Genomic DNA, 72089 nt, shown 5'->3' on the forward strand with positions numbered 1-72089 from the left:
ATTTTATAGTCAATAATGTATACGAAACATTGGAAAACTTCACAACATAGGTATTGTAAATAGTAATATATGCCCATACTGCAACCAGCTTGATACACTAGCACATAAGTTTCATGCCTGTTCCAACGTACCAATCATTTGGACGTATTTTTGTATTTTAATTAATAAAATTTGTCGTCTTTCACCTCATAGCTTTACTGTAACAGAACTTATTTTGTGGCCTGCTTTTAATTATTTTCCGACATTTAAAAACAATGCTGTTATCTGGATCACTATACAGACAATTATGTTTCTTGTGCATACTAATCGGCCTTATCATATAGAATTATACAAGCAATATTTGCAATATCAGGCCAGCCTTCTCTCACCTGCACGAAAAAGGAAATTTTTTGCTAACTACTTAACTGTTCTTACAGAGTCTTTGTCCATGTATGTAATATTATAAAAATAAAATTAAAAAAAAAAACAGAAAGATGACAAATCTGTAATACACTTTTGTCACATCAGCTCATGATAATGTAGGAATAACTCGTGGTAAATCTACTAATAATAATGTAACCTGCCTGCCCCGTGCAGACTCCTATGTATATATGCATTGTCTTTGTTCATTATGTCAGTTTTTTTCTTTTTGTTTTTATTTTACCATATCTTTTACTAATGTATTAATTCACTTTTTTTAAAAATTTTAGATATGTTCATGTATTTTGTTTGTTCTTCTCAATAAAGAAGGTTAAAAAAAGTAGGTAAGTGGCTAGCGTATTGAACTTCTATTCGGCGGACCCGGGTTCAAATCCTGACCAGGTTGGAACTTTTTAATATATTTTAATACATATTAAATGTGACAAGCAAGATCTTCTCTCCTCCAAAAAGAAAAATATGTTGGAATTAGGAGAATGCAATGAAGGCAATCATTTACAAACTTATTTCCAGCAGTTGTTCTAGTTTTGATATTTTCAGCTACTTTCAAGCATTTCCTGATTCATGCGTGGTCAGTATTTTTATTTCTCTAAACATACAGTATATAAAGAAATAATACATTACATACAGAGCAATATTGAGATTAATATACGACGTTCTTTGGAAAACAAGATCCGAACCATAAAGATTCATCTTAGAATGGAGAACTGTTTCGTTAGTCACCTACTTTACAATTTTACCTGCATAAACACCTGGATCAGGATTACCAACTGCTGTCAGTGCCGAGAAAAGTTACGTGTAAGTAGGGTTGCATCTGTCTAGGCGGTCTCACATCTGCAAATAACCTGGACCCCAAGTAATAGAATTAGAGCACTTAGAGGGGGGGGGCACCTTTGTAGTTCGCTGTACTTCTATAACAGGATTTTTATATATAGATATCCCCACCAGCCCTGGAATGAAATCTTCTGAAACATTGATCTCGATGAATGCTTTCACATTCTACTTGAATCTGGAGCACTATCACAAAATAATTAAACTTCAATCGGTTGAAAACTGGAAATGAAAGCTGTTTGAAAGGATCATTAAAAACATAACTTTAGGTATTTCCTGTTCTTTGTAGGATAGTTCTCATTTGAAATAATGAACATTTCGAACGCAAATAATTTATTCCGGGTTAAAAATTTTTTTAAACAAATTCAAAAATTGTGTTTGCATTTCACGAGACGTCTCTCGCTGAAACGAGACGAGAAGTCTGTTTCGTCGCGTGTCTCGCCTCAAAGGATTCTGTCTTGTCTCGTGGCAACACTATGGGAATCGAACCCGGATCTTCCACGCCAAACGCGCGTACGTTAACCGCTTATCTTGGAGGGAGCTCAGCAAACATCTCAAGTCTAATATAGATCACATTCGTGTATCGTCGTAAAATTGATGGTGAATCCGTACAAAGACGTAGAATCTTCCAACACATACGCACACACACACACAAAAACAAAAAAATCGTGATAATCATAATAAATATTGAATGTCCAGTTCAGAAACTTAAATTTGCATTATTGTATTAATGCATATAAAAGCATTTATAGAAATGCTGTAATTTAGAATTATTTCAGTGCATTAGTTATATTAGCAATAGAGAAAGAATGGTAATGCTAATATAACTAATGCACTGAAATAATTCTAAATTACAGCATTTCTATAAATGCTTTTATATGCATTAATACAATAATGAAATTTGTTATGAATGTTTACTTTTTATTATGCATAAGTGTATATATGGTTTCTTTCATTGATTTTATTGTTTTGCTTATTTAGAATAATGGAAGAATTATAGAATTAGAATTTTCTAACGGCTGTGAACTACCGAAAAGTTATGTCACGAGACGCCACTGGTGTTTGGTTTGAGAAAAGTAAGTGTCCTGGATACAATCGAGCGTGAAAATGTCTATACCGAGTATGAAGATAGTACAGGTAGACTGCTATCAAAGTGGTCTTTCTTCAGATGATCTTTCGACACCTTGATGTTGATTGTTATTGACTACTTCTTTTTCCAATACAAGTTTCTGATGCCTCAGAATCAGGTGTGTGTGTGTATATATATATTTAAATTAAAGATTATAGGTCTACTTTCGTATCTACAAGTTTGGAAAACGAATTTCTTTCAATATGTACTCAGAATATTTTTCTTTCTTTGCAACAGTTACAACTATTCATGACTACAGCTACAGAGTGAAGAGAGATGTTTGTACATCTAGAGATACAGTCTGCTCTCTATTTACCTGCTGCCCAGCTGACAACATTTGTTGTACTGATGATAAATGCTGCCCATCTGACACCATTTGTTGTACTGATGGATGCTGTAAAAAATTTTATTTTTGCTGCTTCAAAGCTTGTTGTAGGTAAGTGAACAATGAAGGTGATTTAAAGTACGATCTTTTTTAAATCAATATTACTTTAATGTCCCGTCTATTAGAGATACAGGTAGTTTTCAAAATAACGGGAATACATTAATTAAATGAAATTTACTTAACTAATACGGTATGGGATCATCTTGAGTATAAAAACAGAGTGCAAACAGAACATCTGGCTGTTCACTTCTCAATTTACTTACATAATTGCTCAGTAACCGCATCGTGTGTAATTAAAGCGTATAAAACATAGTTAAGCACATCGCCAGGATTCTCGCACTTTTACTAGGTTCAAAAGGTTTTTGATTTTTTCACTAGTCACCTATTCACTGCGAAACTTTGGCTTATTCAGTATTTTCTGCAATTCCATTTTTGTAACAATTTGGAATAGGGCTCTATTTTACTACTGATTTGTAGAATTAGAAAATGGATACCGTGTTTTTAACAAATAAACACTGTGATACATCGGACGCACGTATTAGGTAAATGCCGGGAAAATGTAAAATTCAAAGTTTCAAATCCTAGCCATCTTGTTACAGATTCTTTTCTCAAAATTTCTGAATAGACGAGATATATTGATTGGTATAAAACAGTTAAAAGTATGCTTTGTTTAGATATGAATGTAGATTAAAGAAATATATGTAGACTAAGCACAATGAAGCTTGTATGTTGATATCTGGTTTACATTGTTATTACTCTTGCACGTCATAACTAATAATTTCGTCTCTGTAGAGTATGAAATGACACACTTGTAAAACCCACTGAGTGATACGTCGGATAGGAAGTGAAAATTTAGGATTGACTCTTGGTCTACTTCTGTACATGACATCCTTGATGGTAAATGTTATAAATATATATAGGGCTATATGTCTTTTATTATTTCAGAATGTAAACGAAAATATAGTGAAACTAATAACTGATTCCACATAAAGATGGGACCATCTAAGAATGTTTAAACAGAGCCTTTCCATCAAAATTTCTCTAAGTTGGGATCTCATACGGTTCGGATTCCACGTTAATCAGGTCCCGTCTCATATAGCTTCGCTTCTGAAAGGGACATCAAACTCAAAATCAACTAAACTCAAATTTCTCTAAGCAAATAATAATAATAATACAATAAACATCACAATATCAATTGTGTGGCGAGATTATTGGAAATCACCTTGCCATAATGAACAGTTCTGTCATTAGTTGGTGCTCACTTTCCAAGGTAGATTGCGACGTGAACAACAAGATGAAATTCTGCAACATTTTCTTAATCCTAGTCGATAGTACAGCTTCGATTTGACGCAAAATTGGGAGAACTTGTGCAGTGTTACACTCAGATGCATCAGCGATGAAGGAAGAAATATGCATTGTACTTGCTCCTCTAAAACTGACCATGGATGATTTATTTTCAAGTCGGAGGATTAAGTGGAGTAGGGGATGTTAAAGTTCGTAATCTAATCCTCTAATCACACCGGAATAAGTTGGTTCTTATTTATTAACGCTTTGTCATTTCGAAAGACTAGGATGTTCGTAGGAAGCAAAATCAGTATCATAAGACGTCTATAATCACCTACTAAACATTCATTTAATCATTGATTTAACAGTGGAAGATGATGTATTTATAGGTAGGAAGGTAATTATACCTACAAGTTTCAGAAAAGAGATGTTGGATTAATTGCATGAAGGTTATTTCGGGGCCATGAAAACGATAAGTTAGGGCTGGATGGAACATATATTAGTCCGATTTAGCGACTGACATTCAAAATGCAGTGATGAAATGTACAGTTATGTGGAAAATACAGAGCATCAAAATACAAGGAATCCCTATTACCTCATACAATACCGAAATTATTATTGGAAAGGTTGGTATTGACATATTATAATTTATTGCCAGTATTATTCAAAGTGCTTTCAAATTTTTTCTTAAATTTGAAAACATCTGAAATCAGAGTCGTAGCTGGGGAGCGAGCGGGCCGGTTGCAAGGAGTTGCCGAACGAGAAAAAAGAAAGAGTGTTGGAAACGAGCAAAGGACGCAGCGTCCCGTGTAAGTATTGGCGCCCTATTAAATCAATATTGTTGTCGATTTGCAAAGAAATAAATTTGTTAAAAATTTTCTGGCTCGTTTCGCTCGCAATTCACACGTTTCAATGAGAGTCACAACAAGTTTTTACTTATTACTTTGATTTCAAGGTGCCGAGTAATAACTTATAAGGTACGCAGGAGCGGTTTCGAAATCGGAAATTGTCAAAGTCTGAACTACCTGTTTCGCATTGTGATGGTGACGCGTTTGCTTAGTTAATCGCGCTTTTCTACCCGATCTTATTAATCACAATGGTGAGAATGAAGGTATGAAAATGAGAGAAGTGAAGATACACAAACTGCTGTTTGCACGGGAATATTAAAAATGAACGCAAAGAAGGATAATAATATTTTCGAATTTGTAGAATAGGGGCTTAAACGGTCAGAACTTAACCAACGAATTTCGTTTTTGTAAAAAAAAAAAAAAAAAAAAAAAAAAAAATCTGGTGAATACCATTTAGCTCTAGGCCCTGGTTACTATCGTTGATTTTCCTTATAGCATACTCCAGAATAAAGTTGAATTTAATAATATCGACAACGCATCTCCTTGTTTCTGGCCATTCTCGACGTGGAAGCTTGTACATAACAATTTTCCTACTCAGATTTTACTTTGGGATGCATTTAAACATATCTTAATTACTCTAACTAGCATTTCCGATTTTTCAAATTCTGCAAAAATGTTGTACAATGTTTCTCTCCTAATAGAATCGACCTTTCTAAAATTAATAAATTATTGATGTACCTGGGTATTGTATTCCCATTTCTTTTCGAGTCTTTGTCACATAGTAGATATCTGATCGATAGTTAATTGGTTTCGTTTAAATTCATACTGATAACCTCCAATAATTTCATTAGTGTAGGGAGTCAATCTTGCTTATAGAATGTTTGAGAGGAATTAATCGGATGTTGACAGAAAAGAAATGCCTCGATAATTATTACAAACTGCTTTGTCGCCTTTCTTGTGAATTGGAACAATGATTCATTTTTTCCAATCTTGTGGTAATTCCTCCTTGTTCCAGATAACGAAAATGAGTTTGTGTATCTTATTCCAAATTTTCCCCTCCAGCTAAAATTAACTTAGCCGGAATTTCGTCTATACCAGGAGATTTGCGTTTTTTAAATTTCTTTTTAGCGATTTCTACTTATGTTCGGCTATTCTCTGGAATATATGGTTCTGCTGTGTGCATTTCTCTTTCCCCACAAACACTAGTTTTTGGCTGCATGTTAAGCAAATCGTCAAAGAAATCTTTCCATCTATTCAAGATGCCATCTGTATCAGTGAGACTTGTTCCGTCATCTCTCTTTAAATATACGCGTGAGGTTGATACTCTTTCTTAAATTCGTTGATGCCTTTATACTTTTTTTATTATTATTATCTTCAAGTTCATTAACTTAGCATTCAAAAAGTCGCTTTTATTTGTTCTATACATTTTGGAAGTCTCTCATCTAATATCAACGAAATTTTGTGTAGTTATATCGTTCGCATTTTGTAGCCAAGGTAGTTTCGCCTGTTTTCCCTTCTCCGCTAGTTTGGTGCATTCCTGGTCGATCCATGGTTTGTTCCTACGTATTTCTACGTGCCCCATTTTTTCTCTTGCTGAAATTTTAATACTATTCCTATTTTGAACCCAAGTATCCTCAACACTAATGCTCTCAAAACCTTCTGAAACCGAGAATCTATTCGACATTTCAATCTGGAATTCCCATCTAGCCTGGTTCTCCTCTATTTTTTAAAAAAAACTAAGCCCCTTTGTTTTTAGATCTTGAATATTCCCTTTATTTAATGATGATCTCTCTCTTATTATCGCTGCTACCAGATAGTGATCAGTGTCGCAGTCCTCTGAACAACCAAACATCAATTATTATGCTAGTCTGTCTTTTTCTATCTCTACAACGTGATCAATTTGATTGTGTATTCTTCCAACTGGTGAGTTCCATGTGTATGAACATCGTGATGCGGGAATTTTGTACTCTTCACGATAAGGTATTTGGATGTAGCAAAATTCACGAGTCTAATGTCGTTGTCATTACTTTTGTTATGCAGACTTTCATTCCCTATAATCAGTTTGAAAATATCCCCTTGTGTTACCTTCACATTGAAATCCCCTAATAGAATTTTTACATGGTATCTCGGAAGTGGGTCAAATACCCGTTATATTACTTCGTAAAAACTATCTTTTATATCGTCATTCTTATCTTCTGTTGGGGCATGCACATTCAAAACAATATCACACCACCGACCCTTAAGAGTAATAAAAGAAAGTCTATTATTAACACATTCAAACCGTTTAATGCTGGTATTAAACAAATTGAAATTAGAATGCCATTTGTGTGGTCGCATATAGAATAAAATTACAAAAGTTCACACTTATTACTAGAAATTAATGCTGTCACTCATTTCGAACATGTTTAAAGTACATAGTTTCTAATGTATTGAAATTTCATTTCTTATCAATAGTATGAAACGTTGTAAATAGCTGTAAATTTTCTTAACTGTTCTCCAGGTGGATTTGCATACAACGAAAGGTAGTTTTGTGAAGTTTAACAAAAAATCCAAAAACTCCTCTTGAAAAGAGCTCTTATTTGTAACAGAATATATAATGATCGTTTTTGGCTCTTGTAATGGTCTGTCCAAGCAGCTTGATAAAAATCACCATAGCATAACAACAAAAGCTACTTCTCGTATTTGCACATACAAAACAAAAAAAAAAGAAAAGAAAAAAAGAAAAAAGAAAGAAAAGAAAAGAAAAGAAAAAGGGAAGGAGGCAAGAGTTTAGTATGGTAAGTGTAGTGCGCCGAATTCTACTTCCTCCCGGCCGCCGAATTCTACTTCCTCCCGGGCGCCGAAATCGCTAGCTACGGTTCTGACTGAAATAACCAGTAAACTCAAAATTGTATTTTCTGCTCATAGTATACTTAACACTGTCATTTGTGATAACATGCTGTTTAGCTCAAGAAAATATTTACAACTTGCAAATATTGGAAGTTGTCTATTATAACAAGTAATTCAAGCTACCCAAAATCAAATAGATTAGCAGTAAAATCAGTGGGAATAACATAACGAATTTTAAAGAAGTGTTATGATGAAAATAAAAATTTTGTTTTGTCATTATTAGAATTCAGAAATTCTATTTTAAATACGTACTAATCTGACACCAGTGCAGATTTTAATGAGTCGTAGAGTTAGAGCCAAGCTACTGATTCACAAAGAGTTATTAAAACCACAGATACAAGAAAATGTAGATAAAACTGCTAGCTAATATAGCAAAGAAACAAGAATTATTATGACAAACTGGCTTGGTTTAGAAACGATTTCAAAAGAGGACAAAATTGTTTCATACAAAAAAGATAAATATTGGGTACAAGATCAAGTTCTTGAATTAGAACATGTTCCTAGATCTTATTTGGTACTAAAAAATGATAAAGATTACATTGCAGATATAAAATTCATTTAAGAAAGTCGTTAAACATTCCGACGTTTAATTGTGTAATAGAAGAGATCGAAAATAACATTGAGCTTCATGCACAAAAAACTGAACAAATACTACAAAACATTGACTATGTACAAAATAATGAACATAGTGTAATTGAAGACTTTTGAAGAAGAGAAGAGACTTGTTGAAGACACACAAACACACACACACACACACACACACACACACACACATAATATATATATATATATATATATATATATATATATATATATATATATATATATATATATATATATATATATGGGGCGTCCACATGAAACCTCCCAGATATTAAAAATATTAATTGCATGGAAACTGTTCAATTGTTCTTTAGTCTTCCTATTGCTTCTAAATACATAATAGAGAAAAATAGAGATTTATATTTGTACTGTTATGGATGACATAGGTTTTAAGTGGCCATCTTGGATTCAAGGTGGCCATAGATTTTCAATTGAGCTTTTGTTTACATTTTGACCCGCCGCCATTTTGCACAGGGTTGTCGTAGACTTGCTCCATCTTGTTTTATTTAACAACAGCTTTCAAACGATGTGCTAGTCAACCCCTCTTGCCATTTGAAACTTTTTAGTTGGACCTCACCTGGAACCCTGGGACAAGACGTTTTAACTTAAATCGTTGTACTTTGAAAAAAAAATGCCACATTTCCTTTCCTGTTTTCACATTTATCTCACCGTTTCCGATTTATAGGGGTGGCCATGGTCTTTTCAATTAAGTTTTTGTTTACATTTTGACCTGCTACCATTTTGCACAGGGTTGTCGTACAGTCGAGACTTGCTCCATTTTCTTTCATTTTACAACATCCCATGCGATATGCTACTTAACCCATTCTGTTTTTTGAAAATTTTGAGTTGGGTCCCGTTTACCCTGGGGCAAACTTTTCTTTATCTCAAAAAGTTTGTCCTTGAAAATGATGGGATACGTGTTGATTGAGATTTCCATTTACCCAACAGTTTCCGAACAAGTGACCCAGTTCAAACTATTCTACCAGCTTTGTAGCTTTTACATTACAAAATATGTTATAACTCACGATATCCCGCCCGGTGGCACTATAACTTTGGAATTCGTCTAGATATAATATATCAAATACAAACACAATTGTCTCGTTCGCATCTCAGCGAAGCCACTTCGTGAACCTCCCTCGTGAGACTTTCCCATATATTTTGACTCTCGCTCCCCCATAGAACACACATTTTAATCAAAGTAACCTGATTAAAAACCTAGTTCGAGGTACGTGATAACTGCATCCAAAAATTCATTCCAAACGGTTTAACCGTGTTGCGCGCATAAACAAGATTCTTTTCATAGATTGCAGTTGAACAGAATAGAAGGTGTTACAGCGAATTTGATCGAATGCAATCAAAATTCGTTATGAATGATTGCCAAATCTTTTTTTGTTTGTTTGTTTGTTTTGTTTTGTTTTCAATGGCATTTTGTTCTGGTGGTTAATACATATTTTAAGTCAAGTTTGAAACTAAGCATACACTAAGAAAGACGATTTAAAAAAGTAATTATAATCATATTAAAATTATTATTTCAATCCAAGTTTTGAAGTATATTTTTTGAGGTGGGCTTTTTTGGACTTTATTGTGTTTTTATGTGTGTTTTACCCCCCCCCCAAAAAAAAACGCACTGGGGAAATTTTGGGCTGGGGAGAACAACAACTCTGTAACTTATACTTGGAAGTAGCAACTACTATGCCTGCTTTAAAAGTATCCAAGGTATGCAGCCCAGGACTAAATATAGAACTCATAATTGTTGTATGTTGTTAATTTACTTTCTTCACTGTAGAATCCACTACAGAGAAACTAAAATGGTACTTGAACAAGAAAGTCATTAAAAAGTCAAAAAAGCAAATAGGCTATTTTCATTTTCTTTTTTAAAAAAGAAAATCTATAGAAAATAACCCCAAAAAGAATATAACCTATAGAAAATAACCCGAACTGTTTGCATCATTAGTGATGAGTGATGGCCTCCTATGTAGCATTAGCAGCACGAGTGGCATAACTTGGTCTAAACCAACTTTGTCTATTATCTTGCATTTTTCTTTTGTTTACTTATGAAATGCTTTCAATTTGCTTACATAATATTACTGCATACCATTATTTATTTTTCAGCTACGGTATAATAATCGCCCCAATTGTCATCGCAATAAAACTCATTGTTGCGTTCATCGTCTACAGAAGGTGGAAAGCGAGAAAATCTGCCTCTACTCCTGGAGTGGTACATGTAACACCTGGTGAGCAATGAACACCTGATTCCCGCTAATCAACTTCAACATTCAATACATTCTTGATTGAGCAAGAACACTCAGAAGTAATCAAACAACCGACCTCACTACCACGAAGAAAGAAAATCGTGAAAATAGTTTGAATTATATTCATTTAATAATACCAAATATCAGTAAATATATCTTTGAGCAACCATTTTCAATAAAACTTTAACATTTTGTGTTAATATAAATAAATGGTTAATTTCGACAAATTGTAGAAGTATTTTGAATGTTTGTTCTTAAGAAATACCAGTCTGTATTTATCATGATTATGATTGATACGACAGAATTTTTATATACAGTAAATGGTTCTGAAATAAGTGACAATCTTTCGGAGCAGTAATTTGCTGTAGGATAGTGCTATTCAACCTTTTTTTTCCTCGCGTACCCCTAGACACAGTTCGCCATTTAGTTGTGTGCCCCTGAAGTTGTTTAAGAGAGATTAAACCGAAATGAATTTAATACACATGTTCTGTTGATTAAAAAGGGGAAGAAACAGAGACTCAACAAAAGAACGATCAGTGTTCCAATCGAAAGACTATTTAGAGGGGTATAAATCGCACATCCGAAAATAAAAATTAACGGGAAATTTCAAAATATAAGGAAAACATCCAGTTCTACTAAAGAGAATTTTCCCCTCATCCTCCCTGCCATTTCGCACACTCAGGGCAATGTTAACAATTCAATAACTAAAAGTAATTTTAGAACTAAGCTGTAAATGAGATGACTGAGCATGTTTCCGAGAGGCTAACTCCTCGATTCTTGGTCGAATCTTCGAGAGTGCGAGAATCAGAGCTGATTCTGGATTCAAACAATTTCTGTGCTACATTTTTATTGATGTTAACGCAGAGAAACCATTGGAAAGAAAAAAAATCAACTACGATAATTCAATAAATATGGAAAATATACTTATTTTAGGATTACGTACCCTCAGAAACATCTTCGCATACCCCCAGGTGTACGGTTACCCTCGGTTGAATAGCACTGCTGTAGCACATTGACAACTGTTACCGGTTGTTCATACAATTAAGCAAACGATTTTCAAACTGCTATGCTATAAAATATCTTATCGTTAGTAGTACGTATTTGTAACTTCTTAAGTAATAATAGGGTAACTGTCCCAATAATTGACAGTGTACCAGAATTGACATTGTCGTCTTTTTTCCGACGCAACAAGACTGCGGGACTAGGTACAAGCAAATGCTGCCACCTTTTCTTCCTTTGCAGTGTTGTTAATCCCACACCACTGTTAATATTTGCCTTTAAGTTGTAGTTCTCCAAAGAAAACAGAAAATCGATGGACAGTGCAAAATAGTACTATAATAGCTATATTAGCGAAAGAAATAAACATGTTTATCCAGGTGGAAACTTATAAATCAGCTTGATAAGTTGGTAGAAAATTATATGGTTCATTAGAATAAGATATTAGGAGATGTCAATTACTGGGTCACAAGGTGTCAATTACTGGTACAATGATCAACTTTTCGTATACATATTGTAAAAAATAATAATTATTAGTCTATTATTTTTATGATGGTCTATATAGATGAAGGAAGGATGCCTTCGTACCTCTACGAGAGATCAGTAAGCCAGGCTCATTTAAAGGGTGAAGAAACTTGCAATTTGTCAAACACTGTTCTTATACTGTCAATTATTGAGACAGTTACCCTAAATGTGTTAAAAAATTTTGAAAACTATATTGTATGATTAAGTTTTAAAAACAATAAATAAATAAGCGGTCACAATTGTGTACATTAAATTTCTATGGCATTAATTCTACTTAAAGCATTGTTGAGGGCATACAGGCCGATTGTTTACATTTGTGTAGCTTTGCTTCACTGTTATACAAGTAGCTGCTGCGTTCTAGTGAGTAGTATGTGATAAAAGTATTGTAAATAGTCTGCGGTGTTTCAGTTTTATCAACAGGCACTACTTCGTCGATTTTATTACAATAATCGGAAGTTTCTCGTTTCTGAACTATCTTTTTGAAGTGCTTGCGTGTGTTGGTGAATATCTGTTATCTTTTGTAGTAAAATTAAAATATGACAAGCAATTCGTTATAACTTAATTTGTTGTTGAAATATAATGTACACAATTGTGCCCAAGAGGATCGTAATGAACAGATGCGTTATCAATGAAAGCTCATTGAGTATGTGTTTTTGGGTGATAATATTAGTAAGAATTGGTTTGTTTTAGCTTCGGTCGGACTTATATCAACGACATTAGACCAAAAGTTTCTTATAAATTATATGGTACATTGAGTTAGTGTGTGCACGAATTAAAATCATGGATAAACCATCTGGTAGCAGCCCATCTCTCTCCACGGAGAAAATTTTAGATATGTTGGAGAAAGGTAACATTTCTGATTTCGATTTATCTGAAGATGAAACCGAGGAAGATTCACCGGTTATTTATTTTAAAACAATATCAGTGTGACCAATAGCCTTCTAAATATTTAATGTACACAAATGTGTACAACAGGACACCAATGTTATATAAAAACAAAAATTTATATCACAGTTGAGTCCAGATGTACACATTTGTGCACATAAAATATCTGGAGAACTATGGGTAACAAAAACAAAATTTCAAGCAAAATGCCATCAGAAGACCCCAATGCGTTTAAAAACCACAACAAATAATTTTTTTCAAGCTTAAAAAAAATTCAGGTCTGAAGGGGTTAAAGCGATGTTCTTAGTTTCTTGTACTGCAATTCAATTCGGATTACACTGTCATAAAACGCTGGCTTTGTCTTCAGTTTTTCTCGGTAATGCTTCCGCTATTACCATGAGAGACAGTTCACTCAGTCTATTCTGTCCTTGTGTGTTCCGTTTGTACGTATGGACCTACAATTTAAAGTTATAGCGGAATCACTATATTGAGTTCGATTTACTTCCACCGGATGTAAACACAGATCATGATGAATCAAAGTTATACGTGCTAGTCACTAGGAGGGCTCGCAGAGCTGACTAAACCACATAGTAAATATCACATGGTATGGAGAAATATACCATGATATAACGTTCATTACATTATATTCATGGATGCCCATTACCTCACTGTCCTTGATGTTGATTCTTAAATTGTCTCGTTTTCACAGAAGAAAAGTTATTAGCTGTTAAACTTCTCTGTAGTACTGATATTTAATAATAATTCTCTTATTCTTGTGTAGGATTTCATTAAATATTTATTCATACTGTAAATTGGGGACATAAAAAAGGTTTGAAGAAAGAAGAATTAATAACAATTAAAAGAATTAGAATATAAGAGAAAAAGAGAAGAAAAAGTCAAACGGAGAATAGTAGAGTTAAATATATATGTTTACACATAGAATCACAGACGCGTTAGACACACACACATACAAAAAATGCTTAATTTTGTGATTTCAGCAAAACCTTTAGATGCATAATTTTTAAGCATGCAACTAAATGCATAATGAAAACTGTGTTAATTGATATACTTGCGTGCATAAGATTCATTATGCAGGTAAACTTTTGCTGAAAACACAAAATGTTATGCATTTTTTGTCTCCTACTGAAGTATATGCATGCATTAATTGAAACAGTGGTTTGTATCGCTAGTTACATATTCCTTAATATATACAGGATTTCCGAGGGTGTGGAAAGAATTAAATACATTTAGAACACTACTAAAAATATGTAATGGAGGCTTTTTTGTGATGCAGAACAGAGTGCAAATATTCCATATTACATGAGAGCCTCTACGGCGGCCATTTTGAAAGTTGCCATACTGGATTTGAGTCCATTCAGTAAAATATGGACTTTACGATACGCTACTATTTTTTAAATAAAGTGTGATTTTTTTAAAGACATTAATAAGATTGTTTTCTATATTCTTTGTTAACGAAATTTTGATTACATAGGTCTAGAATATATACAAAAACTTGTCATTGTAAATTCATGATCATAATTTCGTTCAGGATGCAAACAAGCAGTGAGAAAACTACCATACTGTCGTTACGAAATCACACCCTATTTCAAAAATAGTATCGGATAGTAAAGTTCCAATTTCACTGAATTAATTAAAATCCAGTATGGTACCTTCCAAAATGGTCGCAGAGGCTCTCATTTAAAGTGGAATGAAAATGGTCGCAGAGGCTCTCTTTCATGCATCACACCACCAATAAATCTCGATTCATCGTTTTCACATCCTTGACAATCCTGTATATCTGATGTGCAACATACAATTTAGGCCACTCAATTTATGAGACCCATCTAAACTACGTCCCAACAACTTTGAGAAAATAATTACAAACATAAGGCCTTCAAATAGTATATCTTACAAATCAAAAAAGGGAAAGAACTCAATTTATTATACATAGCTTTATGTTTTACAGGTTGTTCTACAAGAGCAGTTTTGCCATTTTCACTAAAGCTAAAACCTCAAATTATCTTTAGTAAAATAAAAGAGCTTGGGTCAATGTTAGAAAAATCTTACCGATAAAAAATCTAGCGATGGGGGAGAAAAAAACTATACAGAGTAAAAAAAATGGAAGCTCCGAACTTAGATTTTATTTTGTATAATATTATAAATCAAACTGTATGTCTATGTCCCCCTTATCTTTCTATCGTTTTTTAAATGAATGTATTTTAGTATACTAATTTATGCCCGTTTGGCCTTTTCCCGTTTCGCCTTATGCCCTCAAAACATTTTGACATGCAACCGATAAGGATGTTATCTTAAGGCGGAACGGGAATTCCAGTCTGGCCTTTTCCTGTTTGACCTTATAACATACAAGGGAATTTTCATTCTGTTTCTGTAAAAAACAAAAACAAAAAAATACCTTATTCTCAACTGCAACGTCTCTTCTATTCCAGACAAATTAAGCTCAAATATGTTACAAGCACATAAATTTTATTATCACACCCGAAATACCATATCAAGTTTCTATGTGAATATAATATGAAATAGCATCAATATATGAAATTACATCAATTTCACTGTTCTTAAGTCTATCTTTTAGGCGGTGAATCCTGTCGTCAACCCGTCTTCACTTTAGCTAAGTTTTCCCTGATAACCCACTTGAAGAATTACTCGCAGTCTTTCATTTTCACGTTGCTTGTTTTTCATTAATTCAATGAAAGAATATATGTCTAAGTGGTCTCTTGATGCCTTTCTTCGTAATTTGGCGTGCCACTCTCCTGCATTGTTAGTCATTCGTTCTTGATCGTTTTCAAAGTGATTCCACAAGTCACTGCAAATAGGTAAAAATACATCATTAGCACATTAAAAATTCAAAGGATTGCAGGAGAATCTACGTTAGAAAGTGGATAGCAAAATTTTGGCTGAAACTAATTTATTTCTTTTGTAAATCAAAAGAATGTATTCTTTTGATAATTTACAAATTAGTGAATGCAGAATTTTCAATACATGCACGTCGCAAGAAAATCTATATTACACTTTACATGAGGTGTTAATTTTAAAAAATGCTTTACTGTAGAGTGCTCGGATTAGCTTAATTAATGATTTAATATTAAAAAAAAGACTTGCACTAAACGCCAGCTATTTATGTAGCAAAAAAACATACTTACAGAGAAAATAACGTGTCACCATCATCCAGCCACTTGTCTACAAGATAATCATGGGACTCCTCCTTACATAGAACGTCAGGCGCATCTTCTTGCAAACGTACAAACACTACATCTAAATGGGAAGTTGGTACCAGAGGTAGTACTGCTGCATGTCGAATCCATCTTTTCATTTCAGTATTCTCTTTGTACAAGTAAGTACTTGAGAAACTCCTAACTGCTGAACTTCCTCCATACAGACTGAGAGAAGTGGAAGGAACATCCTCTGATTTTAACCAGGAAATACTTTATTTATAGCTTTGATTGCTACTTTCTTAAGATCAATAGAAACTTCTTTCAATTTGAAACACAGTCTAAATTTCTCAGCTTCTTTCCTGATTAAGTCCATTAATTTTTCATATGTGTCTTGCTTTTTACTGGGAAATATGCAGAAGAGGATAACAAATACCTGGCCGAAATATTTTCCGTGCAGAGTGTACATTTCGGAGAAAAGGCGAGGTACAGTCTTAAGTGTCCCATCTATTACAAACCTGTCGCACTGACACAGAATCTCCAAAGTTCCAACAGTGCCTAAAACCTGTTGAAGATAGAAAGACTAGAATAAATAACAGACATTCTAAAGAAAATGCTTTAATATCAATATTCTTACAGTACAGTAATTTCACTTAGCAATCTCCTTCCTGGAGAGCAGAAAGTAAATTAATTTAAACATCAACAGAAAAAAAGTCATACTTTCCCTCGAGAAAGTAAAGACAAACGGAATATTGCTTAACTATGACCAGTTAATTCAGGGATACAAATAAGCAACAAAATATTACTAGCTCAAGATGAAAGGTACTAGCCCACATCCCTCAATATAAATCATTTACTTATATTCGGTATGATATTAAATACTCGCCCGCACCGATGAACCACTCGCCACAGGCTGGTTATTTGTATTCCTGGGTTAATTGTGTTACACTATAAATAAAAAATAGGCTATGTATTTGTGTGCTAGCTAAAATGCCATTTAAAAAATTTCCACGTCTAAAGTTCTAAAATAACTTTTGGAGAAGTTGCAAGAATAAATATTAGAAACATGCAGAGAAGCTTCAGTGTCAAAATTACTTATACCTTATTACAACTATTATATTTACTTACCTATATGTCTTAGTAATTGTTGATGTTCGTTCTTCCCCCGCTGTCTTCTTCATGTTTGAGGTACAAATACAAGACTACAGGAGCAATATTTTAAACAGTGACGCAAATAACACAGTATTCTGAATACTTACTTTGATTATACGCTGTTCTATTCGTTCAAACGTAAATATTACTAGTCTTACAAATGTTTTTAAAATGATACAAAATTTCCCTATCATAATTTAAAAATTCACTTCGCTGGTGTAAGGCGAAATGGAAAGGACAAACGGGAATTCCTGTTTCGCCTTACAATCAAATTAGCATACACTATCTTAGCATCATAGCCTGAAGTAATGAAAACAGGAACAAGGCGAAACGGGGAAAGACCAAACGGGAAGACACCCAAAGTTTCATTTTAAAATGATCTGAAAGAACTGTTCACTTACATTTTTCTGTGTTTAATTATTAAAGATATATTTTGCAAACGGACAAATATGTGACGTTTCGAATTAAGTACAAAATATGAAAACTGTTTTTGTGATGTGGTATAATTACAATGTTCTAAAAGAAGTTATACTGTATTTCTGGTATAAAAGTCTGTAGTTCTATAGTAATTCACTATGTTAAATTCAGATCTGAAATCAGAATTTCGCTATCAGGGTTGCCTTCTCAGTAATATAGGATGTTACATAAGTACACGACGCATATTCTGCAAAAAATAAATAAAAAACACTCTGAGAATGGAACACTAACTAAGATGTTAGTGGTTTAGCCTGTAGTATGTTTTGTGGTGGGTGTGTCTCTTGTCTCTATTGACACATCATTAGTAGCCTTCTGACATGCTGGGTCATGTTTCTTTTATTCCCAATTCATGAAACTCTGAATTTTAATTAAAAAGAAGTAACAGTTAGTTTATATCTCGTAATCAAATTGAATTCATTGGAAGAACATAACACTAGTGGAAAATCCTGTTAACCTCTGAAACTTAGTGATGGGTCGAGGCAGTTCATTTGGTGGAGCTAGCTCATTCGCTCCGGCACCGATACAGGAGTCGTTCAAAGGTGCCAGTTCCTTTTTGAACGGTTGGGAGTTGTCGTTCAAAAATGAGCCTGTTCTTTTTTTGAATGGTTGGGAGTCGTCGTTCAAAAATGAGCCTGTTCTTTTTTTGAATGGTTGGGAGTCGTCGTTCAAAGGTGCTAGTTCTTTGTTAACTGGTGTTGTGTCATTCAAAAGGTAACGACAACGTTCACTGAGTTCCCATGGTTCCTAACAGATGGAGCACAACGTCTGCTTTGTAGCTTTTTCGCAGCCAAAGAGTCCCTCTGTCGAAAAAGACTGGTATTAACGACCAACGAATCGTCGCGTAACGCAGATCTGTCTTCAGATTATGAAAACCCTGTATGCATTCTTACTGGCTTCTGTCTATACCGGTGTCGGTAGGCGTGTGCGGTAGTTTGGTGCATTCTTATTGGTTGTTTCGGAGCGGAGTCGTCGTTACTTTGAACTGCTGGAATTGTGTACGGTGCTCTCATTACTCAACTGCTGGTGTCGTCTGTGGAGCTGTCGTTACTTTGAACGGACAGTTCCAAATGTATGAACTATTATAGTTCCATACTAGTTCACATGAAGGTGTCGTTCAAAAGAGTCAGTTCGTTCATGAACGACCCATCACTACTGAAACGTTAACCTGATAGTGTTGCCAGAAATTACATTTGAAATTTCCTTTTCTTATTATACACCGTCTTCAAACGGTACCATTTACATTTCCCTATCATGTCCCTGAGACGGAAAGTTTGAGGGAAAATAAGGCTTTTGGTGAAAAAAAAAAAAAAAAACTTTATTCTATTTTGGGACTCTTTGGAACACCCTGTGTTAACGCACAGATCTCAAAATCAACTGAAAAATACTAAGTGGTATACGAAACGCGTGTACAAAATTTCAAGCTTCTATCTTGAATAGTAAGGATGGGAGAAAATATTTACCAATGAGCTAAGAACATCTCCTCAGTGGCCTAGATGACTCCAAAAGATTCGGTGTAACATAAAAAAATTCTGAGACATCCTAGGGTCATGTTTTATACCTCATTCTCTTCAGATAGAACAGTCTTTCAAACAGTATAATTCATATGTCTCCATCATGTATATCTGACGCCGGAAAAATCGCAAGAAATGGGATTTTTGTTAAAAAAATATCCTCTTTTTCTTAGCACCTCTGGATCCCTTCCCCTGTGTTAACACACAGATCTCAAAAGCAACTGAAAAATATTAAGGGCATAGTGAATATGTCTACAAAAGTTCAAGTTCCTATTTAGAAAAGTAAGGAAAAAAAAAAAACATTAATCTATGTGCTAAGAATATCCCTACAATACTCCAAATTCCCGCATAAAACGGGAAATTTTCTAAGACATCAATATTTACCCTAGAATCGTACTTCATTCTCTTCATAATGGAAAATACTTTCTAACGGTACCATTTACATGTCTTCATCATGTATCTGAGGCGGGAAATCGCCAAAAAAGGGATTTATTTAAAATATCCTTTTTTTACCTTTTTACCCGTGAACACATCTTCTGGCAACGCAGAGATCTAAAACATATCTGCAAAATACTAAGGAGTGCACTGAATGTATGTGCAAAATGTCAATCTTCTAGGTGCAAAAGTAAGCCCGCCAAAAAATAATATTCCCACAGTACCATAAATTCCCGTTTAAAACAGAATCTCAGGTAAAAAATTCCTGAGACATCCTTTTTTATACTAGGATCATGATTCGTACCTCATTCTCTTCAGAATAGAACAGCCTTTGAAATGGCATCATTTGCATGTCTCCGTCGCATATCTGAGCGGGAAATTCAAGAAAAAGGGAATTTTTGTTACTATTATTATTATTATTATTATTATTATTATTATTATTATTATTATTATTACATTCTTGCACTGCCCCTGTGTTAATGCAAAGATCTGACATGATCTGAAAAATACTAAGGGGTGCACAGAATGTGTGTGCAAATTTTCAATCTTAATAGGTGCAAAAGTAAGCCCCCCCCCAAATAATATAAATAAGCCTAACAAAAAATTATTTTAAGTTATGACGCCATCACACCCTATGTCTCGACCCAGAAAGAAGACGAAGAAGAAGAAGAAAGGAGTGAAACCATACGTAACGTGTTCTACAAGGCTTCCACGCTAGAAAAAAAAGCTTTATTAGTACTTTTTTAATTGAATAATGAAGATACCACCGTAACGTATAAACATATACGATATATATAAGGGTTAATGCAGTGCTACTGTTGTTAACCTTCAATTTATTTCCTGCTCAATAATAGGCATACCCGTGTTTTGTCAATACATATTTCTATATCACGAAATCGGGACTTTTGGCCCGATACTCTAACCAAAACATCACAATTACGTGACCATGTGTGACCTTAGGTACTCTACTATTGGTATGTCTGTGTAACTTTGGAGGGTCCTATGGAAAATATGCATTAGTAGAAGGGAAAAACGAATAACCATGTATTGTAGAAATAGGAGAACCTGCTTCAACTTAGCAATTTGGGCCCCCTCATTAGAGGGCCATTTCAACTTTGGGGGTCCCAGGCCACTAAACCCCCCAGGATCGGCGCTCTTGGTGCAGAACTACCAACTTATGCGAACTAAATGAAGATTTTTGCTAAATAATCAACTTCACCTAATAAGAATACAATATTGATTATTATTATTATTATTATTATTATTATTATTATTATTAAGTATTAATAATAATAATAATAATACTTAATAATAATAGTAATAATAATAATAGCGCTCCGGAGTTCACTGGTGCATTAAATATTTTCAATGAAAACCTAGCAGCCAGCACCATTTTTGTTTTAAAGCTGAAATTATTTTCGAAATTATATGTACTTTTATGTAAATTACTAGCATGAGTCACTAGCATGCATTAGTCACGAATTACTGGTGTGTTGATACGATGATTTTTATCAAGTGATTTTTTTCTTTCATTTCTTTGAAGTGAATCACAAGCAGGTGAGTTTCCTTTGAACATATACACTGTAGTTAACCTAAAGATTTGTTCACTCCTTTGTGGATTTATGCAGGAAACGAGTTCCTTCTGAGGATCCCTTATGGCTTTCTTTTCTTGTTGCTATTTTTGTGTAGATAGGTAGAAAATCAATATCGTGTAGATAGGTTCTGTATACAAGGTCTTAAATTTAAAGGTAACCAAGAAAAGTTTTGTTGCTTTTTCACCCACCACCTTCGAACATTGATATGTCACCTAACCTGCAAGATCAAAAATAGTCCCCATCAGCATCGACGACCTTCTGAAAACGTTCTGGAAGGCCATGGAATCCATCGCGGTAGAACTTGGTGGGCCGTGAAACGAAGAAAGTATCAGGTGCATTTTGGACTTTTACTAGGGATTTGAACTGGCGTCCTCTAAGGTGATAATGGGACGGTCAAAGAATGGAACGGTGTTCAAAGAATGGGACGGTGTTCAAAGAATGGAACAGGTGATAATGGGACGGTGCAATACCCGGGGAATATAGTGGTTGAAATATTGTTTCCCATCCAAGGTGGAAAATGGTGTCCTGCGAGTCATCTTAACCACGTCTGTGCAGGCGCAACTGCCCAGGCCTCAGAATATATATACAGAGTGTCTCGAAAATAGCGGACAAAAATTATACCACCGTGTCGGGGACATCAAACAAGGAAAAAAGTCCTCTTCAACTTTGGTCAAATCCTACTAGTTTCGGAGATATAAGGCGCCGAAGCCGTGGGAAAATGAACTTTGGACCCCCATAGCTCCGCCACTATGAGTGATAGAGTGGATGTTCTTTGTCTCTTGTAACAAGTTGAATAAGGTCTATTCAAATTGCTATTTTTCATAATTGTGCACTTACGCATAACGGAGATCTTAATGGTGGCGGCATTAACTCACAAAGGTCTTTGTGGTTACATGCCGCTTCCGTTCGTATCTCCGCCATTTTCCGGACACCCTATATATATATATATATATATATATATATATATATATATATATATATATATATATATATATATATATATTAAACACCTTTTACATGTGGAGATTCTATGTGTAAAATGTAATGTAACTTGTCGATATATAAAGTGCCATATATTAACAGCAGATGAAGCTGTCACTTCCTAATTAAATTCACGTTCATCACTGGTGTAATATTTTTCGAATGTGAATTTATATCTATGTATTTACTGTGACAATGATTACATCTATTTACCTTAACATCTGCACTAGTGCATTCAATTGGGATCAGTAGGCCTATGAATACATTGGAATCAGCTGAAGTCGGAAATTGTGAAAGAGTGAACCAAGAATTACGTCCAAATCATTCAATACCTGATCAGCTTCAGTCAGAATTAGCAGAAGATCAGCTTGGAGATGAACTATTGGATAGTGATACTGAAGACGTGTTTCATCAAGGAAAGTCGAATGAAACTGATAGCATGGGAGTTACAGATTTGCCCAAGTTTGTACCCCCTTCCCGACATTCTTCGGTTTTAGAGAAACTCAATTTTCTTAAGCAACATCCAATTCAACCCACGGAAAGTCCTGATGTGATTCTTCCATTCAAGCCTATGAAAACATATTATCGTACTACTTCAGATAACACTACTGAAAAGAGAATGTGGTTTTCCTATTGTATGGAAAGAAACTTGTGTTTCTGTTCTATTTGAATGGTTTTTGCAATTGACAGCGAAAGTCCATTTGTATCAGGCCAGAAAATCATTAAGAAACATTTCTATAAAGACCTTACAGTTCATGAAATTTCAAAAGTACATATCAATGCTTCCGCAGCTTATGTAATGGCCACTAGAAGTGCAGATATAAATACACTTGTAGATAAAGGTCTCATGAACAGAAGAAAAGCTCAAGTTGAACTGTGGAGAAACATTTTGAAACGTATATTGGATATAGTTTTTTTTCTTGGACGACAAGGAAGCTGATTTCAACAACAAAAAAGTTAATCATGGAAATTTCTTAGAATTGGTTTTATTGGTATGCAAGTATGGTGATATTTTAAAGAACCATGTTTCAGAGGCGATTATGAAGAGTCAAAACAGAAGATTGCGCCAAGACAAGTGTGGTGAAGGAAGTTCACAAGGAAGAGGCTCATTAGTAACTTTTTTGTCGGAGACATTTGTCAAGAAGTTAGTAACTTATCTTGTTCTTCAGATTCAAACTAATAGTGTTAACGAAATAAAGCAGGCTAGTGCAGGCACGTAGCCAAGGGGGGGTCCGGGGGGTCCGGACCCCCCCCCTTCGAGACCAGAAATGAAAAAAATAAGGAAGGATAAAACAAAATGAAATGACAAAAAGAAGGATCAGCGTTAAAAGTTAAAAAGAAAACTACAGGAAGCTTTTGCTTACTCTTTCTTATGAGGAGATTTGTATTACTTGCAATATGGTGGCGAGGTAAGCGAGATATTCTGGAAGAGTCAGCGAATTTGAAATTTCAAGAAAAGTTATGGAATTCTCAGAATTTCCGCTACTAGTCAGGGAGATTTCAAGCTTTCGAAAGCATAGTGCCGTTGTGTAACAGAGTGGACATTTTAAATCATACTTTTTCGTGGGATACGGACAAAATCTCGCGGCCGAAACATCGCCGCCCAAAATCTCGCCAGCCAAAACCTCGCGTGGCCAAAACCTCGCCGCCCAAAACCTCGCGGGACAAAATCTCGCCGGGCCAAAACCTCGCCGCCCAAAACCTCGCGGGACAAAATCTCGCCGGGCCAAAACCTCGCCGCCCAAAACCTCGCGGGACAAAATCTCGCCGGGCCAAAACCTCGCGTGGCCAAAATCTCGCCGCCCAAAACCTCGCCGCCCAAAATCTCGCCGGGCCAAAACCTCGCCACCCAAAACATCGCGTGGCCAAAACCTCGCAGCCAAAACCTCGTGGGTCCTGAGATCAAGTCAACGCTCAAGAATTATCCAAACTTCAACACTCCCTTACGAGGAGCATTTTGCAACATACCTTCTTATGGTACAAGGAGAAGATTTGTACCAAAACGTAAAGGTTCTATGCTTAGTAGTTTTTTAGATCTGGAGAACGGAAAAATTCATTCAAGGCCTTCCATTCCATTCCTGCTTAGGGCATGCATTTCGCAAAATATTGTCTTATCTGGAGCTTGTGCCCTTGTGGAGCAAGAAGATTTATACAAAATGTCAAGTTTCAAAACCTAATAAGTTTTGTAAATCTGGCGATAGAACATTCTACATTGAAGAAATCGTCGTGAAGAGGTTTTATCCTGACGACATTTCTTCCCAGGCGACACTACGTCTCGCTTAATTTAGACCAGGCGAGGTTCTGTGTCGCGAGATCATTACAACGAGGCGAGATTTTGGGTATGGCGATATTTTGGGGCGCGAGGTTTTGGCAAGGCGAGGTTTTGGCCCGGCGAGATTTTGGCCCGGCGAGATTTTGGCCCGCGAGGTTTTGGGTGGCGAGGTTTTAGCCAGGCGAGGTTTTGGCCCCGCGAGATTTTGGCCCGCGACGTTTTGGGCGGCGAGGTTTTGGCCAGGCGAGGTTTCGGCCCGGCGAGATTTTGGGCCGCGAGGTTTTGGGAGGCGAGGTTTTGGCCAGGCGAGGTTTTGGTCCGCGAGGTTGTCGCCGCGAGGTTCTGGCCGCGAGGTTTTGTACCCAAACCCTTTTTCGTCATCACATCCTTGCAGTATCAAACATGTTATTTCAAGGACAATTTTCTATTGCTCCTTTAACCTGTCATTTGGAACCGACAATAGTTGACGAAATAATAAAAACAAAAATTTATGTTGAAAGAAAGTTCTGTTAGCATTTGATTCAACAGAGAAAGAAACGCATATATTGTAAAACTAATTGAACACACACATGCTTCGCACAGGGGCTGTATTTGGAAGTCAACGCCTGTGGGAGTATCACCATGGATCTCAGCGACGGCGAAAACTATGGATTTGATACTAACATCGGTCATTTTGGGCTATTTTTACATGTCTCGGTATCCAACCCCCGCTGACTCCCTGCCCGCATACAATTGTAACTAAATTTGCAAGTCATCGCTAATGGAAGTGTCACCATTGATTTCAGCGACCGCGAAAACTATGGATTTGACACTAATAGCTCAAGTGGTAGAGCGTTGGTTTCGTATTCGGGAGGTCGTGGCTTCGTATCCCGCTGCCGACCATCCTGACTGAGGTTTTCCAGGATTTCCCTCAGTCCTACCAGGCAAATGCCGGATGGCACCTACTAAACAGGCCCTGGCCGATATCTTCCCAAATCCTTTCCATTGTTAATGTTGTTGTATATCCAGTGTAAAATGACCTCTGAGCTTTATCTGGTAATTGTTAAATAAATAAATAAATATCGGTTATTTTCTACTACTTTTACATGTCCCGGTAAACGCTCCCCTCAGACCCCCCTGGTTCGAATTTCGACAAAAACGTTTAACTTTGGTCTGGAGCCTGGACCAAGGTATTCGTGACTAAAATTTGGTAACTCTCGGTCAATTTGTCTGGTTCCCAAGCCGGTTCCGGCAAACGCCCCCCTGAGACCCCACTGTTTTGAAATTTAAAAAAACGCTTCGTCTTGATCTGGGGCCTGGGCCAAGGTACCCCTGACCAAAATTTGGTAACTCTCGGTCCACTCGTCTGGTCCCCAGGCCGCACACAGATAGACAAACACACAAACAAACTCTTTATTTTATTTATATTAGAAGATAGTTTACAAGACAGTATTGAGTATGTACTTTTTATAATAATTGAGGTCATAACGAAAGGAAAATTGTTATATTTGAATAAACAGGAGAAGGACGTAAATATTGTAAAATCTTTTTCATTTTTTTTTTATTTTGCTCGAAATTTCTTCATAGTTTGTTAATAAAATACTTGCCAACATATCCTAATTTTATTGTCCTAACAAACCAATATATGTTGATGGTAAAGTAGTTTAGATTGATCGAGCTCCTGGGCCTTCAGAATTTCATGTCACTCCTCCCCTCCCCCCCCGTTACGAAATCCTGGCTAAACGAACCAATATATGTTCCAATAAAATAGTTTAGAATGATCAAGCCCCTTTTGTGATGACCACAGTATTTCATGGCACGGACCCTCCCCTTCACGAAATCCAGGCTACGTGCTTGGCTGGTGCATTTAGTTTTGAAGTTGACTGTACCCAGGTCATTACTGTTATTGAACAGTTAGCATTGTGTGTTCGGTATGTGCTCCATGGTGAAGTAAGAGTGAAACTTCTAAAACTAATTCCTGTCGACAAAGCTACTGGACTGGGTCTTTATAAATAGATTGAGGATGAACTTATTAAGCTGAAACTGTCAACGTCGCATATTGTAGGCTGTTCTTTTGATGGTGCAGCTAACATGAGTGGCCAGTATAACGGTGTCCAAGCACAGCTCAAAAAACTTAATCCGAATGTTCAGTATGTGCATTGTCTCGCGCATGTTCTATATTTGGTAATGATAAATGCAGCAGAATGTTGCAAAGTCTCAAAAGACTTTCTTGGGTTACTTCAAATGACAGTTACTTTCATCTGCGATTCATATAAAAGAATGCAAGTGTGGATTAAGTACAATGAAGAAAACTCAAGTGGTAGACAGCTACTTCGCCGATTACGAAAAATAAATCTGACAAGGTGGTGGAGTAAAAATCGAGCTCTAAAGAGTATCTTTGATGATTTTTCGACACCTTTTCAAGATCGGAAGAGGTTCATTACGCTGCTTCAATGTCTACTCACTATTGCAAGTATGAGTGATTTTCAAGCAGAAGTCACATTTAAAGCCAAGTGTTTGGTTCAGAACTGGTGTAAATTTGAAAACATTTTTGTGGCTTTTGTTTTCAGCCAACCTTTTCACCTATGTACACATACTTCGCAGTATTTGCAAAAATCTGGTTTGGATTATCTAACGGCTACAAAAATGATTTGTACGTTACAATCAGACTTAAAGCAAAAACGGAACGTGTTTTGTTCTATTGAAATTAAAGCTATGGAGTTTGCAAAGGACTTAAAGAGACAATTGAAGGATGCAGGATACGATGTTGCAGTTGAAACTTCTCTCCTTGCAAAAAGAATACCAGTAGCAACTCTTCAAGCAGACGAGCTTTCCCTTGATGAGGCAAGAATTTTAGATTCTCCATCAAAAGTGTTTCAGATAAATGTTTTCAATGTTGTTTTCGATACTGCAATTGAGCAATTACATTCTTGGTTTATCTGCAATGACAGTCTCATGAAGGACATTGCATAGCTCGATCCTACCCGTTTCCATGAGATAAGTACTTTAGAAGAACTACCTGATTCAGCTCTCAATACTCTACCACATTATTGCAAAGTGGAAAGAGAACGAATTCAAGAGGAACTGCTCCAATTTGCTCGTCATTATAGGGACTATAATCCACCAATATGTAAAAGGCAGGAAATTTTAAGAAATGAGCATGGCAGCGAGCAATATGCTCATAGTAGTGAAAAAGAGGAAAATGAAGAAGAGGAAGATAATGAAACTGAGAGTGAGGAGGAGGATGAATGGAAATGCAAACCTGCAAGACAGTGTAAAGTGTGTCTAGTTTGTGCACTGCACCTGCTTCACGAATTAAATCTTTATGGTCCATTATATCCATAGGATAGGATAGGATTTGGATTTCTGGGCTTTCGGCATCTAAGGCCATGTAGCCCTTCACGATTTGAGGGATGACGTCCCTCGGCGAGCACACAATCCGGGGAAAGGGAAGGAAGAAAGGATTGGGAAAGGAAGGAAGCGGCCTGGGACCTATAAGTTAGGTACCACCCCGGCATTTGCCTGGTGTGAATGAGGAAAACCCAGGAAAACCTCATTCAGGGTGGCTGGCCTGAAAAAGCTGTTACACTTTTTCGACCGAGTGACCCCACCGGGAATCGAACCCGGGACCGCTCGCACCGAAGGCGAGAGCGTTAGCGACTACGCTACGCGGGGCCACCCATTATATCCATCGTTGTATAAAGCGTATAAGTGTTCTAACTCTATCGTGTACCCAAGTATCATGTGAAATAATTTTCTCGAATATGAAAATGATCAAAAATCGGTTGCGTTCATCGCTTGGACAAGATTTGTTGGAAGACTTTATTCTTTTATACATAGAAAGATCATATACGTTTGATTACGACAAAGTGATTGACGATCTCCAAAGAATTAGATAGATATTTGAAATTGTGAGTGTAACTGGGGCATAATGAATATATTAATATTATTATACATTTCTGGCATTCATATTAATATTATATTATATTAGGTTACAGTATGCAATTCAGTAGAAAATTTCAACCAATTTGATATTAGAACTGATTTATGAGGAAAGAAACTTATTATTATTTCTGTCAGTGCTTTAATTATTTAGTGTTTCAAAGTTGACTTGAGATTAGATTTTACTTATTGCACGTGTATATATTTTGGGTTTTCTAAAACATGACACTCATTTGTTTAAGTAAATGGTTTAAATTCATTACATAAAAAACAATAGCACTCAAGTTAAAAAAGGAGGATCATCTCAAAATTTGGGCCACTTCGATCACATGTAGTGCGACATCTTCAAACTGAAATTTTAACTAGCTCAGAATGTTGTCCAATTTTTGTATATACATTCTTGTCACCAAGAAAAAAATTTGGTACTATTCAAATTAAGAAAGCAGGGTCATTTCAAGATTTAGATGTTTTGATTACCTGAAGTGCGAAATGTAACTAGCTCAGAATATATATATATTTTTTAATTTTTACCTTTTTCTACAACCAAGAAAAATGTTGTACCATTCAAATAAACGAGAGAGGGCTATTTCAAAATGTTGGACACTCCGATTATCTTCAGTGCGACATCTTGAAATTTGAAATTTTACTAGCCCAGAATTTTGTACTATTTTTGTACCCTTTCGTTCCACGAAGAAACAAAATGATACCATTCAAATGAATGAGGGACGGCCATTTCAAAATAAGTAGGGTCGATGTATTTGTAGTGCGACATCTTAAAATTTGAATTTTAACTAGCTCATGACTTTGTATTATTTTTGTACCTTTTTTGTAGCAAGAAAATAATTTGTACCATTCAAATAAATGAGGCAGGATCATTTCAAAATTTGGGGGCTGCATTTAGTTGTAGTGCGACGTTTTCAAATTCAAATTCAAATTCAAGCAGTGGCGTAGCTAGTTTTACTGCGCCCTAGATCGATCGATTATCGATTTACTCATACCCGCCCCACGTATTTAAGCTGTTGCGTTATATATATATATATATATATATATATATATATATATATATATATATATATATATATATATATATATATAATCTTTTTCCTAAGTTATCACTACATACTTAATATGAATTCCGTTCTATGTTCATAGGAAATTATATTTAAAATGGTTTACTGTACTTAAAAAGGTAGAATGATATCATTGCTTATAATTCTTAATATAAGTATAATTCTTAATATAAGCGAACCAAATATTGAAAAATGTCTCACGTTTATTTTTCAGACCTGCGCTCCCCTCAAAAATTCCTGGATGCGCCCGCAGCATCAGCTGTTGCCAATTAACTGCTAATAGTCATAGCATACCTTTTGAAATGTTCTCAAACGTTCTTTGCATAAGGAACGGTTTTCCGTATTCTTTTCCTTTCGCCCTTGCACCCTTTTATTGTGCCCTCTGTAGCAACTGCTCCACTCGCTCCATTATTGTTACGCTACTGGTGATGGATATTATAATGAAAGTAAAGACACTGAAGTGTCAGTGGACTGGACAAATTACAAGAAGAGATGATAATGGATTGTCAAAAACAATAAATGGATACAAAGAGACAAAAAACATTCTAGGAAACGTGGCGTGACGAAATCAAGAACCACTTTGGAGTAACGCAGAAAAGAATTGCCCAAGATGAATGATTGTGGAGACGAGTTGGAAAGACCTTCAGTCAGGAATCTATTGACAATGATTGACTGATTATAACTACTGAAAAATTTCCATTTTACAAGAAACAGAGCTGAACACAGACAGCCTCTCCTCAATTGCACATGCTAATACTAACAGATAATGGAAAGCTGCTGTCCGCGAAAAGCTTGCAAGAAAAAAAAATGCAGTTTTCACTGTCAGCGGATGGAGATATTTAAATAAAGTAGTTCACTGTAGGGATGGCCAGAACCGGTTCCTGGTGGAACCGGTTTTCGGGTCTGAATGAATCAGGCTCTAGAAGATCCGGTTCCGGAACCGGTTTTTCGGATCCAGGTCTGGAACCGGTTCTTAGGATCCAGGTCTGGAACTGGTTCTTCGGATCCAGGTCTGGAACCGGTTCCCAAGATCCGGTTCTGAAACCGGGTTTTCGGATCCAGGCCTGGAACCGGTTCCGGAACCGGTCCTGAAAACCGGATCTTCAAGAACCGAAAATTTGTGGCCGCTGGAACCGAAAATTTGTGACCATCCCTACGCTAAACCCGAGCTGCTGGCAGGCTGTGAACAGTGAGCTAGATGAAATGGTGGAATCGACTGGCAGGCGCCCAGGCGGCGGCCGCTTGTCTTATTTGGCTAAATAAACTGGTTAACTGGCAAACTCATTGGCTAAACAGGCAAACTGGCCAACTCATTTGGCTAAACACCCACTGGTGGACCAAATTTTTTCTGGCGGCACAAGCGGGTTTGGGCGGGGAGGGCACAAGCGCATGGTCCTCTTTGCAGTGTTTTGAAGGTGAACTTTATGCCCCTTTTACGGGTCTTTGTCGGTTTTCGGATCAAGGTCTGGAACCGGTTCCTAAGATCCGGTTCTGGAACCGGGTTTTCAGATTCAGATCTGGAACCGGTTCCTAAGATCCAGTTCTGGAACCGGGTTTTCAGATCCATGTCTGGAACCGGTTACTAAGATCCGCTTCTGGAATCAAGTTTCCGGATCCAAGCCCGGAACCGGTTCCAGAACCGGTTCTGAAAACCGATCTCCGAGAACCGGTTCCGCCGGAACCGGAACTTTGTGGCCATCCCTAGTTCACTGAGCTTTATTGACCGAGAAATAGAATACTTCTGTCAGATGGGGTAATTCAATCTCATAATGGTCGACATAGAAATCTCGATTTAAAAATTGGTTCTGTGTATTAAAGAAAGGGAAAAATCTGTAGATAATCTTTTTCTGACGAACTCGGAAGTTCAAAGCATAAAGAAGGTAACAACAGCTTTCCTTGGGGGGAAAAAATACCCTCGCCGCATTTCGTACCATGAAAAACTCTCCAGCCCCGAATTGGTGGCTGTTATTTTGTTTCTGAAGGCCATAGGACAACGCGGAAACACTTGCGTTAGAATCTCATTCGCGAGAAACCGGGAAATTTCCTTGAAGCTTGAGAGGCGTTGAATCACATCCTCCTGTTCATTGGTTTCTCAGTTACAGAAAGATAAACCCTCAAATTTCAATTGGCTGGATAGTTTGGATTTCGATACGAGAATGGCAATGAAAATGCTTGAGCTTATGTTGGTTTAATGATAAGAAATACAGAGGTAACTTATGTTTTAAGCTTTGTTTGTAGATTGGCTACTGTTTCTTATATATACAATATACAGTACCTATAAATTCAAAAGTTCAAGAAATGAGTATTTACCGCCGTCACTCGCTCCAAGATACGATGTTGTGTTACGCAGTGACTGAGACAGAACTTTACTAAACTACACAGAAGAATTTGTGATCTCCCTGTTATCTCCCACATAAATCCAGACGCGCGCAAAACTTAAAACCCACGAAATTGAACGGTGTGAGTTCATTTTGTCTCTAAACGAAAGATCTGAACATAATAAGGAATTTAAGTTGGATCAAAGTTTGTCTTTCATCAGGATGTCGTCTGTACGGTTAATAACGTTAGTGGGTCTCTTCTCAATACTAAATAGCGTTGCGTGTCTAGAAGCAAGTGCGTTGAATGGTATGGTGAAACAAAATAATGAATACAATGTGATAATACAAAGTGGAAAATTTGATGTTACGTACCAAGAACATGTGGACGCAACCATGATGTATGTTTACAAATATCATCAAACTAAGGCGGTAAGTCCAAGTTTCTGTTAGACATATGTATGTAGTATATCAATCACTCAATCACTCAATCTCTCTCTCTCTATCTATCTATCTATCTATATATATATATAAAGTATAGATCATAAAGCCGCACCACATCTATGCTTATTTAATTTTTGAAATCCGTGTTGCTAAGCACAGCAAATCAACATGGGTCTGGTAAATTAAATCCATTTAGAAAAAAATATATATATTTATTTATACTATTTTTCTTTCCGTATAAGACAGACTTTTTAAAAAAGAAGATCTTATATTAAAATCAGTGGCAGCTATGGATAAATACGAGAGATATTTAGTTGTTTCTGTATATAAGAGTCTTCTCTGTGACTAATTTAAGCCCACCCTATCTTCCAGAAATTTTTCTCCGAAATGAGAAATCAAAATGTGAAGAAATCGAACTGAGTCGCTGTTTCCAAATTGATTTTTTTTAAAATCCATAGTACTCACATGTAATGTCACCCACGACACAAGAAACCCATTTTAAATTCCAGACAATACAAGCGTCATGACAATTCTCATCTCCTTTTCGAAACGAGACGAGACGAGTAATTTCTCGAGTCTCGTGAGCATAACTAGTTCACTCATATCTCGAACACTGTTTGAGTAGCCTATTATATGATTCATAATATAACCAGTTGAGGATGCTCGAAGAGCATTACCAGAACGAAGTCTTAAAAATTGACTTTTCGAAATTTATATGAAATTGCATATTAAATTTTATTTGATTAAATTCAATAGATAATAATACACTTACATATTCGGAACCTAAATATTAGGGGATCTATTGAATTAGCTATATTGAGCTGTCACTTTTTATCACTGTATATATATATTGAAAATGCACATAGCCCTATAACCAATGGCCACCGGTTAATATTTGGTACCAAAATGTTCACTATCCTCTTAGGTATTGATCAAAATCAGTGATTTACGGTTCCCGAGATATGGCTCCTTTAATCTCCCGAAATCGGAAGTCTTTTGGCCAACATCTCAGGAACGGTAAGAGTGAGCCATCATTTCTTTCAGATAGTTTTTGATGCTCTATCAAATGGAAGGCTCAAAATTGAAAAATTCGCAAATAACAGACACACACACTCAGAGAAAATTCAGTAACGAACTTTTTAAGTTCGTTGAAAACTATAAATTGATAAAGTGACAATTCGAAAATGAAGAGCATTTGTCAATTTTTAACGATAGAGAAGTCATTACACAATATACTTTAATAATGAATATGGTTTAAATGTTGTTATGACACTCTTCGTGGTACTTTCGTGATGCGGAGAATTCTGATAACTTCTACATGAAATTAAGGAAGAAAATTAGGTTTTATGCATGAATTTACAAGACGAGACGAGAGTAGAACATTTTCGAGACGAGACGAGAAAAGCTTCCGAGAATTGAAACGAGACGAGACTTCTACGAAATTATTATTATAGCCTTATTTCTCGTGTCATCTCAGCGGCAGCACTGCTGATATGTCATCAGAATTTACCTAGCTCCAGAAGAACGGTTGGCCAGCTCCAGAGGGAGAGGGCTAGGCTCAGGAAAGTATGCCTGGAAAAAAATACACTCTTCAAAATGGTAAATGAGCAATTGCGGGTTGGTGATCCTTGCTGTAAAACTGTCATGAAATCGTTGATTCGTTTGTGTCCCGTTAAGGGTCTTCACTACAGCGAAATTAAACTACCGCTATTTTTAGAGTTTTTTCTGTGCTATCTTCAAAACAAATAAAAATATTCAAAAAGCAGAGACGTAGTGAACTAGACAATACTATTTTGCATATGATGCATTTACCATGCTGCTTTTGGTATGCCGCTATTTACAGAATCCGCAAAAAATGCTAAATCTATCTACAGTTGCAAATCGAAAGCAGATAACTTAGATGAGTTGTGATAACGGTATCACATGCAAAATCGTATTGTCCAGTTCACTACGTTTCTGCTTTTCGAATATTTTTAATTGTTTTGAAGATATTACAGAAAAACTCTAAAATTAATGATAGTTTAATTTCGCTGTAGTGAAGACCCTTAATACAAGGTTATATGAGCTGCAAATAGCGTTGCAAACCAGATTTTTCATAGAAAAAAGTAGAATGTTACATTTTTTAGAGGAGGAACGAAAGATACAGACACTTAGAATTCACATACTATACCAAATACGGCTACATGGTTTCACACCGTGAAGTAGAATAATTTTAAAACTGGAAACTGAGACAGTTATATTAAAGTAATTGTGTCACATATAACCAGTGTTCAAAGTGAAAAAAAAAAAAAAAGGCAGAGGCGATATGTTACGGTTTTTTAACTCGACATACCGGCTATCTAAATGTTCAAATACAGTGAGGGTATGTTGCCTAAAAGGTTGCATTTCTATTTACATAATGACTGAAAACCATTGGAGAGATTGTCTTTAGTTATGAGGGGGAGGGGCATGGAAAAACTTTGATCCCTCGCCAACAAAATTCTGAAAAAAAAAAAAAATTAAAATATCTCCTTATGTTGTATTATAGAGAATTAGACACGAAAATGCTCAAAAACCGAGTTTTTATATTAACAATTTCCTGCGAGAAAGCTCCCGGACCCTCCACTCGACTGATAGATATTCGAAACCTCCGAAAGAATCGCCCTTGGAGCAGACAACCCCTAAATCCGCTCATGCTCAGAACATGACATTTATATGACACACAGATGCATACGAAAGAAACAACAATTCAATATGAAACAACAAAATATAAAGTAAATGAACTTCTTTGAAGACACATCATTTTAAAAACAATAGATAGAAAAAAGATAAAAAATGTCAGTGTTGTCAATTTAGAAATTATTTCTCTATAAGAAATTAAATCTTTTTACGTTCAAAGCTATTCGTCAATTACTGTGTATAAAAATGGATTTATTAAAGCTATTTAGCATCTACTCTCCCGTGACGGTATGCTTTGATCACTAAAATACCAGAGGCGGTATGCTTTCATAACTGAAAACGCAGAGGCGGTATGGCATACCACCGCATACCGTTTCAATTCGACCACTGCACATAATACAAAAAAGCATATTACAATTCTTGATTGGGAGCTCATGTAGTTCGGATTCTACGTTAAGCTACAGGTCCTCGCCTCATATAGCTTCGGTGTTGAGAAGGACGCTAAACCCAAATGCAGCAAATAAAATGAAATCTTTAAGTTTTATGTCCCACAGTTATGCCGGCTAGGCTAAAGGAGACGGTGATGATGAGAGATGAATGGAATGGTGGAATGAATAAAGTGGAAGAAACGGGAGAACTCCGAGAAAACCCACGCATATGATGTTTGTCCACCACAAAGCTCACTTAGCGCGAACTGGGATCAAACCAGGGACCCCATGCACCCACCGCGGCCCCCTCCAGCGAATCAAGTATATTACACAATTTTCTGTTGTCTTTTAGTTGCATTTAATGAAGACTGCGTCTCTTAACAATTCACATCCTTTTAGTATATATACATGTACGTTGAAAAAGCCTTGCAAGACATATTGAAATTAACAAGTACTGGGAGTTCTGCTGTTATTAGTTTATTTTCTACAGCATGCGCAAAAAGTGCGAGAAATATCATTTTTTCAAAAAAAGGAAGCTCTTTCATCAGTTTGAGTGAAACATGGCTTCTTTCTATTCGTTACAGGGTTCTTCAGATACATATTCTAATAGACATTGTTGTCATCCCGCGCGTCTATTTTTGTTTATTACATGCTATTCGAGGAAAGTGAATTGTATCGTACAAAATGCGCGGCGCGCCCGCTCGTGTTATTTTGCTTTCCGTCTGAGGTAAATGCGTTTTTACGATGGCGGAAGAAATTACCAGGTGACTGATGTTTGACGGGTTCTTAAAGTAATGTCACATGATGACGTAGAACATGAAATTGATAGTGATAGTGACCTAGGGGTAAAAGTGGAACTGAAAAGGTAGGGGGATGCTTGACGTCACGCTGTCCTCCGTGCCTATCTTTGCCATTGTAATTTTTAGGAAGTAGGAGGATGCTATAGATACTTTTTTAAAGTGGAGGAATGACACCGACTCGCACTCCCCCTCACTTTTACCCCTGCACCAAACAACTATTTTTAACTTTGTGTATTAACTTTTTTAAACTTTTGAACAGTTGTATTCATTGAAACAACGAAAAGAAATCTACATCTTTTGAGATGCGATATTCCACTGCATTTGTAAGAAACCGAAATGGATATTACTAATTGAGCAATGCGTTAAGTTAACATGACTAAGTGAATATAAGCTTCCAGAAATGAAGAAAATAAATAAAGAATAGAAATCACGATTTTTATAAAAATAAGCTGTAACGAAACGGAACAGATTCGTAACACATATTCTACAATAGAGTTTTAAGAAACCAAACTCCTTTTAAAATGTATAACTATGGCCTGATAAATATAAATAAATCTGGTACTATCCTAATTTAAGTCCTCTGCACCTTTGCAGTGGATTCAACAGTGAGAGAGTGATTTGTCTATACTACTTCGAAAGTGAAGCAAAATATGGCGAAATTGCATACTGATGATTCTGTCGTCTTGCCCTTGTGAAATTAATTTGTATTTCTAAATGCCTGCTGAATGCATTTTCCATTTATGTAGACCAATATGGCTCATTACGAGTTGTGAACGCACTTCGTGTCTGTCACATGGCAACCACTACTGCATTAGTATTGAAATTGCTGAAAACATGCTGCTAGCATATTCCAATGCTATTAAGACTACACAGGCCCTAGCCAGGGAGGGGCTAGAGGGGGCACTGCCCCCTAAATTATTTTTCCCCCTCTAAAAATAAACGGTGAAGAGAATTTTCAAACTGGCTCAAAATCAGTGAAATTCTTGCAATTATATTCATCAAATTAAATTCAACTTTGCGAATTCTACTCATTTCCGTGCAAAATTATGTTTCTTGCTAGGTGCACCAAATATCTTCCATTGCCTTTACCCATTTCAAGAATTTCAAACCGTGCTCTATTATTGCAACCATGACAAGCATCCAAGGATATCAGGTGCACTTCCAAACTACAGTATCATAGTCCACAACGTTAGTTGTGAATATTAATAAACTGTAGTGTCTCGCTTATTTTGAAAGGTAGAAAATTGAGCGCAAACGTTGAATAAAATATATACTTCTATTTTGTACTGATACAATGTTATTGCTGTAATATAATTTTGTTCTAATTTTTAAAAATAAATACTTCAATTTTAATTATTCATATAAAACAAAGTACCTGGCAAAGAGCTTGTATAAAGCACAAAAATTTACGGTTTCGATAATTTAAAAATAAATAGAGATTCTGTAAATAATAAATAAATATACAATTGTATGGTGTTCTTTGATGTCTTTGTCATTCCCCCCTCAGTTTTCATTTTTGCTTCCCCCTAATAAATTCAGGCTGGCTACGGACCTAAGACTACATGCACTTTTACGAGATGCCGTCGGGTTGAAATATATCCTTAACTATTATTTGCTCTAAAAGATACCCTAATACATTATTCAGTGTTGTTTTCTTGACGTAGGGCTATGCTTAAGGCTCCCACTCGACACCCTATCAAAATCTACAGTATAGTCATAGTTAGGTGCTTACTTTTTGTTGAAACGTCACAATTAATTAAATAATAGGCAAAAACTCACCAAAAGTGAGGGACAGAGGGTAGATTATTCCTATTAGTTAAGTATCTAAAATTACATATTCTGCTCCACTAGTACACTACAAACATCCACTTCTTTAAAGAATTTTCTAGGCCCCAGTTCAGAAGAGTAAAGGTTTTGTTAACTTGTTTATTTTCTCTGAGTAGGATCTGGTAATTTCATCTTTTTACACAGTAGTAAGTTTCTTTGGATTTTCACAGTATGATGCCAGCTTTGTCTGAAAGAAAAATTATCCTTGGCTACCTAACATTCCAAATAATCGTATATTCCGTTTGCTTGCTGCTTATCGTTCACTTTCTTCTTACCCTTCGGTGCATTCTAATTGCTTTCTTTCTTACTTTATTCCCTTTAATTTTCCTCTACTATAGAAAGCACGATAACTCCTTGGTAAAATGGTCACTTCCGGCGCGAGAGATCTCTTGTTCGATGACGGTTATATAAGATGCATACATTTTGCTTGGTTCTATAAGTTTTACTTATCTTTCATGCATAAGGATTACTCTTTCAAATGTCAAAACTAGCTACGGTTGAGACAATCCGGCTTGCCACATAAAATCAATAGTGTCTGTCATAGGGTTTCTCTGTTGCACTATGCAGCTAAACTGCTATAAATTCTTCTTAGTACTATTACAATGTCTTGACTCAATGGTAATCCTTGTTCGGAGAGCGACGACCATATACAGGGTGTTTCAAAACAACACCGACAACGTTTGGGAGGTGATTCCTGATATCAAGATAAGACAAAAAGTATAGACTAACCTGGGTGCACAAATGCTTTGTTTCGAAGTTATAGGATGCCGAAAATATGAAAAAAAGAACTTTAAAGGTCCTAGCTCCAAAACTATGGGATCTAACGTAGTCGGATCAAGACTTCATTTAGGAAATAATAGATGTGCGCTATCCAAAAATACATGTTTCAGAATCCTAAGGTACTTAAGCAACAATTTTTATAGAGGGAATTCGGCTACGGGCATATAATTTGAAGTACTCACCAACTACTTCTTTAAAAACTGTTGCGGAAGTACTGTACCGCGGAATTATGGATATTTGGATAGGGCATATACTAATGTCTAAATAAAGTCTTGACCCGTGTACGGTAGATCCCATATACCTTTCAACACGTGGAAACACAATTGTGCGGGTTGATTAAAATCGTTGCAGAAGAGCCCCTGTTACTTTTGTGCTTCGAAACGGCGTGCAGTGATTTTGAAATTTTCTTTCAACGATTTGCAGTTGTTTTGGTTTGTGATAGGTCATTTTTGGCGCGTACAAGAAGAAAGAAAAGTAGTGTTCTCAACGAAGCCATGACTGTCGCCGTGTTGAAAGTATTGGGACTATGGACCTTTAAAGTAGTGCTGTCAAAATCGGTTTTTGAAAAAACCGAAAACCGGTTTTTGAAAAAAGTGAGATTTCATAAAACGGAAATGTCGGTTTTGAAAACCGCTTTTGCGGTTTCGGTTTCCAAAACCACATTTGCAGTTTCAGTTTTGAAAACCGCATTTGTGGTTTCGGGTTCGATTTGCGGTTTTCGGTTTTCAGAAAACCGGTTTTCTCAAAAACCAAAAACCGCAAATGTTACAAAAATTCGAAAGCACTAATATAAAGTAACGACGAGAAAACAACAAAGAATCCTTTCCTACTTCGGGTCACAGTTGCCAGATAGAGGGAAATTTCCCTCGGCGTAGAGAAAAAATGTTCAAAATTTGCAGAGAGGAAAGCAGGTATTTTTTCTTTAAATGTCTTATAAAGTGTAGGGAAATTCTTGTTGATTATACTTTTACAATTGGTAGAATAAAAAAATAAGTTGCAATTTCTCACAAAGAGGCACGGCTATCGTTATTGGGAAGTAAAAAGATACAGAATAAAACATGATCGGTGTTTCCTTCACGTATAAACTATTGCAGGTGTCTGGGATTTGCGGTAAGAAACCAATCAACACATGCAAAATCACAACATTCACATTTATCGGAGTGGCAACAAATCAGCAATAAAATTGTATATTGCGATCTAGATTTTCTTTCTTTCTTTTCTTTTTTAAAGAAAGGAAGGTGGAGTACTATTTTTAAAAACAAGGGGAAAGAGGAATAGACCTAATAATATAAAAGATCTCAGTCTAAGTGGATGAGATTTCAAATTGAATTTCATGAGTTGCATGTGTTGTGATTTTAAATAGGAATATACCTTATTTTCTATTTAGCTTAGTGTTGTCATATTACCCAATTTTAGCAGGTACCATCCGATATTCAGGTTCTATATTCGTCCCTCCCTTAAACATATCTTAATCACGAAAAACGACCCGCTTTTTGGGATTGAAGAAAAATCTAAGACGACTTAGTTGATAAAGTATTGGTATATTCAACGTAAACCGCTACACCTCTGACAATCTCAATCGCGATTGAGTTAAATTTGGACTCGCGCTCAGGCTCAGGCTGTGGGCTATCTGAGAGTGCGCGTGTGCAGGACCATTTACTAATAAGAGATCTGCTCAAATGCACAATGGTTTTCTTTGTGTAGTTCATGTGTTTTTAATGTAATGTATTGGAGGTTCTATACGAATGAATATTCGTTCGTAGATGTTGTGACAAACACACTTGAATTATTCATGCCTTCATAAGCTACAAGAATGCAGAACGACAATTTCAAGTGTAACTTTAAAGACTCTTATACAAGCGAATTTATGGCTGCAGGGAAGCAAACTGGATCCCACCTGATTTTTATATATTTTGTAAATTAGACCACGAGGAACACGAACCTGAAGAAATTTTGACGTTCCGAATTTCGGAATTCGAGATATTCGAACATAAAGTGACCACGGAAGCAAACTGGGTCCCACCTGATTTTTATATATTTTGTAAATTAGACCACGAGGAACACGAATCTGAAGGAATTTTGACATTCCGAATTTCGGAACTCGAGATATTGAAACTTAAAGTTTAATATAGACGCTATGTATCTATATGAAAAAACACAATATTCTCTATACGAAACATCTTATGTCCTTGAGATATATATATGAAGGTAACCAAGAAAGTTCTGTCGCTTTTTGTGGAGGTGTGTGTTCAATTTGCACTCATACCATAAGTTGAATGCGAATGGAGATAAGGCGAAGGTCAGTTGTTGGTGTGGGTATATCGAACATTCTACCTGGTTGTGGCAGTTTAGTTACAATGTGAACTTGTGTAAGGATAGAGTGAATATGGAACCTCCACAGAGCGTCATAAGGGCGTGTGTGCTGTACAGTTCAAACTTGGGTCAAACGCCACTGCAGCGGGGCGGGAGATATCTCAGGCCTTTTGTGAGGGTGTCGTGATTACGCAGACAGTGCAAGGGTGGTTTAGCAAGTTTAAGAACGGTGAGAAAACACTCACGAAAGACGCACCACGTGCCGGAAGACAAACACATGTACAAAATGAAGATCTTCAGGTAGCAATTGAGGCGAACAGTGGACAGACATGTGAGGAACTGACACTGTCAGCTAACACTCAACCTGAGTGGAGAAACCATTCGGCAGCACATCCATTAACTTGGAAAGTACTACAAATTGGGTCTATGGGTCCCACATAATTTGACTCCGGACCAGAAGGCTACGTGAGCAGACACCTGTGTTTCTTTGCCGTCTCGTCTGAGGAAGGAGCCATTTCTGACATGTGATGAGAAGTGGGTCCTGTACGAAGATCCACGGCGTCGTCATCATTGTTTAAAATCCCATGAACCGGTTCCAAAACAGCTGAAACCAGCAATGCAGCAGAAAGTCCTCCTGTGTGTTTGGTGGACTGCTCGCGACATCGTGTATCGGGAACTACTACCGGCTGGTCAGAGCAGAACATGAATGCAACTGTCTACTGTCAGCAGTTGAGCCGTATTCAAGAAAAACTCAAAACCCTGGAGCCAGCACTTTTCAATCGCTAAGGGGTTGAACCGTTACGGGACAACGCTAAGCCTCACATGGTTAGAATGACCCGAAACACCACCCTACGCCTTGGATGGGAAAACTATTGCATCTGCCATACTCCCCGGACATTGCACCGTCCGATTATCACCTGTTCCATTCCTTGGACACTCACCTTAGAGGACTCCAGTTCAACCCGTAGTAGAGGTGCAAAATGCACTTGATATCTTCTTCGCTTCACGGCAAACCAAGTTCTAACGCAAAGGAATCCATGGCCATCCCGAACGTTGGCAGAAGGTCGTTGATACTGATGGGTACTATTTTTGAGCTTCCAGGTACGTCTTAGGTGACATATCGATGCTCTAAGGTGATAGGTCAAAAAGCGACAGAACTTTCTTCGTTACTTTTATACATACTATATAAAACTACTGTATAAGTTCTCGTATCTCGAGTTTGGGAAGTTGGAATGTCAAAATTCCTTCAGATTATTGCTCATTTTGGTCTAGTTTACAAAATATATAAAAATCAAATGGGGTCCTTTTTGCTTCCGTTGTCACTTTAATATGTTCGAATATCTCGAGTTCCGAAATTCGGAATGTCAAAATTCCTTCAGATTATTGCTCATTTTGGTCTAGTTTACAAAATATATAAAAATCAAATGGGGTTCTTTTTGCTTCCGTGGTCACTTTAATATGTTCGAATATCTCGAGTTCCGAAATTCGGAATGTCAAAATTCCTTCAGATTATTGCTCATTTTGGTCTAGTTTACAAAATATATAAAAATCAAATGGGGTTCTTTTTGCTTCCGTGGTCACTTTATGTTCGAATATCTAGAGTTTCGAAATTCGGAATGTCAAAATTCCTTCAGATTCGTGTTCCTCGTGGCCTACTTTACAAAATATATAAAAATCAGGTGGGGTCCAGTTTGCTTCCATGATCGCTTTATGTTCGAATATCTCGAGTTCCGAAATTTGAAATGTCAAATTTCCTTCAGATTCGTGTTCCTCGTAGTCTAATTTGAAAAATGTATGAAAATCAGGTGGGGTCCAGTTTGCTTCCCTGCAGCCGAAAAGTACATTGGAAGTGTCATCAAAGAAATAATTAAAAAAAAAAGTGCGAAGGCTCCCAGGTCAACATTTATAACACACAACCACATCAGTACTTACGGTTTAGCCCCCCTCTTTTCTGATTTTAAAATATGGCAACCCTAATTTAGCTGTGACTTGTACAACCATCGAACCTTTCGCACAGTGCTGCAGATAATACCATAATAGTCTTGGAGCAAATTAAAAAAAGTCACAACACACATATAAATCAAAACAATTGTCTCGATTGATAGATGCTTTCACAATTGTTAAAAGGTGTAATTAAAAACAGCAAACATTATTTCTGCTTTGAAAAGGACAAACATGGTTTCGCTTATAAAACCGCACACGGATTCGGTCGGCTTTCTCTTTCGAAAAAAGCTTTTGCAGTTTCCGTTTAGGAATCCGTTTTTGCGGTTTCGGTTTTGAAAACCGCATTTGCGGTTTTGATTTTGAAAACCACTTTTGCGGTTTAGGTTTTGAAAATCGCATTTGCGGTTTCGGTTTTGAAAACGCATTTGTGGTTTTTGGTTTTCAGGAAACCGGTTTTCTCAAAAACCGAAAACCGCAAATGTCACAAAAATTCGCACTAACTAAAGTTCATTTTTTCATGTTTTCGGCAGTCTATAACTCCGAAAGGAAACATTTGTGCACGCAGGTTGATCTATACTTTTCGTCTTATCTTGGTGTCAGGAATCACCTCCCAAACGTTGTCGGTGTTATTTTGAAACACCTTAGATATGGTGCTCTGGACGGTTCTTCTCGCACTGTTAGGGACTACGCATTATTCTCTACAGTTGGAAATGCAGGTGCCTGTGGTCATTGGAACTATGGAAAAACTTTAAGCACACTTCACAAAAAGCACATATTTTTTTCTAATTTTGTTCTTCCTTTACGAAGTAACCTAATAAAGCAACTTGGAAATGAAAACGATAGAAAACAATAGTAAGTTCAGCACCCGTCTGCTACTAATACGTAAATAATTGGACGGATAACAAAAGAAAGTGATTTCTGAAGGGGTGGAGGAAAAGAGGGAACCCGAAGAAAATACATATACACAATGTTACTGCTGTTCGACAAACCGTCCAAGAAAATTCACATCAGTTAGAATTGAACGAGGGATACTGTGTACCAGACCTTAAGTAGTCTTGAGCCATAGATTACAAGTAAACCAAATATTCTACATTGAAAACATTTGAACTGCACCTCCTCAACACATAGATGAGATGGTTAGGAAAATGGCGATACTTAAAATTTATATGTAGACATCTACCAAATTTGGCCCGGCATCAACGGAGTCGCCACCCTCGCGCGTAACGGCTTGGGAACTTCAGAAGGTATCCAGATTCAATATGTATATATAGAGTGGGGTGGGGGGACTCTGAACGGCGGGCGACTCTGAACATATTAACGTTTGTCATTTGTTTCCAAAAACCGCCACCTTGAGTTTGGTAGAAAGTGGTGGAATTGGAAGACGTTTATGTGGTGAAGTAAATATTCGTGCGACATGAGGAACTCACGTTTGTTTTGGAGAGGAAAGTGAAAGAGACAAACACAAATGTAAGGATCAAGTAATAAAATAGCCATACTGTAGTTTGAGACCTTGTGTATATAGTGTATAATTTCTATTAGAGACAGCACAGAACCACGTTGTTGATGCATGGAAGTTTGGCGGGGATTTAGTCATGCCTGACTGCTACATGGTGACTGGTGCTGCCATCTGTGAAAAATTACGAACACTTAACTGACAACCTGCGTTGTAGGGCTACTCTGAACAGATTTGATGGGGTGACACTGAACACAGCTTTCTATTGCTGTTATGATGTTTTTACTGTACAATTTGTATACAGTGCCTTATCAGAGTTTCATGTTTCATTACAGCTGCCCAGAGACTACAAGAGAGTAAAGAATGGCACAAAATACGAACGATGGAATGAGCAAACAATGGCGCAAGCCTTCAAGGAAATTAAAAAAAAACTGTCCCTCTGCCAGGTTGCCGAGAAATACGAGATAAGCAAGGGCACGTTACACTTGCGGTTGAAATCTGTCAGTAGGAGGTCACAAGGAGGTCAGTCCGTGTTTGGAAAGAAGAGGAAGACGAAATGGCAAACTTGTTGCTCAAGGTGGCACGGAAAGCTTTCCCTATAACATCGCAAAATGTACGAAAAGCCGCATTTAACTACGCTGAAAAGAAAGCATTGAAACATCTTTTCGACAGGGAGACGCGATCGGCGAGAAAAGATTGGCTTCGATTGTTTCTCAAACGAAACCCTGAATTATTATTACGAACGCTGAAACAGCTATCTCTTACAAGAGCAAATGGTTTCAGCAAGGAAGTTGTCACAGAATATTTTGATCTCCTGCACTAAGCCGTAAGGCACTGGCTTGGTCAACTCTCCGGAACACATCTACAACGTGGAAGAGACTGACCTTTTTTTTCAACAATAAACCAAAGCGTGTTGTGGCAGACAAAGGTTGTTCGCAGTGTTTGTGACATGAGCCGAGAAAGGAGAAAATGTTTCGTTAATTACGTGATGTAATGCTGCAAGCGCTTTCATTTCTCTGTCCTGGGTTATCTGCAATAGGTAACTGGATCCAATGTTCAAGATGCAGCCGTTGGTACCGCATAGTCTGTGTGAGCACTGGTGACAATGTACTATTTATCTGTGGACGATGCAGAACCAGTGCGTGAGCACATGTCAGATCTACGGGATCTACGTTCCCCAAGGAGTTTTAATACACTGTTTTGACTTTAGTAAATCTCTTCCTTTGTTTTTATTGGACAGATCACACATGCAGATTATTCTTCCCTAAAATATATACAGTACGTTTAATATTTCTGCATATTTTTAGTGCCTTTTTTAATGTTCAGTGTCACCCCTCCTTTGTTCAGTTTCACCTCCCGATCGTGGGTGACTCTGAACACAACACACGTGTTCATTTCCACGCATGTAGCATCCATTCTATACCAGATATCGCGCATTGCTTCCACCGAGTGTTGAACAACATATTGGGGTTTCGATTCCATGTAAAGTTTCTTACATTCGTTGCGAACCGTTTGCTTATAAGATAAATTACCACGAAATTGTTCAGTGTCCCCCCACCCCACTATATATATATGATTTTTGATCAAAGACAGACATAGAAAACAAATAAAACATAAGATATGCATGCAGTTTTATCGTCTATTGCAAAAATATATTACATGAAATAATAACAACAGTTAGTCAACATGCAGAATTAGAATGACTATGCAATCCATGCATTTGGTTTATCGATTGGATAACTTGCTTGTTCGTATCTTGCTCCAATGTTCCCATGACATCTCGATAGCTATACATTTCTGCTCATAAATACTGCTTATTATTATTATTATTATTTGCACAGAACAATTACTCATCTCCGCCATTTTATAAATAATATTCTTCCTCTCGTAGTAAAACATTCATCATCATCATCATAAATATTTATCGTATTTTTATCTTCTTACTAGTATATATCTATCTACATACGTACATATATTATAATCATACTTCATTTATATTTTCTTATATATTTTCAATCATTTTACATAATCAAATATGGTAAGGACGGGGCAGATGGACGGTGGGGGCAGACGGACAGGAGTTAAGAAATATAGTAATAGGAAATATGCTAACCTGGCAACAGTGAGTTGAGTCGTGTGTGGTGTTTGGTTATAGTTCGTGCTTCACATCACAGGAGTAGAATTCACTGAATATCGTATATGGACAGCACTATTGCGAAGAAATTGGCAACAATTACAAGGAGGCAAGTGTCCCAAAACGATTTCTAAAAACTCAACTTCAAAAATTAAATATTTGACAAGGAAGGAAAATTGGTAAACATTCGCGGGAAGAGCAGCAGACAATAGATGGATAGTCACACGCATCACTAGAGTAAATGAATGTTGTGTGCCATATATTGAGTAGGGTCAAAAATATTTGAAACCAATGTGTGTGCGGGGCAAACGGACACGCAATTAGCGGGGCAAACGGACAGTGACATAAATGGTTAGTATGAAGTAGAAAAACAATATTTCTGTGTATGTATATTACTTAAGAGGTTTGTTATTAATACTACCATTTCTTCCAAAGATGGTACGTTATCGATCTCGCACAATACACAGATGCAAATAGGAAAATTAGTCTATAGCCGCTGCTGTTAGAGCCGTGCGTGAAGACAAGATGCCTCTATCAACTGTAGCGACAACTTTCAATGTCCCTCGTAATACACTACGACGACGCGTTATGTCATCGCACAGAATCCGAAAGTTTGGAAATCATACAACATTCTCAGCACAGCAGAAAATGAATTAGAAAGCATCTACTTGCCTTGGACGAAATGGGATTTGGGTTAACTCTACGCGAATTACAAAGTTGTCGTACAACTTTGCTGCTGATGAGGACAAATACAAACACATATTCAATAATGATGCAAAAATGGCTGGTAAAGATTGGGAGCATGGTTTCGTACAACGTCACAAAACACTTAGTGCACGTGTAGCGCAATCATTGTCCTATGCTGCAGCTAGAAGTTTAACTCGTTGAAACGATATCTCGAGGGAGAAGATTGGGTAATGTGTACAGGTTGTTTTTTCTGGTTCCATGTAGAATGTGATCCAAATGGTCGTGATGCACACTTTGTACGCATTCATTGTAACGGTGTTAGTAGTTTATAAACTGTAACTGTAATTGTCCGTTTGCCCCACCCCATGGGGCATATGGACATCTTGCACCCTTGTATACTAATTGTTCAATATATCCTTGACTAATTGACAAACTGATTTCTTTGTTATACTTTTACTTTGTAGAAAGCTTACTGGTTTGTAAGAAATATCTTGAGTTCTCTTCGATCATTCGTATTCATACAAGCAACAGAAAACTGCTTAGCATGTCCGTTTGCCCCGTCTTTACCATAGCATAGATAACTTTTGGCGGATTTAAGTACTCCATTAAAATTAATAATAATAATAGTTCTGTATTAAAATAAATATACTATCATGATGTTATTTCAAGTGATAAACTCATTTGTTATCATATATGGAACATGGTAAATATTACGTTAGTGTGCAGAATTAGATTATATTTTTCATCGATAGAATCCAAATAATGAAACTAGACTCATGAAATTTAGAAAACTTGTTTAATTTTGAATAATTTTGAATTTAATTAATCCATTTTATTGTCAGTGGCAGCACATTTATGGAGAATAGGGAGAGGGAAGTCTCTCCCGACTTGAACTTTAGATTACAACTGTATTTTTATTTGGATTACTCTTCTTGGAAACATTTAACTTTTCTTTATTTACTACGATTACCTGGAATATGTATCCTTTCTTTCCAGCATTTCTCAGCAGATTTTCAATATGTATATCAATTTAATCACTTTTCATGTACAAATTCTTAATTCATTCCATAATGTTCTAGATTAGTACATTTAGTTTGTTTATTTTTTTCGATTAGCAAAATCTAAATCAAGAATTATATCTTTTATTATGTATTATTAATAGTAATCATAATATTTCTTTATTATTGGATTTTCTTGACATATTTTCAAACCAGTATTGACATTTCAGATTTTGTCGGGAGAGTGATAAAGGTTCTCCACCAACATAAGAGTTTAATCATTTTTTTTTATTATTAGTATACAATTTATTAAAAGCACTCGCTTCTTAAACTCATCCCCAAATGACGCCCCCTGTTTCAAATCATTTTGACATCCTGCGGCGTACTGAGTTTCGCAGGATCTGTATTATAGATGATGTATGTGTCATGCAATGGGGAGTGAGGGGTGGATTACACATTGAACATTTATAATCAGAAAGAAATATTTCAATGTTCAATCTAGGCCTATGTGAGTAATATTTGTTTATTTACATCTCAATAAAATGGATCATTAACATTAGTTTGCCTTGCCCGGCGTATGTACAGTGTATGATTCTTCTGAGATATTTTAAAATCTACACCCGTGTGTTTCAATTAAAGGAGTTGTGACAGTTGCATCATTACCATTTTTATTTAATTTTTAAATAAATCTTTTAAATTCAATTTTGCGTATAATTATGGACATTAGTGAATATAATTTTCATTTTCATTTTTGTTTCTTTAAAGAGCCAAAGAACATTCTCTTTATTTTCCCTTACTATCCGAGAAGTAAGATGTTTTATTTTTTTCTGTATACCTGTCCGTGCGGCGAGGACAGTTGAAAGACCCTTCCATTGTCTCTCAATACCACTGCCTAAGCCACATACGTAGACCACACACAGCAGAGTTCCCGGCGTGAAAGCAAGAAAGAAGAACAAAACAGCTTTTAGCATCTTTTTGTGAAATTGAGAAAAATAATAAAGTCCTAACACGTTGAATAGAATCCAAGTAGAAATATAATCTCTGCGAATTTGTCAAAATCACAGCATAGACCATATGTCGCCACTCAGAACCAAGATAAAATTTTAACATAGAACTGTGAAATGGTCCAAAACCACGCACGAGACGACTAGGAGCCAAATCAACTCTCATAAAAATTTTCGATATAACATGTGAAATTTGAAGGAAGCACGTACGTTAGAGAAACGACGCCAGAACACCGTAACTAGGCGGAGACCAAGAGAATCAAAATTTAGGACACCAAAATAACTTAACGAATAAGAGAGCAGAGACGAAATCGAAGACACCGTTAGAGGCGTATCCAAAAAGTTCGGCAGGTTAAAAATTCAAAACTCCAAGTCAGTCGTAAAATAATTCTTCACCGGGAAACAGCGTACCACCGCAACACAAAAACATACCCGGAACTTACACACACACTACATTCATAATCAAAAGTTAAGTTCACAATAACAATGTGCGGCTAAACTCACCGAAGCCGAGTGTACAATATTACAATCTTTCCTTAGCATAGTAACCTACACATTGATCTTCTTCAAAATATATTTATATATATAAACATATATATATAAACTTTGTAACGCTGCTAATATATATATATACATAGATCGCGAAACGCCTACAAACATTGTTTTTGAGTGACAGAGTTTCGTACTTATAAACGTAATCACGAGCTATTACAGACAATTAGAATAACCTACATACGCACCGAAAGCACTTGAACTAGTTTTAATCATACATAATCAGTTTCTGAAGTATTATACACTATGCTTAAAAACAATAAACACTGTTTATCCGTGTAACACTACACTTTTAACACCGAGAGTGATGTTGGTGCAGTGTGACGTCTGAAAGTGCTTTTAGTGAGAGTGCATCCTATCAGAAATGGACCAACAGAAGCCCCACCTTGATGGATCAGGAGACCCCCAAGAGCGACGCCCCTTCCAGTTTGAGAGGAGGACGCAGCGGGAATCGAAGAGAGGAACTCCGAATCCAGGACACTTCTCACGAAAGAAGGAAGCCAGTAAACGCAGGGACATCTGTATGTGTGTGCTGAGCTTAGTGGTGAGCTTAGTGGTGAGAGCAGTGTGTACGACGAAAGGTAGGACCCATCCAAATTATTTTTTGTTGATTCCAAAAGGGAAATTTTCGTCATTGAATAAAATGCAAGACGTTCGCGATATAAAGTCGGAACTATTTGAAAACTGTTAATGTATTTACACCGCGTGGAGAAAAGATTTTCCAACTCGAACTGTAATTGCTAAACAATTAGAACTCTTTTTTTTTCTTTTTGAGCAAGGCTTATTAAAAATAGAGATACTTTTTACAATGATACTTATATATATATATATATTCTGTGACTTTAGTGAATATGTCGTTGTTTTTATTAAGGAGATAGTAGTTTAGGCCATCACTCTATTTGTCACTTAGATTTTTTTGATAACATATAAAGAAAGTTAATTTAAAAGTAGATCGAATGACGGGTTGTAGACCTTTAACGATGAAAGAAGTATTTACTTTAACATATGGAAATTTGTATGAAGTAAAAATGCATCATCTGCGCTATGTACATGTAATATGAGAACTTGAAGATAATTTTGAACAAGACATAATAGATATTCCTAGAAAATATATTCAAGACATTGCTTCAATTGTCCAAAGATTATAGTGTTTGTAAAGTAATTTTGCATAGAAGTGAACGTACTAAATGAGTCTATTTCGATCTATATACTAGTAAAACTCTAATAAATAATATTGTAATGAGTCATCAAATGTATGTTACGTAAGAGAGCTAAAGGATTAATTAGTAACTATGATGTATATGCGACTAGTCTCGCAATTAATCATTTTCTTGGTTGGAGATACGTAATCCATAAATAAAGCGGAACCGACATTAGTACAGTCAGGTAGAATACAGATGAAAAATACGAAGTAGGCTAAGTAAAGCCGCAATTATTACGTCAGTCTGATCCTCTAACAATCGAGCGATCAGACGTTTATGCGCATAAACTAGACGAACAAACTAGAGGAATACATGAAAATGTCCGGCCGTATACCAATCCTATTAATGATAAAGAGAAAAATCACGAAAAACTCAATATATTCAGATTAAAAATCTCGAGAGACGTCTTGACATTTATTATTAATATTCATATGTTACTTGATTTTTATGTATGTATGCATGTATTTACTTATGATTTTATATATATATATATATCTATATATGTTTGTGTCTATTAATTTTCTACTTGTGTTAATATGAGTATATATATGTAGCCTTTATGCATAACGAAATGGTAATGCTACGCTCATTGATTTTATGTATTTGATAGTGTATGCTTGTTAGGTAAATGTCAAAGTGCATATTTAGTGCACTTATTCTCATTCTCAGTTATTAATTTAAATAATTAGAAATGGTTAGCAGTCAGGCAGTAGGTTTATTTAACTCCTTTGGATCATTCTATGTTTCTTTCATACTTCCCACAAATCTCAAATCAAAGTCATGACTTGTTTCTCAATTTATTTTATTTTAGTTCAAGTTACTTCAACTCATTTCCACTTACTTCAACTAGTTTAACTCATTTTAAATCATTTCAATACTTAGTTTTCACCCGAATAAAATATAGGTTACTATATTCAAAATTCCGTCTAGCTATGTAATATCTTAATCTCGTAAATATTAAAAAGGTTATAGTCAAAACAAATCAGCTAATCAACGTAAACTATATACTTAGCATGCGATGTCAAATAATTAGGTATTTTTCAAATGCAAAATTGTAATTTAACCAGTTTGGTATGATATCTATGTAAATCAGGAAAGCTATATATATAAAATGTAAACAAGGTAAGATTGCATCTAGCACTGGTTATAAACATCAATTCCACAGATTGTTTATTATTATCAGGTTAATGATAACAATTCATTCACTACATAGTTCAATGTAATTTACTTAAATTGATTTTTTTGTTAAGGCCTTATGCCTTATTCTGAACATTTGTTGTCAGAAAACCCAAAATTCAATATTAACCTTCAGCTTGCTTAATTTTTTTTAGAAAACATTTTTTTTATTGTTTTCATTTGCTCATTAAAACTTTTATTACATTGTTAATCAAATTCGTAAGCTTTTTCTTTCATAAACAAGTTGTATCCCAAACCTCAAGCATATCATTGGTTTCCAGAGGATCTGTTAGGCAAATTAGGCAATATTAGCATTTCTCGACTATAGTGAGGATTAGACTGATTTTCAGAATTTTCAACTAAACTCTAAATTCTAGATATTCGTTTATTTTCTGGTTTTATTCTTATTACTACTATTATTGTTCAGTCCACTTGGAAAGTGAGAGTCAGTCTAGTTCGTTCACACAAACCAAACATTAGAGCAAAATTCTCTTTCAGCGTTGCAGCATGTGAATTCAGGATACGTATGCGAGTAATATCAAGTTTCACTTGCTTACACGGTTTTAGAGGGATCTTATTTCCCTAAAGCCCTGGGACACCGCGGGGAGATAGGATTTCCTAACCGTGAGATCAATCCTTATCGAGTCACAATCCATTTTAGTGCGGGGAACGAAGACTTTAACGGTGGTGCAAGGGAATAAATAGGGACAGACGGAATGTGAACCCAAAACCCGCTGTCTATTTTTTTATTTTTATCACTACAAAACCTGGCGCTACAAGCGATCACCACCGGGATCTTTCTCTTTTCATTTTTCAAATTTTACAGAGTCAAATAAAAACGTGTTTCATGATTAGCTGATAAAAATACAATGAAATAATCTAAAATTGTTCTGTATACATCCCTTCCAATCCCCTTCACCCACTCACCGTTCAAAAAATGATTAACTGAAGTAAGCAAAGTGTCTAATACTTAAAGTGTTTCTTAAATTTTGCAGAAATTGAACAATATATTGTGTTTCTATAGTATTCGCGCCGAGTCGTGAAGCTTGACCTAAATTTATCGATTTGACCACCCAGTAGAACGCGAGAGTGTGTTCCGGTCGTCAACCCCCACCCATCAAATTTTGTCAGTGTCATCTCTCACGCTACACGGAAGACATCTTCCGAAAGTACAGTGTTATCGGATTGGCGGCAAGTTCCGTTTTGTTAATTTTTTTTATTGCGTTATATTTTTGTTGTTACTATTCGTGTTATTGTTACCGTTTTAGAATAATTGTTACAGTAGTTATTTTGTGTAGTGTTATTATTGGTAATTTTTAAATGTTTTTTAAAATATTTTTTTTTCTACTCATTTACTGTATTCCAAGTTAGACAACATTGTTGGAGAATTTCAGCTGTTTAACCTTACCCCTAGAGTGTGCGCTCGGGAAGCGGCTCCACGAATGGTACCGAAGTTTACCGATGTATCGGAGCTCAAGCAAAATATTTTCTATGATTGGTTTACAGCCCAAGCTTCACGACTCGGCGCGAGTACTACAGCAATTAGCAACGGGAATACAAAGAGTACGGATAGGACATATTTATTAAAGCGTCTTCTTGTGATGTTAGAAGTTCGTTCAATTTTAACGTATCAGGTTATTTGAGCCAGTTGGTTTGATTTTAAATTAATGAACCATTTCTCCATAAAGCTATAAGATTTAAATACTTTTTAGCACACACATAATCCTTGACCCAGGAAATTTACATTAGTTTAAGCCAATGTATTAATTTCTTTCCTCGTACCTCTATACGTATTTTCTGTTCACTTTTCTAAAAGTAGATATTTGAAAACGAATGTAAAAATATATATATATATATATATATATATATATATATATATATATATATATATATATATATATATATATATATATATATATATATATATATATATATATATTAAATACGGTATTCAAAAAACAACGGAAGACAAGTTCACAACAAATAAGCTTATAATATTCTCCTTTACGTAACAATTAGTTTTCGTAGCTGCTATTCCTATCGTTACAAATTAAACAGTCAGTTAGATAATCAGTTAGACACGTGTTTTCCTTTTGGTACGCTTTTATTATCTATAAAAGGCTTCATTACGTACAAACATCACTCGCTAGCTATATGCCGGCGAAAGCAGACCAACGGTCCCGTAGTTCCATATAAAAAATAGTGTGGAACACTTAGTGTTTAGTCGTAGAGTGGAGTCACACTACGTATACTCCAATATTTTGAAGTTGCATATCGTTCTCCCCGGATCGGACTGAAGAACTGCAGAATTCCAATTTGGCAGCTAGTCTTCGGACTGAAATTTTAGTAGGAACTACGGAGTAATCAGCTGGCTGCCGGCACACATCACCTGCAGTTTGACAACCCTGGATGAGACAACTCTACAAATGACTTCACAGATTATGACAAACCTTGACTGCCGAAGTGTGTCGGCATGAAGGACAATTCAAGTCCCATTTGTAATTGATACTCGACTAAAAAGCAATTCAACTACGAGATGGAAATCTTGAAATTTTCGCTTATCAATGACACTTGCTTGTGAGCTGTGTAAACAGATCTTAGCCAAGATGGCCAGATGTGATGTGAATTATGGTTTCTAAGGATTTATTTCGGACCTTCAGAACCCATGATTACAAGTCTTGAAATTTCGATTTTGTATAGAAGCTCTTTCTGAATGCATTATGTAGGAAGTAGGAAGTAGAACCAGGAACTAGTCGTATCATAGTTACGTACTTTGATCTTATACTATAGATGTTCAAGAGTTTCCTGAAATCGTGCTGTGTAAGCAAATCTGGAACCAAAGATGAGTTTCAAACGTTACCATAAATAGATGTGACTTAATGAGTTCATATTTCAATCTTAACCTGAATGAGCCGATTTTTGTTTATGGTTTACTTGGTTGAATCTGGTCTTGCTATCTACGGGACACAAGTTATTTGTAATGGTGAGGTCAAGAAAAGTTTCCATCAATATGATTTGTTCATTCTGCGATTAAGATCAATGTACTGTGGCCACATATTTCCAATCCACTTAGACATGAGGCAGTGTTTGAATAGCAACCTGGATCAAGAAACTGTTACATCGAATTTTTGTTGAAAATTTGCAGTAATTTGAGGATTTGTTGTGTGTGCTTGTAATTATTAAGTTCCAAGAATAAAATTACTTATATTTTAACTGTTGTTATTTATCAACAGTACAGTAACAAGAGTAGACTTTATTATTATCTTAGTTACAAATGCTAGAACCTTTCCTTTTTCTTTTGAAAATATTTCAGCTACATTTTTTCTTCAAAGAACACAGAAATAGTAAAACAGAAATGAAAAATAAAAGAAATGGAAAATATTACTACTATTAATAATTTGTTTGTGCAAGTGATGGAAACTGGTTCTTTGTAAAAACGACAACGCAGACTTTAGTCATAGCATCCAAGTTGTTACATGGTTTCCAACGAATTACAAGACAGTTTATTTTGTTATGCTTGTTATATGCTTGAAATCAGGGGTAAAAGCGGATCTGAAAAGATAGGGGGAGCATGACGTTCCCCCGTCCCCCTTGCGTATCTTTGCCCATTGTGTTTTTTTAGGAATTGGGGTGACGCCATCGATATTTGATGGAAGTGGGGGACGACGTCCCCGCACATTTTTTCCTCTGCCTAAGTGATGAAAACATAGCCTATATTCTAAATAAATCAATATCACAGTAATTCAGAATAAGAAATGTCTGATACTGAATATGAGATTTTGTCATCTGTAGATTTTGCGCGCTACCGACGAGCTAAGATCTACAACAATGAAATGTAGTATATGCTCTTTCATCTGCAAAATCACTCATCAAAAATTATTGTTTGCGTTGAATGCAATGCAAATGATTCTGATTGTGGATAAATACCGGACATTCAAGAGAACATAAGTCATAATCTGAGAGGTGTCTATAGGTTAGATGTCTTCAAGTAAAGGAAAGAAGTAGTTTATATTGAATCAAGTGTGACTTTATCATATTATAACACCTTCTAAGCAGAATATTCAGTGAAAATATATTTCTGTTTTGTAAAACATAACTCCATTCAAAACATAATATTCTATCAAAAACTTAATATATTCTGTGTTCTAATTTTCAATGTCATGTGTAATGTTTTTGTGCTAATATTGTGAAGAAACATATAAATAATTGAAACCTACACGACAAACATTTTTCTGTTAAAATTAATAGATGCAGTTAGTATTACTCTATATCGCACAAAGTGCTCAACGCGCCCGCTGATGTTATGGCGAGATGCGCACCCGCTCGAAGGTTTAAAAAAATGACAAAATAGGCTGTTAAATTTGCATTTTCTCCTAAATGTGATAGAGACACTTGTAGTAGTCCGACCAAACCCAGACATTTAAAATAACAAAACGGAACTTACTGGGATATATAGTACTAGTTATGTTATACTTCTGGCAAAAAAAATCCCCAAGAATCCTGTGACGGGTTTTGAAGCTATGACGTCATCAATATGGCTGGCGACAAAATTCATAGTGAAATCTTTGAATGTATAACTTTTCACGTAATAAAGCCAAGACATTCATTTTTCTGACAAATTGAAGAGAAATGATTGTAAAATTTGTAGAATAAACTATAGTGGTTAAATTGAAGGTTTCCTTTGAAATATTTCCACATAAAGTGCAAAAATTCACTTTTTTGAATACTTGTTTTGAAATTTGTACGTAAATATCTCCCTGACTACAGACTACTAATACATGTTTTCGCATAATATTGTAGGTAATTTTATTAGCTTTAAAACGACACCAGTTTTATTTCTCTATCGCAAAAAGTGAGGGAGCTACGTGAATCAAAACAAACACATAGAAGCAAGGAATATCCTTTCCATGTATATATGTAATGTGCTGCAACGTAGTTCACTAGATGGCGGAAGAAAATGGATCATTTGCGAAGTTTTTTTTAAATATATATACAGTACAACCCCTCAAATCCGAACCCCGGAAATCCGAAAACCCGGCAAATCCGAACACGTTCTCAGGGGAAAAAAATAACTACAGCTTGAAAATGAAGAAAATAGATTTAATCACACAAATTTAGTTTTTTTAAGGTTTTAACATTTTTAGACTTAATGCTTATTAATGCATATAAAGCATGCATTAATGCATATACAAGCATATTAATGCAAGCATATACATTCATGTCCAAAATTATTGTGGTATATCTATAAATATGTTGTTGTAGCATTATAATTTGATAACGAATTCGTCCAAATTCGTCCGAATTTCTTATATTAGTATGTTTATAATCGACAAAGACATGTATGTTGCAAATTTCATATCAAAAGAGCAGTAATTAAGAACAATAAAACAAAAATAAAACTTCCTTGTCCATTTAGCAACATTTTGTTTTACTCACTCTAATTTTCGTATTTATAATTGTATTCCTGTGAAATTTGCCACAAATATACGTTCCCGATTATACACATAGTATTAGCATTAAAAGTATCCTGCAAAATCATTATCTAATTATATTCTTATAAGAAGACAGTTATAGATATGCGACAATCATTTTGGACATGAGTGTACACCCGCCAGTCAAGGTCACTGCCCTTTCGACCACTGGGCCACCCTGTCTAACCTCAGTCCTTGTTTTACCGCCAATTCAGTGACGAAATAAGTACGTAATATTATTTCCCGGGTAATCCGAACCCCCCGAAATCCGAAACAGGCTTCAGCCCCAATTAGTTCGGATTTGAGGGGTTGTACTGTATATATATATATATATATATATATATATATATATATATATATATATATATATATATATATATATATATATATATATATATATATATTACCAATATTTTAATAATATTTATATTAGATTATATTTATTATAACTATGTAAAATTAACACATAAGTTTAAAAGAATTAATTATATAGAGCGTTAATAAATAATATAAAAACAACGGATTTTCGAAAGCAATGGATAAGGTTCTTGCTGTTCCTCCAGAAAGCCCTCTTAAATCTGTTGTCGTACGACTTGTGAATTCCACCTTTTGTTCTCTTATCTGGGCTCTATTGGTGTAATTATGAGCGATAGTGGATTGGAGACAGTGTAAGCAAAGAACAGTGGGCGAGCATAATCCAGAGCTGTTCGTGCTCATTTGTTGGACCTTCAAGCTTTAGCTACGCTTCTTCTTGAGGAAAGCACTGAAGATAATTTTGTTCAAAGTTTGAGAGAATGTTACACTTCGTTTTGAATGGCACAGCTAACGTACAAAGACCTGCTGAATTTCAGGTTCTCAAAACATGTACTACCGATCTACTAAAGGAAAAAATGAAGGAAGCTGAAGCGAAAGGGGGACGAACAGTTAAACTATGGATTCAGTAGATAAACATGGTGAAAATTATATGTTTGTTCATTCGAGCTGAGGGCTGTGGTGATTGGCGGCTACATCTTTACAGTGTACAATAAATGTTGCCGTATTTTCATGCCGTTGGCCATTTCAATTATGCAAACAATGCACATGTTTACCTTCAAGAAATTCTTACTCTGGAGCAGAAAATGAATCAGAATAAATATAAACAATTTTCTGCACGTAGTTTCTTTACAATTCGCCAATCAAGCAAATGTTAGGCTGGTGTCTGGAATGATATGATCATTGAGCAGGTACTGAGACGTTCAATGAAGAGCGTAGGAGGATTGACTCATGGTTGTGAAATGTCCGCATCTACACCTGCAAAATGGGTGCACACAATGCCAATAAGATCTAGAGTAGTTGAGGCTATTGAAGAAGTCGCCGGAGTTCATAGCACATCTTCAGAACGACACATCGATCTAAAATTATAAAAACAGAAGCGAGACATAATAGATACAGACAAGTTGCTAGAGTGGCTTCGTGCCCACCACCCTTTCAAGAAAGCTTCAACTGAACTTGTGTACCTTTCCAGCTGAATTATTGGTGACAACTGCGTAAATTGTGATCGCGCTAACGAAATTGGTAACGCTTGCTTCTCTCAAGAATAATATTGGTAAGCTCTTCAACGAAGTTCAATTCCGGTGGAAGAACATGATCAGGTCGTTGGCTCCAGTGAACAAAGCTGTCCAAATAAACAACGAAGACATCGTAGTTAATATAACCCAACTTTTTCATAAAATGTTGTGCATTGTGCGTAGTGAGAAAGATCTGTAAAACTTTTAGTCTTATGAATTGGTAGCACAACCACCATCACTGTTTGGCAATATCTCGATGAGAACGGGCAATAATTCATCCCTCCTTGAAATTGTTAAACACTATGTGGCAACTTCCGTAATGCTCCATGTGCTCCGTAATCTGTCACATATTGCATGCAGATATTTCTGTAGGTTACTGGGCGTTGCCAAATAACTCTGCAACAAATTACCACCGTCAATTGTATATGTTGCATTGCTTGCGATAGAAAAATCACTAGACATTGTATTAATGGCTATGAAGGATGACCCAGCATAAAAGATGTGACCCACTCACGAAGAACAAAGTTACGTACTTCTGTTGAGGTAAATGTCGAAGATGATGTTGAGGTCACAAGGTATCAAGAGGATTTTCTCTCTTTAAAGCGCCATCTGACAGCCGCTGGGTGCCATATGTATCAAGCAGTTGCTGACGCAGATACACTTATTTGTAGCAATGAAAGTAGCTGTTACAGGTCCATCGGTACTTGGAGAAGATGCAGATCTCCTTGTACTATTAATAGCGCATGTGACAGATCAAGTATTTATGGTAATACCCGGAAAGATTAAAAGAAGATCGCATATGCAACATTCAACAGATCCAGATCAAATTAGTTCCTATGAAAGAGTATATGCTTTTCCTTCATGCATTCACGGGGTTTAATTCTACTTCTGCTCCTTTCAGAAAAAGGAAAAAAGATTGCTTACAATCTGCTTTCAACAGATAAAGAGTTTTGTGGTCACATGGACGTCTTCAATTCTTCTTTATCTTCCCCAGATGCGATTAGTGTTGCTGGTGAAAAATTCTCCCTAGCTATGTATGGGGTAAAGAAAGAAACAAACCTTGGTACAGCAAAATATCATATTTATTTGAAGACCGTTGTGAAGAAGTGAATCGATGCGGACTTCAACCTTGCAATGCTTCCCCCGACCTCAGATGCAGCACATCAGCATTCCTTGCGTGTTTATTTACAAGTGCAACAGTGGAAACATGTTGAACCACATCCTACAGAATGGGGTTGGAAAGTACGAAACAACAAACTTGTACCAATTACAATACTTGAACCAACTGTTCCTGAAAGCCTTCTGAAGCTAGTTATGTGCAACTGTAAAATTTCATGTGAAAGAAATTGTGAGTGTAAAGGCAATAGACTGGACTGTTCATCTATTTGCGGGTTATGATTGTAGTAACAGCCAAATGGCGATTGAAAAATGTATGACGAGGCAAACATAATAAATTCAACAAGTGCTAATGAAAATGGCATTGAGGTTACCAATGAGTTAAGTTCTCCACCAGCACGACGTAAGCGCCTAAACTAAATGTGAAACAAGAGGTGTTTATGTACTGTAATCTTCTAAATATTTAGAGTATTATTACTACGCTAATTTATATTATCATCACTTTTAGAGTGCTTTCTATTATTAAAAACTGTTCTCATCAGGCCCGCAACCAGCCATAGAGGTTTGGGGGGGCATGAATGTTAGAGGGGGTCAAGTCATTATACATTCTCTTACCAATAGCTAAATTGTGTTTTTTGTATTAATAATAGCATTTTGTGTTAAGGTCTGGAGGGGGCACGAAAAGTTTTGGGGGGCCAGGCCCACTTGGCCCCCCTCTGGTTGCGGGCCTGGTTCTCATTCACTTTAGCTCTGCATATTGCTATACAAGTGTTGATATAAGGATTTTAATCATCAACAGTATTTTGTACGTTATTCATAAAGGTAATTTAAATATTTAAGTAGTGCAAAACCTTGTTTCAACAATTTATTCAAACCCCAAATGAAAGAATTCAAATTTTTTGTCATAATAAATACGTAACTTCCCTATCCACTCTAAACAAGCAGTTGCTAAAAGAAATCAACTATACCTCTATAACCATTTGCTATAAATTTGTAAACAGAATTAGACTTTATGCTCATCCAGCACACGTTGCGGATTGTATGCTCCACAACATAAATTCACGTAGCTCCCTTACTTTTTACGATAGAGAAATAAAACTGGTGTCGATTTAAAGCCAATAAGATGACTTACAATATTATGTGAAAAACATGTATTAGTAATCTATAGTCAGGGAGATATTTACGTACAAACTTCAAAACAAGTATTCAAAAAAGTGAATTTTTGCACTTTATGTGGAAATATTTCAAAGGAAACCTTCAATTTAACCACTATAGTTTATTCTACAAATTTTCCAATCAGTTCTTTTCAGTTTGTCAGAAAAATAAACGTCTTGGCTTTATTACGTGAAAAGTTAAACGCATTCAAAGATTTTACTATGAATTTTGACGGCAGTCATATTGATGACGTCATAGCTCCAAAACCTATCACATGATTCTTGGGGATTTTTCGTCAGAAGTACATCATAACTAGTGCTACATATTCCAGCAAGTTTCGTTTTGTTATTTTAAATGTCTGGGTTAAAGTCTAATTTGACTGGACTATAGTAGTTGCTCTCTAATGTAGTCAAAGTCACATGTCTTCCCAATTAATACGAAGAAAAACAATTAACAAAACATATGGACATGTATTCCTGTATACGAATGAGCAATCAATTGAAAGTCTTTCGCTTTTTATTTTAATGTCCCGTGATTATGCCCTTTAGGCTCAGAGAGCCAATGATGAAGGCAACTGAATGATAATGGAAGAATTGGTAGAATGGGAACGTGGGAGGAAACGGGAGTACTCTGAGAAAACCTACGGACACGATGTTGTCCACCACCAACTTGTCCGGGAATCGAACCAAAGACCCCACTCACTAGAAGTAAGCGCTGTACCACTGATCAACAGTATATATTCACTTCTAACTGTTACACTTATAATTCATAATTATAAAGTAGCTATAGTCAGTTGTCAAATCGTGTAGGATATTCACTTCTAACTGTTACACTTATAATTCATAATTATAAAAATAAATGGTCGAATGAATTACTCACTTGCTTTAGAAACGATCGAAATATATGGAGTGCATATTTATTTCAATGCATCATGAAAATATTATCATGCCTCTATTTTAGAAGTAAATAGCTAAACAAATATACGATAAACGGAACTTTTCCCTATTAGTTAGCTTTCTATCCTTTTCAAATTACACTCTAAAGTTTGTATGTTAATGGGTAACCGAACGATATTTACAAGAATCGATTGAGAAGGGGATGGTGGTGAGTCAGTAGTAGAGCGCTCGTATCTGGTGCGGAGGGTCCCTGGTTTGATCTCCGCCCACGCGAGTTTGTGTTGGACAATATCGTGTTCGTGGGTTTTCTTCATATTCTCCCGTCTCCTTCCACCTTCTCATTTCACCTATTATCTCATAATTCAATTTCATCAATTTATCTTTCTCCATAGCCTAAAGGGTAGTAGCATGGGACGTAAACCTAGAAATTTCATTTCATTTACAGAATCAATTGAGAAAGAAATGAAGTAAAATGGTTCAGTTTAACGTCCCACGGTTATGCCCTTTGGATTAAAGGAGACAGATGATTAAGGCAAGTGAATGACGATGGGAGAATTGAAGAAATGAGAAAATGGTAGCAAACGGGAGTACCGCGAAAAATCCGACAGACACAATATTGTTCACCACAAACCTAATTGGCCGGAGATCGAACCGGGAACCCCACACACCAGACGTAAGCGCTCTACCACTGGGCCACCGTGACCCATTTTGAATCAATTGAGAAAATTCAATTCAAAAAATAGGTTAAGGGAGCTAGGGGTAAAACCGAACACCGAATAATTCCGAACACTGCAATTTCCAGAAACTGGCATCACTGCGAAGTGGACTGAATTGTTCATTTGTTTGTTTGTTGTTTTTTTTTCACTTGACGGATTTGTACGAGAAATGGTTAACTGTGAGGATGCTCTATACCACGGGCGGGTCCAGGGGGAGGGCGATCGGGGCGATCGCCCCTCCAGAAGAGGAAACTTTCTTATTTTATATTTATAAATGAAACCCATCCCAAAGTTTGGAGCCCTTAGAAGTAGCAGTATGACAACCCCCCCCCCAGAAGTCGGTTCTGGATGCATCCCTGCTCTGTACGTGTAGGAAAAATTCACATAAAACAATTTGACACCTTCATGTTATGAAGATTAAGTGAGTAGTTGTAGTCACATAGCACAAATAGCATTATTGTGTTGGTAATAATATTTTATGATTTACGTTGCTGAGGATAGAGTTACTAATGTGTAACATCGTATCCATATCGCTCTGCTTTGTTCAGGCGAGAAGTGAAATATTCCACAGAAGTACAGAGTGGGATAAAGTCGAACAGAAAGCTTGCAGCCCGTTAGGATTTCTCCCACTGCAAAAGTCGATATTGAGTTCGTATTTCAAAAAATGAAATGACGCAATAATCTAAGCGTTACAAACATTAGGACAGCAGATTTATGTACTAGTATATTAAATAATTTAGTACCAAGCGCCATGGTGTAACCTGTTTTTCATTCATATGTTAAGTTCATATAGGCATTTGTCGGTCATACTCATATGCATATTGGGGGCCGCGGTGGCTCAGTGGTAGAGCGTTCACCTCTGGTGCTTGGAGTTCCGGGTTCGATCCCAGCCCCCGCCAAGTGAACTTTGTGGTGGACAAACACCGTGTGCGTGGGTTTTCTCGGGGTTCTCCCGTTTCCTCCCACTTTCTTCATTCCACCATTTCATTCATTATTCATCATCACCGTCTCCTTTAGTCTAACCGGCATAACCGTGGGACGTAAAACTCAAAGATTTCATTTCATTTCATATGCATATTGTCAGTCATATTCATATTTTCTCAGTGTCATATCCTATACAGTATAATGCACAGTATCGTTCAGTTAAATTGATTTTAGTTTAGCGTCCCGTTCAGCAGCGAGTCTATATGAAACGTGGACCTACTGATTAACGTGAAATCCGAACCACATGAGCTCCCGCCGGAAATCGAACCCGGGTCTCCCACGCCAAAGGCGCGTACGCTAACCGCTTAGCCACGAAGGAGCTCAGTGTACAGTATCATTTTCAATAAACTGCATTACTGTAAGTAAGTCGTTCGGACTTCTTACTACGTAGGTTTGTAGTAGTAGGTTTACGCACTAGTGGGGTAAATCCGAATTTTGGTATGTCTTCTATAACAGCTCATGTACTCTCTACTATTTAGAATAAAAATCAAACATTATGTCCGTTTAAAGCACAAAACATTATTTTTTCATTTACCCTAGAAAATTTTTGTTCGTGATTTATGGTCTTCCAGAAAAAGGTCGAAATTCTTAATTGTTCGGTAATCCCCCCTGTCTCCCTTAAGTGGTGTTGGCAACATCATTTTTTTTTCACTTCTTAAATAATTTGAATTCTCTGTTCTGAATAGAGTATGTTAAATAAACCACAAGTTAAATAAATCACGAATCACGACATAGGTATTGGATATATGATTATACAATGATAATTTTTCTGCAATATTCGTAACTAATATCAGCATCCTTAAAAAAAAAAAAAAAAAAAAAAAAAAAAAGTCTTCACAGTAAAACGGGAGGTACCAAAACCAGGAGATGATTTTACGACGCAGGAGGTGGGGGGAGACAGTTTCACCGCCACTGCCGATATGATTTTCTCTAGAGCCGCCACTAGCAGTGACACACATACCCCTAACAGTTACAAACTCATTACTTTAATATCTTGCAACGTAGGGTTGTATTAATTCGATTTTCACCTGTATTCGTGTATCTTTTTTCCGAAACTGCAAACCAGTGATTAAAAAAATCATTCCATAATATCCACTGTTTTATTACAGAACAGTGTAGCCAAAGCAATAAATTATTAGAACCATTCTCAGAATAACACAATTGAACGGAAATAAATAAATAACATAGAATTTGAATCGATTTCTGTTAAAAGGGCGTATGTAACAGTTGTTACGATTTTCACTTTTTTTTAAAATATAAAATTGAGTATTTTAGAGGTAGGTGCAACGATTTGTGTTAAAAGGAAGTGCATTCCTTGGACCGTGTTGAAAATATAAGCATTAAATTATATTATTATAAAATAATATATTATTATTATAATATTATACTATGATATATTACAGCGAGGCCGCGGTGGCTCAGTGGTAGGCCTATGTGCCGCACTACTCCCACGGCTATTTCAATAGACTTAATTCTTTTTCCAAACTTAATTTTTTTTTCCAAGAATTAAATAGCAAGCTGTTAATTGGTTGATTGGCAACACTGTTTTATATTTGTTAGCAGAAACTCAGAAACTTGTTCACACATCCTATATTATGTTTTTATATGCACAACTAAACCAAATTCCTCTTGCCATGCGCAATAGGTTATTTGCAAATTCTTTTAGAGTTCTATCTTCATAATGTACCTTTTCCAGTATCTGCCAATTTGTATCACCTTCCTTATGTTGTTTATTGACTTGTACTGACATTAACTTGCAATAAAAAAGTGGTAGAGAGTTCACTTCTGGTGCATGGGGTTCTGGGTTCAAACCCTACTCTCGCCAAGTGAACTTTGTGGTCGACAAACACCGGGTGTGTGGGTTTCCCCGGGGTTCTCCCGTTTCCTTCCTCTTTCTTCATTCCACCATTTCATTCATTCCTCATCATCACCGTCTCTTTTAGCCTAGCCGGCATAACCGTGGGACGTAAAACTCAAAAATTTCATTATTATAATATATTAATGTGCCCTGTTAGCCGGTCTATCAGCAGTACTGGAATCTAGACAAACGGTCAGAAATTGGGCAGGGACGGACCCAGAAACGTTTGATGGGGTGGGCGGAAAGAGGCGGACCTAGTTGCTGGGTGGGCGGACAATAAAAATAAGAATTGGGCAATGTAGACACTTTTTTTTTGGACAATAATTAAGTTTCAAATTTTATACTCTTTAGTTAGCTAAGGCTCAGACCGAAATAGGGGAGGAACAATGATGTGGAAAACAGCTGTCTTGGCCTTATAGAAGGTACAATTCCGGCATTCGCCTGGTAGGACTGAAGAAATGCAGGACTTAGGATGGGCTGCGGGAGTTCTTGGCTATATGCTCGACCTACCGAGTTCCGCGTAGCAGACACACTATCTCTACTTCCAGATTTTTTAAACAATAATAATGGTGTGTACTGTGAAGTCGATGAAGTTCAAGACAGCTTTACCTCCTCTCCCTCCAAGAATGCACATGAATGCAAGTAGATTGGGTACCTAACTTCTAGCGCACTTTCCCCCTCCACCCCTAACTAACAAAAACTATGAAGCCGCCACTGTGCACTTTAACACAGAGGGATAACCCAAAGTGAGATTGAATATGCTTTTATGACATTTAAATCATAAAAACTTTATAACATAAATAAATTTTCAAAGTAAAAAGCAGCAAAACCTGTGAGAGGACTTACGCCTTTCTCTTATTTGTTTGTTTGGTTTGCTTTTGGCTGCCTCTCAGGCTCCTTTTTCTGTTTGTTTCTCTTTCTGCTGCTGCTTCTGTTGTGCCTCCGTTTCTCTTTCTGTTGCTGCTTCTCTTGTGCCTCCGTTTTCTTTTTCCGACTAGCGCTAGTCTCCATTCACGTCAACTCAATCTGATTTGCTGCTTATAGATGAGAGAGTGAAAATCCTTCTTCTGGCTTGGAGGCGACTCGAACCTGCGACGTCCACGCCGATAACTACTTACAGCTGGCCAGACTGCAAGCGAGCGAGCTCGGCTAACACTACGCTCAAGAAATCAAGTGAAAATCGGTCCTTATATATGAACAAATACTTCTACAAGCAACGCCATCTATTAGCAAAGTGATAAACTAAGTGATATGTAACGCCATCTATTGAGTAGGTGAGTAACTGCTTGAATATGTTCACCTGCCTGGCAAATTTAAAACGAAAAATAAGAAAATTGTGGATATCTTGGTTCCTATAAGAGATAGAGGGTTGATATTTAATTTTTGGCAATTAGTGTTTGGCTGACCCATAAGTGTTGCCAACCTATAAAATTAAAAAATCACTAAGTCTAGTAACAAATTTGGTCCTAAGTTTGCAACACTGCAAAAAATAAAATTCATAAATTTGAAAAATAAAAAATACTAGCATAATCTACATAAAATTCTAAGACTTTTTTAAAGAATAACATTTTCCCGAAAACTCAAAAATAAACCCGTAAAAAATTCCCGAAATTTTGAATTGGCTGTAACATTGTCAAATATTAACCGATTTTCAAAATTCAAACGTCAATCAATAGAGAAATAAATTGAAATTTTTTTGAATGTATTGTAGGTTGCATAACTCTAAGGATATAATTACAAAAACTCAAATAAATCTCTTATTTATGTATGAATATTTAAAATTCGAATGACATTAAAAAGTACTGCTTCTCCTTATGCATTGTGTATGTTTAAAGATCTCAGTTTTATGGCTTTATCACCATAAAACACTTAAAACATACTTAAAATTATAAGTTCGGATACTGATAATGGAATCTTCTGTTAACCTCGTTCTCAATAGGAAACAACGACTTCTTAAACTCTGTCCACTGATCGTAATTCAAGCTGAATAGACAACCGTTAATATCAAAAACTACTTGAACTTCGGTTTGCACATTTTTCACAATTACATTGAAGTTATTAGTAAGAATGAACTTCTTTTGGGGATCCATTTCTAAACACTCCATTTTTTACTTCTGACAACATATTTTTGTTCATTTTCGTTCATTTTTGGATTTACATACAGAACTCAACAGTTGGATAGTTACCTTTTAGACCAGTGTATTTGATTTTTATTCCATCTTTAGCGATCTCATCAATCATTTTATCTGTTAAGTGTTTTGTAAATCTAGGTGGAAGAAAAACCTTGAACTTCTCACACTCAGCTAATATGCTCTTCCCAAACTTAGTTTTAATCTTTTCCATTTTCACAATCTTATATTCTGTATTTAATTCTAATTCTCTTAATCCAATAACCTCTTTTTGTTCAAGACTTCCAAGCTTGTTTAAAAAATCAACGTGTTTTGCCATCGTATTTATTATATAGAAAATCAATCTTCAATTTTTATCTTCACAAAAAAATATTTAATCATTTTTATCAATTTCGTTTGATGGAAAAACTTCCATAAAACAATCGTTAATGAAAACAGTTTGAGGATGCAAGGGTATCTTTTCGATACCCTTTAAAGTCGCTTATGGCTAACTGATAAAGGGTCAGTGATACTGGCTCTTAGATTCTTGAACCGTAAGGGGTGAGCAAAACGCTCACCCTTAAAATCTCTATATGTCCGTTGATATTTTGTTAACTATCTAAAACTCTTTTACTACTTTCTCATTCTTGGGATCATATGTAAAGTTCTTTCGTCCAATTAAAATCGCATAGCATATAGTATCAGCAGCCACAGCTTCTGCAAAGTCTACAACAATCTTTATGTTTGTTCTCTCGTTTACTGATACATTCTTTCTCTTACTGCAATTAATCACATACATTGGTCTGTTGTCTATAAACTCTTTAGGGTCATAGTACATTTCGGTGTTGCCACATGTTATTCTCTTAAATGCAGTATAATCTTCATACATCTTGAAATAATCCTTGTTAGCAATATCTAAGTTTCTTGATTCTTTTGGAAATACCTCATTCCTCCCATTCTTAAGATAGATATTCTTTACCTTACAATGATCAAACTTACTTGCATCTGCTGTTTGTTTGCCACTTCTATCAGTTTGGAACATTACAACTACGAAATCAGGCATATCAAATTGTCTAGAATTAAATTGAGTAGTAACATCAAACTCCAAGAAAGAACCTACAACAGTCTTCTGAACACATTGATAAGTATGGAATGAAAACATGATTTTTGGTTCTTTAAGAATATTCAACTTTAACTTGTTTTCATAATTAGATTCGTATTCAACAATAGGCATTCTTATCTCCATACTTTTTATTGTTATTTTTCCATCATGAGGAGCTGCTCCCGATCCAGTCCATTTGTACAAAACATCATTATTGTTGTTAGCTTTCGTAAATGTTATTCTCAATCCACCTTTCCACATAACCTCTTTATAATCACTTAAGAAGCCTGGAATTAATCTTAATGGATACAAAACGCTAAAGTCCTTTCTTAGACCAAGTTTATCATCTGTTTCAAATCCTGCTTGTTTTAAATATTCAACTTCTGGTTTGGAAATCTTTAATGTTCCGATAATTGTAGATGTTATCCCTGGTAGCTCAATTTTGTCTATAACAACACCATGCTTTCTAACCTCAATTTGAGAAAAGAAGAATGGGAAGAAGTTATCTACAAGTTTTATAGTATCATTTGCACCAAATGTTCCTCCAGCTGATGCACCAACAACTTCAAAAGTCATATGACAATCTGCTTTGTGTGGATGTACGAACCCATCACCCACGTTAAAATCAAACTCAATATCTTTGTTAGCTTCATTCAAATTATTAAATGTTCTTGTGTTAGCTTTAAAACTCTGTAACTCGTAACTTTCAACACTATCCATTTATTATAAAGAAAATCTTGAAACAATGCTTTGATGGGATATACCCATAAAAGAATCATACATAATAACAATCAAAAACTTATAATCCCCATCCCAACTTAACCTTAGCATTCATAGCAGTACCAATCCCAAAAGCAGCTAATCGTTCACCAATTGGCGCATCACTACTAAATGCTCTTTTCCATGCTTTAGTTTCCAGTTCCTTATCTGCAATATGTCTCGACTCTGTATCTTTATTGTCTCTGTAGTATATATCGTGTTCTTTACAAGCCTCATCTAATGGGTTAATACCTTTATCACCTCTTTCTAATCTTTCTTGTAGCTTAGTTCCCGGACCACAGTACGAAAATCCTGGAATATGTAATTCAAATGGGAGCTTATTAATCAAATCATTTACTAATCCTTTCCCAAGCTTCTCATCATTCCAGAATCGTGGTGGTAATGTATTTAAGATCTTAATCAAATACCCTATACCTTTTGGATCATTAGGAATAAACTGTGAAAGCTTATTATTAATCATACTCACTATACCTACTTTCTCATTGTAAAAGTTATGATTTCCAGCCTTTTCTTCTCCATCTATGACAATTAGCCTATCTATAAGCTTTCTCACGTCATCCATCCATACATATTCTTTAGGTATCTCGGTATATTGTTTAATTCCTTCACCAGTCCTTTTAGGTGTCGTGTTCTTTTTAGGAGTTGGGGGTAAAGTTGGTTTAATATAATTATCCCAAATAGGCTTGATAATATTAATGTACTTTGAACCTCTACTAGATGCTACCTTTTTATCTCGATTATATTTTTGGAAGGCAGCATCTGAGTCTATTATTATTTCCTTGTACTGTTCAAAATCATCATCATCATAATCTTCAATGGTTTTACTAGTATTCGTCGTTAACAATTCCCATAGACCTTCTGTTCCTTTATAAGTTTTACCATTAATTATCAAATCATCACCGTTCACTTTAACTTCCAAATTTCCTATCTTGTTTATTATTTTTCCATCTTCTTCTACAGTTCTTATTCCAAACACAGTATCATTTGTTTTACTATAATATTTCGTTGCAATCTTACCAAATGACTGTGCTGTTGTTAAAGGTTCTACTCCTTCCACTTTGTCTTTAATTTGTTTCCTCATTTGTTTTATTTCTCCCGTTATAGGCGTATCACTACTACTTGGAGAAATATCATAAGTTATCTTTTTAGGTGTTTCTAGTAGACTGGGATCTATTAAAGCCGTCTTATGTGCAACTGGAACAAGTTCAGTTATTAGATTTTTATTTTGTTCTGCTACTTCTTTGATCTCACTTCCCAAGTTTTGAATAGCATCAATTACAGGTTGCTCTTGTGTTTTAAATTTATCGTATATACCTGCTCTTTCTTTCTTCCAAGATTTGAAGCCCTTTATCAAGAACTCCTTCAACTTAATATTCTTATCAATTTCTTTCTCATCCATTTATTGTATAGCAAACGAACGAACGGCAATAATCGTCAAAGAACGTCAATAAACGTCAATAAACGTCAAAGAACGTCAAACGTTAAAACGTCAAACATCAAAAAACATCAAACGTTCAAGAAGTGTTTTATCTTGTTCCCATACTTACCATTGTTTACCTTCCTTGTCATATCAATTACTATGAAACCATAATCTTCTTGCCAACATTTTGAGCATATCTCTTTAAATTTATCATAAGACATATCTCCCCCAACAAACTCATTATACACATGTTTAAGATTAGTATCATCTTGTCTGAATATACATAGGAAGTTGACGTTATCTCTTATAAGCTGTTTAGGTACTTTTGAATATGTTTGTGCGAGATAGAAACAGTCTAAATGTCTATGCCTACCTCTTGTAAAGTAATTTCTAACAGTATCTTGATTCTCCAAAATGTAATCATCAAACACAACAACAGAGTATTTTTCACATTCATCAATAGGCACAATAGAATCATTACCGCTTAAGAACGTTGCTATTTGCTTCTTAAACTTTAGTTCTGCTTTCTCAAATCGATCTTTTAACTGCTCATACTTTGGCTGATTCATGCTTTTAGAATATATGTAGAAGTA

General features: G+C 36.0%; 1 protein-coding gene across 1 annotated transcript; it reads left to right on the plus strand.

The window, feature by feature from the left end:
* Positions 1 to 26707: 26707 nt before the first annotated feature.
* Positions 26708 to 27589, plus strand: LOC145661545 (uncharacterized). Its single transcript, XM_081726867.1, has one exon. The coding sequence runs from the start codon at positions 26708 to 26710 to the stop codon at positions 27587 to 27589; it is 882 nt and encodes a 293-aa protein (XP_081582993.1).
* The last annotated feature ends 44500 nt before the right edge of the window (positions 27590 to 72089 follow it).

The sequence above is a fragment of the Thermobia domestica genome, chromosome 10 (genome assembly GCF_964235325.1).
Source record: "Thermobia domestica chromosome 10, izTheDome1.hap1.1, whole genome shotgun sequence".
Classification (NCBI taxonomy): domain Eukaryota; kingdom Metazoa; phylum Arthropoda; class Insecta; order Zygentoma; family Lepismatidae; genus Thermobia; species Thermobia domestica.

Coding starts and splice junctions, on each gene's coding strand:
- LOC145661545 (XM_081726867.1), top strand. CDS start 26,708: ATGAGTGGCCAGTATAACGGTGTCCAAGCACAGCTCAAAAAACTTAAT.